This window comes from Cydia fagiglandana, chromosome 15 (assembly GCF_963556715.1).
Source record: "Cydia fagiglandana chromosome 15, ilCydFagi1.1, whole genome shotgun sequence".
NCBI lineage: Eukaryota > Metazoa > Arthropoda > Insecta > Lepidoptera > Tortricidae > Cydia > Cydia fagiglandana.
In genome coordinates, this window is record NC_085946.1 from 16778210 (window position 1) to 16843195 (window position 64986).

Below are 64986 nucleotides of genomic sequence, written 5' to 3' on the forward strand. Positions count from 1 at the left end.
GTAGAATAAAATACTCTAACAAAAAAGTGGTTTAGGTTAGGTTTGAACTGCGGCCCCCGCAGGACCAAAACGTGAAAAAATTGGTTAGGATAGGTTAGAACTGTGACCTCCCTAGAATAAAATAGCTAGCAAAAGCAGTAGGCCTGCGTACTAGTTATAAAAATTATGTAAAACCTTACGTTATTAGTAAATGTGATATGACACAAAATGTTATACAATATATGTATTTATACTTGATAAGATTGTATGAAGTATTACGTTATACAAAAATATAATATAACAAATGTTATTATAAAACATGTCTTTATACTATTTGAAAATTATATTACATTAGGCATTATATCAATGACAGTTTAGATGAAATCACAATGTAATAAAGGAAACGTAAAATAAAAATTACATTATAACATCAAATGAATGATAGTTTTTTTATAATTATATTAAGCATTACACACCCGTTCGGGGTATAACCAAAAAAACGTAGTTTGCAAATTACGGGCATCTTTGTCACTCTAATTACGCCTTCATTGGAGTACAAGAGAAAGATCCTCGCAATTTGCAAGCGTAGCCAATGTCAAGTAAAACCGGGCAAGTGCGAGTCGGACTCGCGCACGAAGGGTTCCGTACCATAATGCAAAAAAAGGCAAAAAAAAACGGTCACCCATCCAAGTATTGACCCCGCCCGACGTTGCTTAACTTCGGTCAAAAATCACGTTTGTTGTATGGGAGCCCCACTTAAATCTTTATTTTATTCTGTTTTTAGTATTTGTTGTTATAGCGGCAACAGAAATACATCTGTGAAAATTTCAATTGGTCTATTTCAATCTATCACGGTTCGTGAGATACAGCCTGGTGACAGACGGACGGACGGACAGCAGTCTTAGTAATAGGGTCTCGTTTTACCCTTTGGGTACGGAACCCTAAAAATCGGTAAAGAGAAAAGTCGTGTAATGTATTGGGCCCTCGGAGTAATTAACAATGGAGCCGCCATTAACAGGCGTTCCCCTCTGTCGAAAATAGGCGGCCAATGGTCAACCTCATGTCAACCATATGTATGGACTGATGTTTATCTGACATGACGTACCTATACATTTGATGTGCCCCTCCCCCGCAAAAAACGGCAGACTATTTTGTACCGAAAATTTTAGACATGGCGTCTCCATTGGTTATATCCTCCAAGATTGGGCCCCATATTTGGTCGCGACTCTTTCCACTCTTTTCTTTCCGCACTTCCTCACAGACTATAAATTTTTTCGCGGAGCAAAAGCACGATCAAAACGCTATGACAATCTTATAAGTATATACAAATTACTCTATGCTTGACAGTGACAAGAAAATGATACATCAACATCCAATTTCTACAATATCTAATTTTGGGATCGGCCAAATATGACACAAATATACAAAATTATAGTAAAAAACTGAAAACGTTACCGAAATAAACATGTGAAATAAAGTAATTAAAATAATATAAGTATGTATCGGAAAAAAATATAAACTACCTTCGCAAGCGCCAAAGAATAGGTACATGTGTAAGTACCTATAGCCAGTGAAAATTTAAATTTATATTTTTAAAATGTTTTGAGGACCGCAATATAATCTTCTCGTTTACTTTACTCTTATGCCGGCTGTACACACTCGTCGAGCGACCCCGAGACAGGCCGAGAATGAGAGTGTACACACTGCTCCTTTCTCGTTTTACTCGGCGAGAGGCTCTTGACGACTGTGTACAGGGCAATTACCTACCGCGAAAACCGAAGTTCGCAAATTGCGGGCATTTGTCTCTTTCAGTCCAATTAAGACTTAATAAGGGTGACAGAGAAAGATGCCCGCAATTTGCGAACTTCGGTGTTCGCGGTAGTCCCTCAGATCTAGAAACTAGATTCCCACGATACAGGCTGAGCCTAGTGTTGGAGATCATTCGATTGCTTCTATATCTATTGTAATGTTTCTTAATTTTTTTTAATTTGATTTCTCTTTGTAATGGACGATTAAATGTTAATTAAACCCGTTTGTTTCCCAGTGTGCCTTGGCCTTCAGGATGGGAAATTTGTTTTCCGGCGGAAAATTAGGGTTTGTTTATTTAATTTAACACCTACTAGTACCTCTCGTGTTGGACTATGGTCCCTATGACGGGTACCTAATGATTCTCCGACAATTATTATAATCAGTGATCGGACAAATCATCGCAAAACTATCAAAAACCATTTATATCTCAAAATAGGACAAGATTTATTAAACTCATATTATGTACACAGTATCTTTATAAAATTTCCAGATTCCAAAAACTGCAGTTCCGAATTGTAAAAAAAATTGTAGCATGTTCCATACAATATTTATTTATAAATATATTAAAAACGGGTCACTCACGTATTTTAAGTCGAAAAACGCTCGACATGTTTCACTCCGTTTTTAATATATTTAATATGTCTGTGTCTCACAGAAGTTTTGTTATTAAAATATTTATTTTGCGATAAAATGTCCGAACTCTGATTATAATTGTTGTCTGCGAATCGATAATCTTCTAAAAAAATCTCGGAGTATTATTATTTATTACAGTTCGTTTTTTTAGCATTAGAAAGAACTTGCAAGAAGGTAAGCGATCTTGGCATGTCTTTTAATTGAAAAACGCTTTATAAAAACTAAAAACTATTACTTATGAAAGCAGAAGAATATAAATGATCGTAATAGATTCATAATTGTTACATATTTGCCGTAACTTATTTTTAAAATGTGTTTTTCAATTAAAAGACACATCAAGATTGTTTACCTTTTTTCTAATGCTAAAAAAAACGAGGTATAGGTACCCGAAGGATTAAGTAGTTCCTTCTGTGGTGATCAGAGGGCCCACTGCGAACCACGTTGGACGTGTTGCCTCCCTGTCATACTTACGTACGAATTTATAAGTGCGACAGAGAGGCAATACATCGAACGTGGTTCGCTGTAGGGTATCAGCTCTTTTGAACCCGGTTGCCGATTAGGGCGTCCGCTAGCTGGCGCGGTTGCACTAGGGCTTGCAATATCGGATGGTTTCCAATTCCGGAACTAATTTTCGATATTGATTTCCAATTCCGGAATTCCGGAACTGGTTCCGGAATTAGGGTTTATCATATTTTTATGCGATTGTTTAGGAAAAACAACATAATATGTGAAATTCTGATACTTTACGTTTATTACAGTTAGTATTGTTTCAGAGAAATTTAATTTGTAGTAGGTAGCTACGTTTTTTTCACCTCTTATTTTACCACTTTATACAATTAATGGTTAATGGTGCTGTTTAATGGTTACGTTTATTCACTTTTATGATACGGGGCATTTGGCGAAGCTATAGTTGCTAGCAAACCATTTGATGCATAATTTTATAAAATAGTTAAATATAATAGCTTCCTACTTTTCCTAACCTAGTATTCTCTCTGAATCGAATATAAAGAATCCAAATATTATTATTTAAATTCTTAAAATTCGCTTATGTAGGATTTACATTTAGACTATTCTGACTAGTAAGTAAATCGCTTTGCTTTTTTTTATGAGCCCATATTGTCCCACTGCTTTAGTAGTTCACTAAATGACTAAGAGGCACTTAATAACAACAAAAAAACACAAGTATAGTGTAGTTCCTTAACAATGTTCAATAATAAACGTATTAAAACCTAAAAAAAGTACTTAAATCCAATTCCGGAATTTTCGATATTCAGTTGTATCAATTCCGGAATTGTAATATCGGAAAATTTGTCCGAGATTCCGGAATTTCGAAATTCCGGAATTCCGGAATGCAAGCCCTAAGTTGCACGGAGCGGGTGAGCGGGTTAACGAAAAATAGTATGAGCAACGCTAACTGGGCTATAACCGCGAAAATCGAAGTTCGCAAATTGCGGGCATTTTTCACTGTCACTCGAATTACGCCTTCATTGGAGTAAAAGAAAAACATCTCCGCAATTTGCTAATTTCTGTTTTCGCGGTAGCCCCTCTGGCACGGACGCGTGGGACGTATTTTACAAGCTTTTTATTAACTTGCAATGGTATTTATGGAGGTAACTATGTACTTATGAATGTACGGGTCAAATCTTGCAAGTTAAATTTGACCCACTTCCCAACTTCCAATTAATCTGAAAATTTATGAGTGACAATGCAATATTATGGCATAGAGCTGATCTGATGATGGAGACACGAGGTGGCCATAGGGACTCTATGTTAAAACAACGCAACCTAATTGTTTTTAGAATCGTTGACTGTGGAATGAAACGCAAAAACAGAGATGAAAACTAGAATACCAAAAAAGAAATTTTTGGCAAAAACTTATTATCTACAATGGCACCTGCGTGCACTCGCGTCTAATATTGAATAATCTCTAGGAAATATACCATATTTATTGTGTTTATTACAGGCCTCCAAGGCTGGGTGTGACCCCATCTGGGCGCCCAGTGACCCCCCACCGATGTGACCTCACATCGCAAGCAGATAAACTACCAACGCCTCGGTCGTCTGCAGACAGGTTCTTTGATATATCTATACCTCTCTTCTTCTTCTTCTTACCTCTAACTAGCTCTTTGACACCCTCACACTATTCTACTATAGGTACTATACTACACTATTACACTATACTACCCCGAATACTATAGAATGCTAGTGTAAGGAGGCTATAAAAATTTTTGCTGCTGCTCGAGGCAACAAACTGCACAAAGACGTAGTACCTGTACTACACTATACTATACTATTCGGCGCGTCTAGTCAGCGCTATGGAAATAGCGTCTTTGTGCAGTTTGTTGCCTCGAGCAGCAGCAAAAATTTTTATAGCCTCCTTACACTAGCATGTTTTGAACGTCGGTGTCTAATCAGCGCTATGAAAAATGGCGTCGCTGCACAGTTGCGCCTACTTTGCGTCGAGCAGCAGTCATAGAGTTGACTAGACGAAACTTAGAAGACTATTTTGTGTACTTGATCGACTGTTTTTGCTTTCAGAAAGAAAACGAAGTGGTACGCTCTCGCAGCAGTCATAATCGGCGCTATAGCTGTGGGCGCTGTGATGTATAATAATAACTCATTACAACAACTAGACTAAATTCTAAACATCTAAAACCTATAACTAACGGGCATTACCGGACGGACTTGGTTCGGTTAGCATATTTCTTTCTCCCTCTTAATTGTAGCTGCTTCTTTAACAGACGTACGGCGGACCTTCCAATCGGTCGAACAGGCCTCGTACTGGACCAAGACGGTCTGGTACGCCCGTGTGTTACAGCTATAATCTAGCACAACTGTCTATATCGCCACAGGTGGATTCTTCTGTTTTTCACAGATAGTTGATACTATAACCCTAGCACAAAAAAGTTTTGAGTTCAAGCCTCCATGACGCTCGATTGTTCTGGTGATTTTTTGGGAAAAAACGCAAAAACAGGCCAAAAGTTAATTTAATTTTAACCTGCCTTGTGATTTAAGGGGCTAATCGAGATAAAATAATAACATATTCCTGCAGTATTTCTGGACCGTTATGACATTCTAACCTTTTAAGATTACTTTTAAGATCGAAGCAAAATAATTATTTATGAATATACATATTGTACTAAGCGAGAATCGAAAAAAAAAATCTGACTTTTTGCATTTATTTATTTGATTAAACTTTATTGCGATATTATTTGACCATTTTCTTTTTAAATGTTTATTATTTTTACTCAATCGCTAACGATGTGAATATTGCGGAAATTTTCCTAAAAGTTCTCAAAAATATCAATACGATTTCACAGAAAGCAAAAGAAACTTTAATTTTGGAAATGGAAAATTCTGATTCCTATATTTAAATATGAGAAGTATCCGAAATGTTTCATTGTTGAACTTGTAGCAATTTTTGAATTTTTGCGACGGCATAAATTTGGTACAATTAGAGAGCATTTTATTTTATAGTTTATACTTACTAATAATCACAAATGACTTAGAGTTTAAAATTACATTTAAACCTCCGTCTGCTCAGTAGAAATGTGAAGTAACTATATCGTCTGAATGTAACAATAAACAAATATCACGTGAAATTAATTGATTTTTATTTATTTAATTTCGTACCTTGGTTTACCTACAACATCCAAATGAATTCCTACAACACAGGTTGGCCCAAAAATATGTTGACAAATATTTTTTTGCATCATTTATCTAACTCACTCAAAAATTAAAACTATAGTCTGTCAAACAACTGAAAAATGCGCGAAATTCTAACTTTCAATGGAGCGATAACCCTTCGCGCCTACATTTTTTAATTTGCCGCATTTTTTCTACTGACGGAAACGGCTTGATGGACTATACAATCCATTAACTCAAACAAAACATATTTACCTTCAAAATATTCTCCTTCAGACACAAACGCAAGCGTTTATTTTTATCAACAATATATGTGTCGCTTAGCTTCAAACTCTGGTAAATCCAAATAATTTTGTGGTGTTAATTCCCAGCAAGCTGGAAATAATTTTAATACCTTCAATTTATAAATAAAATAAATTACAATTAAATACCTGTATGTATATTAAAATAAATACCATACTAATTAATCCGAGTTTGCTCTATCCCTGGAGGTGTGGATAATTTTTTTTTTTAATTTGGGAGCCTTGGGCGAATAAATTCAAAGTGGCTGCCATTCTTCCAATCTTTGACTACCAATTAATATTAAGGTACCTTTCGGATCCTCAGATGTTAATTTTTATCATAATTAGAGCAATTTTTTTCCACAACTCCTGGAATGGACCAAACTGCTGGGAATTAATTCCTGGAAAAAATTGATTTGACTGGCCTATATTATGTTCTAAGACTGCTACAGAATTCGAGCAACACCGACTTTCTAAAGGCTACATAGATAACTGACCTGCATGTTTACAACGTGTCCCAAAATTCAACCGTTGCTGGCACCAGAAGATTAGATTAGAGACTACTCGAGAAAAAAAAATAAAAAATATATATCTCAATATCATTTTTGAAGACCTATCCATAGATACCCCACACGCATGGGTTTGATGAAAAAAAAATTTTGAGTTTCAGTTCTAAGTATGGGGAGCCCCCAAATTTATTGTTTTTGTTCTATTTTTGTGTGAGAATCTTAATGTGGTTCACAGAATAGGTACATCTACTTACCAAGTTTAACCAGTATGGTTCTTATAGTTTCGGAAAAAAAGTGGCTGTGACATACGGACGGACAGACAGACAGACAGACATGACGAATCTACAAGGGATCCGTTTTTTGCCATTTTGCTACAGAACCCTAAAAACGACCAAGTGCGAGTCGGACTCGCGTTTCTAGGGTTCTGTACATAAGTCCGACTCACGCTTGACTGCATATTTCTAATACATTTCCTGAGTGATTTTCTGTCATCTATAGGTAAAGAACTAATTTATGTATTTCTTTTTCAAAATTTTAGACCTAGTCGTTTCGGAGATATTGATATTTGATATTTGATATTTATTGAAATCAAATGTGCGTTCACCGTCATACAAGTTTGTTCCTAGGCCACGCCCCCTGGCAGCGAATGGGTTAATATTAGTGATTATTATATTCTTTGGTTAATATTATCAATGATTGGGCCCTATAAGGGTCACGACTTTTTTCTTTACATACAGACTCTATGCCATTTTTCTCGGAGCAAAAGCACAATCAAACCAAAGAGAAAAGAAGTAATCAAAACGCTATGACAATCTTATAAGTATATATAAGTTACTCTATGCTTGACAGTGACAAGAAAATGATATATCGATAACATCCAATTTCTACAAAAACCAACAATATCTAATTTTGGAATCGGCCAAATATGACAAAATTCAAGTAAAAAACTGAAAACTTTACCGATATAAACATGTATATAAAGTTATTAAAATAATATAAGTATGTATCGGAAATATTAAAAAGTATATCTTCGCAAGCGCCAAATGATACATTTGTAAGTAGCCAGTCAAAATTAAAAATTGAAATTTTATGATTAAAATGTTTTGAGGACCGCAATATATATATCTTCCCGTTTGCTCTACTTTTATGCCGGCTGTAAACACACGTCGAGAGATCCCGAGACAGCCCGAGAATGAGTGTACACACTGCTCCTTTCTCGTTTTACTCGTCTCGTCTCGCCGGTCTCGCCCTTCTCGGTTTTTTCTCTCGGTGCGAGGCTCTTGACGAGTGTGTACAAATCTAGATTCCCACGACACAGGCTGAGCCTAGTGTTGGTCAGAACTAAGAAGTTTAGTTCACTGAGTCTGAATTTAGAAGAACTCAGCTCGTTTTTACTAGACTCGAGTCTTAACCAACACTAGCTGAGCCTAGTATTCTCTTGTAAAGTTTCTTTAAATAAATAAAATATAATTTTTTACATACATACATACATACATATAATCACGCCTATTTCCCGGAGGGGTAGGCAGAGACCACGGATTTCCACTTGCTACGAACCTGACATACCTCTTTCGCTTCCTTCACATTCATAACATTCCTCATACACGCTCGCCGGTTTAGGGTGCTCTTGACCTGGCTTTTCTTCAGGATTTCCCCGATCTGATCAGAGAAAGTCCGCCGAGGTCTACCCCTTCCAACTCCCACTTCCACTCCTTCTTTATATTTTTTTAATTGATATATTTCTAGCGGAGGAATAAAATGTTAATTAAAACCGTTTTTTCTCAGTGTGCCTGTGCCTTGGCCCTCAGGATGGGAAATATATTTTCCGACAGAAAATCAGGGTTTGTTTATTTAATTTAATATCTACTAGTACCACTCGCATCGTATAACGTCCCTATGACAGTTACTAATCTCTCTTGGTTAGGTTATTTAGTTTACGTAAATACTTAAATACATAGAAAACGACCATGACTCAGGAAAAATATCTGTGTCATCACACAAATAAATGCCCTTACTGCGATTTGAACTCATGACCATCGGCTCCACAGGCAGCGTCACTATCCACTAGGCCAGACCGGTCGTCAAAATCATCATCAAACTAGTTTTTATGTTTCTGGCATCGTCAATCTATACGTCCAAAGTTAAAACGGCCGTTTTTTTTGAGTTCATAAGAATCATGTTTCGGCCATAACTAAAACTAAATTTCGGGCTTTAGAATTTCCGAGATGAGATAGGTAAGAAAACTTTAATGATGTTATCAGCACCAGAAATACATTAATATAATACTTATATAAACACAAAAAAAAAAATACTAATTATAAAATTGGATTATAAAAAACAAAACTGCTTAGTTATTCCACAAAATTTTTTTCGCAGAGATGCTACATGTTGCAAGACTGCCAAGGTATCCGTCCACAGTATCGGTTGCAGGTGGGTAGTACCACCTACTTTTGGTATAGGTATTTAACCTTTTGGGCGCCGAGGACCGATATAACCGCACCGCAGGTTCAACTCCAAAGACTGATTAATCGGGCACAGACCACAGAGCAACATAGACTTACGTGCATATGCATAAAGTTCAATTTCAGTTTTGACACTTCGGTGGCGTCCGCGTGACAGCTTTTGTGTTTGACACGGCGTCGAAAAGGTTAAATATATTAGGCATCTCTGAAAAGGTATCTTACTTTTTTTTTAAATGTAGGTATCTTTAATTAAAACATATGAAATAAACCATTTTTTTTTCGCAGAAGTGTTACTTGTGCCACGCAAACGGTCAGCTGTGTTGATTGCAAGTGGGTACCACCATAGAATAAATAATAGTACTAGGTACAGAAGACTCACTCTCTAACAAAACGCGTCTGTTACGATCAGCACAGATATGGCCACTATAAATAGGTGGCGACAGCGCCACGCGCGGCTTATGGCTTTCCCCAAAATTGGGGCGGAATGGATGAACTTTTAGCTACCTGTACAAAGCGACGAAATCGCGGAATAAGTCACGCCTGGTACCATTTACTTTTGTGATATTTACTCATATTAGGCATATCAATTTAAAAAAATGTACCTTTAATTAAAACATATTAAATAAAACAATTTTTTTCACAGAGATCCCAAGGAATACGACCAGTGTATTGGTTCCAGGTGGGTAGTACCACCTACTTTTAGGATATTTAATTATTTCTTATGCATCTCTGAAAAGGTATCTTATTTCACATTAAAAAAAATGTAACATAAATACAATTTTGTATATAATTATAATTTTGCATTCCGTGATACACTATTAGACAATTATAGAATTAAATAAGACAACATAAAGGGATAATGTCTGAACAAATTTATCCTCGTGCCGCCCACCATACAAAATTATAGCCAAGGAAGTTAGAATCTTATTGTATTTTCAATTAGGTCGAATTTCATTTATACGAAAAATTGTCGAGACAAATGAAATGCTACCTACTTCGTTTTTAATTAAGGTTGACATTCTATCGAAACCAAGTGTACATCCTAATGTACATTGGGCGGCACGAGGTTATACTATGGCACAACCTCTTTATCAGTAGAAAATGGCGGCAAATTTAAAAAATGTAGTCTCCCACGGGTTTTACGTTCCGTAGAAAATGAGAACTTCGCGCATTTTTCTGCTAAAAAGTTTGGTGTCATTTAGTATTAAACACATTTCACGTTTCGTACTAAATATATTGGAAACTCGGTAGAATAATACGCGATATGATACATTTAAAAAGTTTATTTCATTTCATGAAATGAATAGAAATACTTTATTTGGTGTAAAACATTAAACTTAATCTACAATATATCTTATTCTAATATATTTTAACACCAAAATAGATGCCACTCAGCATATGCCGATGACTAAGATACTTAGTCATGGCGCTTGTTTTCAAGGCGACCAGGGAAAATACAGTAAAAATAAAACAGAATAAAAAAAGCTAACATGTGGGAGAAAGTGAGTTTAAACTATTAATAGACAAAAAACAGTACCTATATAAGTAATCCGTGCTTTAAACAATTAGAGAGTAGGTGAACATTCTTGTGTGTAAACTTAAAACAATTAAATTAAATTAAACTTGATGAAATTATAATAATAACATCTGGCACCGTACGTCAGCTCATGTGTTGGAAGTTTGAAGATCAATTAAATACTTTTTAATCTTACTTTTAAAAGTTGCTGTCTAAGTTTTTTTGTATTTGCAGTATATGTTGTGACTGCAGCCCCGAGTTGTATAAAGACTCTTCGACCCTAGTACGACGTAGATGGGCGAGAAATGAGTAAGTAAAATAAACTACACAAAGTGCCTTTAGGTACTTATTTGACGACCGGTCTGGCCTAGTGGGTAGTGACCCTGGTCTGCCTATTCAATTTAATTTATTTATAAAACCGATGCCGATTTACTACTACCTATATACTTATTTAAGTACCTACATAATTAATATATACCGCTTAAGTAAGTATGTCCATTTTTAGGGTTCCGTAGCCAAATGGCAAAAAACGGAACCCTTATGGATTCGTCATGTCTGTCTGTCTGTCTGTCCGTCCGTATGTCACAGCCACTTTTCTCCGAAACTATAAGAACTATACTGTTGAGACTTGGTAAGTAGATGTATTCTGTGAACCGCATTAAGATTTTCACACAAAAATAGAAAAAAATAATTAAATGTTGGGGGTTCCCCATACTTAGAACCGAAACTCAAATTTTTTTTTTCATCAAACCCATATGTGTGGGGTATCTATAGATAGGTCTTCAAAAATGATATTGAGGTTTCTAATATCATTTTTTTCTAAACTGAATAGTTTGCGCGAAAGACACTTCCAAAGTGGTAAAATGTATGTCCGTCCCCCCCCCCCCCGCCTTGTAGCTTCTAAAATAAGAGAATGATAAAACCAAAAAAAATGTATGATGTACATTACCATGCAAACTTCCACCGAAAATTGGATTGAACGAGATCTAGTAAGTAGTTTTTTTTAAGACGCCATAAATCGTAAACCGCAATTTTATTATGTTACTTCCTGTTACGGAACCCTTCATGGGCGGGTCCGACTCGCACTTGGCCGCTTTTTTATCAAACGAGATAATAATTATATCTATGTAGTGTGTGCACTGTGCGTAAGTAGGAGGTACAGCATGAGCACCATGTATTTTGGCTCAAAGTGACATTAAAGCATTAAGTTGTCATGATCCCATGGTATATGTCAATGAAAGCCTTTCCCTAAAGTACCCTCTGTGGTGATCAGTTGGCTGTTTTGAAGCCGGTTGCCGATTAGGGCGTCCGCTAGCTGGCGCGGTTGCACGGAGCGGGTGAGCGGGTTAACGAAAAATAGTATTAGCTCAATAGTGGGACCGGATTTTTGCACTAAAAGTTTTGATAATTCTAAAGTTGAAAAAGTGATACTTATCTGATATAGGACATATTTTTAAGCATATATGCTATATATGATGAAAAGTTAGAACGAGCGTTAGATATAAATTAGGTATTTATATATTTTTAGTAATGATTTTTTAATATTGAATTAAAGTGCAATGTTTAAGTTCCATTGTTTATAATATGTATGACGCTTTATAATGTAAAAATATTAGAAATTTTTTTAACGTGCTTCTTTGTCAAACTACAATTAGCTTATTATTTTGTCGATATTGAATTAAAGTTTAATAAATCCACAACAACATATCTAAATTTATAAGTTAATAGGCAAGCTAAAAAGCTAGAAGAATAAGATATATGCTTTAGAATTAATATACGTTTTTTGTCCTATAAGATCTAATATTGAATTAGAGTCTGTAAAAATAAGTCTATTACTATAAAATAATATACGCAGCCATATTATGGAAAGTAAGAAATTTCTGTGTGTAGCTTGCATTGTAATAGTAAAATCTAGTTAAAAAGGCGCGAAATTCATACATACGCCGCGCTGGTCCGTCAGTCGCCGGCGCGGCGCTCGAAAGCCTATCATAGCCTACCTATACCTCGCCCCTCGCCCCACCTCCCGCTCAGTAACACTGTCTGTCTTTTCTTATCATTCATTTGTTTGTTTACCGTGCACATATATAAATTAGATGCGGACATTACGTGAAATTAAAATATCTTATTAAGTAAAAATACCTACAGCTGGTCAATCAGATCTTGTCAGTAGAAAGAGGCGGCAAATTTGAAAAATGTAGGTGCGAAGGGATATCGTTCCATAGAAAATTTGAATTTCGCGCCTTTTTTTAGTGACAAGATTTGCTTGACCAGCTATATTTCATTATCTTGACTAATATTGTAATAAAAATGTACAAGATATTCACAACTATTTTTTACTATACATAGTCTGTCAAAGGACTGTCTCATTTCAAACATAGACAGGGAGAATCATCATACTATCTTTGACTTACACTAGTACTAGCACCCAAAAGAAAAGGATGAATATAGTTTTTTGTTTTTATTTACTGACAAATTGGTTTGACCAACTATACCTATTTCTGGTTCCTATTGTCATGTCCTGTCCTATTCAACGTCAATATCATAATATGTATATTATAAACCAACTGATCAATATTACACGGTATACATCCTGAATATACAATAAGGTAAGTGGCCTCACTTACCTTATTGTATATTCCGTGTGGGCCGTATATGCCTATATACAGCCCACCTTAAATTAAAATGGTTTTTTTTAATAAACAGGATATGAAGTATGAAAAACTCACTCGAATAGGTTTCTCATTTATTTAAGTTTCTTCATTATACCAAAATAGTTATAAAAATATTGCGATACTCTTGGAAAATATACCTTTTATAAAAAGTCCTATTATGGGCCTTATTGAACACTACCAGTGTATTACTTAATCCCGCAAAAAATAATCATTTTGACAGTAGGTAATAACAGATTTTATTGCTTTTAACTTAAGACTTATACATATACAAATAACAATATTTGATACTTCATAACAGGAGGATTTATTTATAATAAGTGAAAATAATTATTTTGGGTCTTAATAACTAAAGATATAAAAATTGTCTAGTTTACGCGAAAATAGTAGGTAACTAAACATAAATCTTTATTAGTTACAGTAGTCTCATCTTTTAACATCTGGGGGCACGGCAGTGCCCCCGCCAAGACGAGAAAAGCGCAAGGGCACTATCTACCTTTTCTCGAAGCGCTTCGTCGTTTTTTGGAACCCTCATAACTTGGGGTTGGATTATACCAGATAAACAAAGTTCTCGGACTTATTAAGCATATCAATTGCATAGCTCTTATACTTTAGATTTTATTCATATCTAAAAACTTCGATTTCGTCACTGACTCACTCACTTGATGATCATCGATACCGGGTACTTCCTGAAGTCCTCTAAGAAGCTGAAATTTGGTATGTAAGATAGTTTTAGTACACAAACAACAAATAAATTCAAAAAAAATTTATCCCTAAGGGGATGAAGATGGGGTTTAATTTTGTATGGGAAATCAATAATCGCTGAACCGATTTAGTTGAAATTTGGTATGTAGATAGGTATTGTCATGGGGAAGGATATAGAATAGATTTCAACCTCAAAGTTTACCCTTACGGGGTGAAGGCAGATTTCAACCCCAAAGTTTACCCTTACGGGGTGAAGGGTTATATGGGGAATCAGTAAGAAGTACATTGTGTAACAGATGCCCCCAGATACTTATTTCAGGATTTTTAATAGTAAATCACCCCCAACCCTTTAAATTAGGGGATGGAAGATTGTCATAAACAACTTACAAAAAGAAGTGAAATCCCATCAAAAACATTTTGATGTACAATGTTGCCCAAACGAAACCATAAGGCTCGCACTGTCAAAAAGTTATCAGATCTCTTGCCAAGCTTCTAACTCTACAAGCCCTCTAACTTTACTAGCTCTACACCAAAAGTGTGTGGCTTGGCCGTTTCGTTTCTACAAGAACTATTGTATGTAAGTATAATACAAAAACCGCCCAAATGCGAGTCGCACTCGCGTTCCAAGGGTTCTGTACATTACACAATTTTTAACAATATATTTTTTTAAGAGAAAAGTGAGTAGTCTTTAAAAAACCCGTAGGTATCGGAAAACTAGGTACTTAAGTCCGACTCACGCTTGACTGCACATTTCTAATAGGTTTTCCTGTCATCTATAGGAAGAGAGCTAATATGTGTATTTTTTTCATAATTTTAGACCCAGTAGTTTCGGAGATAAGGGGGGAGGGGGAATGGTCATTTTTTGCGTATTTTCTTAAATAACTTCTAAACTATTTATTTTAAAATTATGAAAAAATATATCTGAGATTCTTACAATGAGCCCCTTCGTTTGATATATATATATATATATATATATATATATATATATATATATATATATATATATATATTTTTTAATTTATTGAACAATAAGCTAAATAAAGTACATAATTATTACAAGACCCATCGTGGGCAAAACCTTGAGGTTTGTATGCCGATGGGGAGTTCGAGAAAATAACATGACAATATACATATCTATCTTATACTAATTAAAATTCTAACAAAATTCTCTTATATTAATTCATATTCTAATTCTCTTATATTAATTATAACAAGATATAGTTTTTTTTCTTCTATTTATCATTCATCTCAAAAGTGACCCCTTTATTTGAATTTCTATTATTTACTTTACGTGTATGTCCTTGGGCTAGAGACTTACATGTGTATACCAAATTTCAACTTATTGGTGCAGTAGTTGCGGAGCAAATAGGCTGTGACAGACGGACAACCAGACACACGAGTGATCCTATAAGGGTTCAGTATTTTTCCTTTTGAGGTACGGAACCCTAAAAATAATGAATTTAATAAATTTTTCACCTTATGCCCATGTGGCGGTAGCGAAACAGCCAAGCCACATATTTTGACTAAGGTGTAGAGTTAGTGAAGTTAGGGCTTGTAGAGTTTGAAGCTTGGCTCGACAAGAGATCTGACAACTTTTTGACAGTGCGAGTCTTATGGTTTCGTCTTAGCAACAAAATTTACATGAAAATGTGTTTGGTGGGATATTTTTTTACAGTAAAAATATTTATTCGTAACAGTAAGTATTATCTTTTAACATAATTTTTACAGTACATCTGGTGCTACATTACGACCGGTGCTATAATAATAAGCACGTTAAAACACTCCCTTTGACCGTGTTTTAAAATTCGTCACTCGTTGCAAAATATCTATTTTTCGCAATTCTATCGTAAAAGAAAAGAAAACTAACGAAGAGGTTTTACGCATACGAGGGCCGCACTGAAAGTTTTGCGTAACTTTTAAATAAAATCATTTATAACCATAATAATACATTTATTGCTTCTCAAAATGTTTCCCTTTACATTCTATGCACATATTCACTCGCTCAGACCATTTTTGGAAGCATGAGGCCCAATCACTTGACTGCATGTTTTCGACGTGGTGATGAAACGTAGTAACTGCCTTAACCGGGGTCTTAAATGTCAAACCCCAAATTAAATCCTTAATTTTGGGAAATAGATAGAAGTCACAGGGTGCAATGTCTGGATTATAATCCGTATAAGAGACATTTTCCACGTTTTCGTAATTAAAAAATGTTTTTGCCTTTATTGCGGTATCGGTGGACGCATTATTATGACGCAGGAGGATGCGGCTTCTCGGTCGTCTCTCGCGGTCTTTTTCAATGACTGCGGGCACACAAATGGTAGTGTACTACTCAGTATTTAACGTTCTTTTATTATTTAAAAGTACGGTACAAAAAAGTCGCGTTTAAAAAAAACAGACGATCAAAATGTTTGGCAACGCTTTTGGCTTGTTGAACTTCTATGGGCCTCCTGTCACCTTCGAAAGACCCATTGACTGGACTAATGCCTTTTTTCCGGATCGTAGCAGTAAATCCAGATTTCATCTCCTCTAACGATGTTATATACAGCATTTGAACTTTCTTGCTTGTACTTACGCAGCATTTCTCGGCACCAGTCAAAAAGTACCTGTTTTTGGACTGAAGTTAATTCGTGAGGAATCCAAAGACAACAAGGCTTCTCGACTTTTAAATATTCTTGTAAAATCTTTTGTATTTGTCTCATACCTATCCCTAATTGTCCTCAAATTTCGTCATAGGTGATTCGTGGGTTTTCTTCAATGAGTCGTCTCACAGTAGCCACGTTTCCTTGAATGATCGCCGTGGACGGTCGACCTTCACGAAAATCATTATCTAGAATAATACTGTCTCTACTAAATTCACCATACCAACGCCTCACGATGCTCAGATGTGGTGCTTCAATCCCAAAAGCATCTTGAAGGCAAGCACTACACTCTTGCGGAGTAAGCGAACTTTTAAAATCATAACAAAATCATAGCTCTAAAAATATTTTCGCGTTAAAGCCACGTTCAACGCACTGACTTACTTTGACAAGCCATTAAAAACAAAAGACGATCGATTTGTCGCCAACATTTGTCACATTCCATAATCAAAAGCCTGTATTTTTTTTAAATATACAATTCATAATTTAAATGTTTACCAGTGGCCAGTAGTGCAAAACATTCAGTGTGGCCTATGTAGTAGGAGAGAGGAGGAGTTTGTTAAGAACTATAGACAATAGAAGAGGAAGGATGCTTGGGCACCTGATACGACACGACGAATTTATCAAAAATATCATAGAAGGGAAAGTTGAAGCAAACAGGAAGAGGGGAAGACCAAGGAGAGCGTACATGGATCAAATAAAGGAAAAGATCAAAGTCGTGTCGTATCGGGCTGTCAAAGAGAAGGCGGAGGACCGCCAAACATGGAATTTGCTCCACCGACAAGAGTCATACTCTTAAATATATGATGATGATCGTAAATACCTACCTATGTATTAACAAAAAAAAGTCACTTGTAATTAGTTACTGCCTTTAAAAAGTATAAGTGCCTCAATGTTATTAGACTTTTTGATTCTTTAAAACGTCTTTAGGTCAATAAAGCAAGTGAAAAATTATTAGAGTTAGACCAAGAAAAGTCTGCAGCAATTTTGACAGCCCACGCAGTGCAAGTGTTATTTATAAGTCATAATTTCATAGAAGTTTCTTCAAATCGACCTTATTACTAAGAGATTAAAAATATTGAAAATTATCTTAAAATATTTTAATCTAATATTTCATCTCAAACGTTCAATAAGGCCCGGGACTAGACCTTTTTACCTGCACTGACAGTGGGCCTTCTTAGCAACAAGTACAAATTCAGAATAATTGGGAATAATAGGGAGCAACTGCTATTTTTGAATGCTGGGCCTTGTTACCCGCCGGGCCTCATATGCCTGCACCTCATCTACCTTATTTATTTGTTTTACAAGGGGAAAAGTTGTTGATTAACCGCTCGTGCTAATATTGATACCCAAACAAGCGAAACATTTTTTTTTATTAAATAGGAGGCAAACGAGCAGACGGATCATCTGGTGGTTAGCGATTACCGCCGCCCATGGACACCCGCAACACCAGAAGGGTTGCAAGCGCGTTGCCGACCTTTAAGATGGGGGTCTTTGAAGGTTTGAAGGTCGTATCGGACAGTTCATTCCACAGTTTGGCTGTTCGAGGCATTCACAAATTCAAACATTCTAAAATTGAACCACGAGCGTAGTTAGTGGTTCGTAAAGTTGAACCTTGAGCGTAGTGAAGGTTTCAAGGGACGAAGGTTAAATCAAATTTTCACCACATCAGCTCGTAAAGGGCCTCTTGATTGTTCGTAACGGATAAGAAAAGTGGCATTTAATTTGATGCAAATTTTGAGTTGTTACCGTAGGTAAATTGGATCAGTTGGTTGGTAATATTGACTTTAAAATGATAAATATTGAATAACGTCAGTTTGAAATTGATTTTATGATAAAGTAAATATTATCGGAGATGATCGCTCTTAAAAAATATATGTCGCTAGTCATTTATAACCTAAAAGCGCCAAATTACGCAAAATTATATTGAAATGACACCTGTGTATTGAATTTGAAGAATACTTTAACAAGGGTAGTTATCTGTATGACAATGCACCTAAAATAATTTTCAAATGTATCTATTATTTCTGTACTTAACACGATAACGAATTCTACGTAAACGAAACCGCGGGCAATCCCTAGTACATATAGAAATAAATAAGGGAAGGTAAGTTTCCATTAGTGTACTGTGTAAAATAACTATTTACCATTGATAATAATTTTATAAACGCTTTGCGTATTTTTAAGGGCACCGCGCTAACCGCTAGCCCGCGACCGTCGATCGCTGCCTCCTGCCACGGCGCACAGCGCGGCGCGCGCAAACGCCGCGCGTTTGAAATGTAACTTAATATAAGCTCGGAATGCATACTTACGTATCAGTATTTAGTGTCGCCGTGATTTTATATTTCTAATCTTTTGTGTGAGAAGTAAGATCTTTATTATGACCGTGTAATATTAACTCTACAAACTTTAATTCAATATTGGCTATACTGCTTAACGAGAAATCAATATCTAGACAAGCACATTGTCTACATTTCTAACTTTTTACATGTATACTAAGTTGATAGATAATATCGTAATTTTGCAATATCAGCTACTCTAATTCTGTATTTTCATAATAATTCCTGTTTTTACGTTCACCAGAAAGCAGCTGTTCCAGATTTCTAAAAACCGAATAGTGTGAATAAATTAAAGTGTTATTGAATATGTTAAAGTTTTTTGTAACTTTAATTTTATATTTACATAGTTATTTAGCAAAAATTAAAAATTTAAATATGGCCGAACGCTCCACCTAAAATTTTCTAACTTTTTACATGAATGTTATTTAACATGCTTACAATAACATATCAAAAAAGAAAAAACTTTAATGTTATCAAAACCCATTTTTGTTCCACCGCTGGTCTATATGAGCAACGCTATAGACCGACCGCTTAAATGAATCCTCACCGAATGAGTCCCCGTGGCGGCAGGCGTACGGCGCCCGCACCTTCCCCGCCGCCCTTAGTCGTCCTACCTACCCCGTCGCCTCCTTACCGCGCAGGCGAGGAGTCATCGGTCTACTGGCGATGACGCGTGCGACGGATTTTATTCTAAAATGGCATCCGCGTGCGTGCGTCCCATTCGTGCACACGCGCCTAGTATTGAATAATCTCTAGTAAATATACCATATTTTATGTTTTTATTTATTACAGGCCTCCACGGCTGGGTGTGACCGCATCTGGGCGACCAGTGAACCACCACCATTGTGATCTCAAATCGGACGCAGATAGAATACCAAGGCCTTATCCGTCTACATCTTCATACAGGTTCTTTGATATATCTATACCTCTAACTAGCTCTTTGACACCCTCACTCAATAAATAGTCCTCACGTTGGCTCAATGCGGATTGGGACCTTTGAATTTCTTCGCAGATATATGCAGGTTTCCTCACGATGTTTTCTTCTCTGAAAATATGCAAGTGGTAAATATCAAATGATATTCCGTACCTACATAAGTTCCGAAAAACTCAGTTACGAGCCAGGATTTGAACCCGTGACCTCCGGATTGAAAGTCGGACGTCATATCCACTCGGCCACCACCGCATCACATTCCTATAATTACACCTATAATATGTCTGGTCAACTTTACTGCCCCACCTGCGCTAGAATTTTTAAAAGTAAGTTCGGCTGGACCCGTGTATGTCCTTAAACCACGTCCAAGACCACCGGTGGACGGGCAGCAGCGTCCCTCAAATCCGGTGTACTCGACTGCGATCGCCAACCCGCCTGCCAAGCGTGGCGATTATGGCATTCACCCCCCAAAAAAGGGGGAGGCCGATGTTCAGCAGTGGACGTCTTATGGCTGAGATGATGATGATTATGAAGTTCGGCTTTGCAAGCCACATTCGAGCTCACGCTCGTAACTAGCTAGGGTCGCCGTTGCCGATTACGGCATGGATAGCTATACATTGTACTGAATAGGTTTTGATATTGGTATCACAGGTTGAGAAGCGAATCTTCCATCTCCTCTGGTCCGGCCATTCCCGTCCGCATGCAAAATCCCTCGTCGCTCAGGAGAGGTCTGTCGTCCACGTCACGACATGATCATGAGTAAGTGTTCAATAGTATTACCAGAGATATATGTAACTCCGTATAATATAAATAAAGTTTAAAAGAAAAAAACGTGCCTCGGAAATCAAGTTAAAGTCATTCTCGAATAGATGGCGCCATTACCTTTGGCCTATTCTCGACTAGATGGCGTTGACAACACCGTCTGATATTTAATAATTTTAACACATACCTATTAGTGAAAGAACATGGGTCAGTATGGAACAATAAAAATTAACAATCATTTATCCGTGTACATATTTTGATTAATGTATACATTTTCAATTTTTTTTAAAGTTTTAATCGTGTGTCGATAGATGGCAGTAAATGTACCGTAGCTACAAAATTTACTATGGCAATAGCCCTCTATACTATCTATTCTCTTTGGTATTACGATACTAGACTTAAGTTTAAAAGGTACCTTATGGCGGCTGGCACTTACGTCACATAGCGCCGCAATAATATTGGAGCGGCGTTAATAATAGCGTAAGCGCCGACAGCCATAAGGTACCTTTATCCGTGGGACGTCACAATTATCCTATACAATATTATTTCTGGCAGACGTATTATTTTATATTGTTGTATATTGCAGGCCACAACCAAAGCCGTTCCCGCAGTTCAAGAGCCCCACTGTCCCGCGTACTCGGCCTGCTCCCGTAATACACAACTGCTTAAATCATTCGTTAGTCTCCCTTCGTACCTTTTATTTCACGGGCATAAGTGTATAATGGGACCAAGAAAAGCCCATAAAAACTTTCCTTTTGTAGGGTTCCGTACCCAAAGGGTAAAAACGGGGCCTATTACTAAAGGTGACAGTCCATTTCCAACGACAGCAGCACTACCATTCATTTTACTATGGAAATTGACAATAACACCGACACGTTTGTACTAGTAGTTCAGCTGCGGCCAGAAATGGAATGTTACCCTAAGACTCCGCTGTCCGTTTATCCTTCTGCCTGTCTGTCTGTCTGTCTGTCTTTCTGTTACCAGGCTGTACCTCATGAACCGTGATAGCTAGGCAGTTAAAATTTTCACAGATAATGTATTTATTTCTGTTGCCGCTATAACAACAAATGCCTATTAAAACATAATAAGTAATTATAATAAATATTTAAGTGGGACTTCCAATAATACGGAATAGTACGGACCCCTCGTTTGCGAGTCTGGATTGCACTATTATATTTAAAATTTGTCTTAACCTATATGTTTTTTTAGACACGGGGGGAAGCCCGGTGCTCCGGTTAATAGGTGAGTATTCATTTTATTATTATTAAATTAGTAGTAGTAAACTCTTTATTGTACAAAAAGACATTAAATATAACATACAATTACATTAGTAAGAAGTACAAAGGCTTTATTATTGTGTTCGATAATCATTGTTCCTATAGTCGTGTCAGCGAACGGTCTCATAGCGAAGAGTCTCGACCAACACCTAGAGAGACTCTCGCTAGGTGGTTGGATCAAGGGTCAGATGCAGAAGGCGGTAATTTTGGACACGGCGCGTATAGTACGTCGATTCCTCACTCTGCGGCCCTGACCACCGGCAGCTTGGGCCCTGCCCCGCTGCCGGCGGCACCCTAGGTTAGGTTTTTTATAATGTGTTTATAATGTTTTTTTATTTTTTTGTAAGTGTTTTTATATTTTACTTTTATATTCATATTATAATTAACCTAACTTAAGAAGAAAAATAAATAAAGAATAAAAAATCATAATTGTATTTTACATTTTACCATGTACCTAATAGACCAAACGCTTAACTCATTTAAGCGGCGAGGATTCATTTAAGCGGTCGGTCTATACTCAGAAAGGCTTTTTATGAAATCAGTGGACAATGTTACAATTTGTCCCGTGGAGTACAAAGTTGTTTTATAAAAAACATGTTAACTTACCAGCATTAATTTGGATAAGATTTGTAATTCTTACAACCTTTTAATTATTTTCAGCTAAGTATAGGTTTCTTTTCAAATCTTGCAAACTGAAATAGAGTAATTTCCAATGGAGTTGGCCGGTCGAAGCATTTACCAGATGGCGCCAGCATTGCTTGCCCTGTCCCTAGAATTGTGTCCAATTTTTGTTTTTTCTTTCTTTTAATGGAATTTTATACCCTGGATGCCAGCCCTTTAAGCCACATCTCATAGAATAAGGGGCAAGCTGTTATGGCGCCCTCTATTTAAACCTCTGACAGTTGCCAACCATGTGGTGGTATTTGGATGTACTAGAAATGTATTACATACTATTTTTTTCATTAACAGATTCTGGAAGCTTTTTATCCTCGCATTGCTTCTGATCGGTGTCGCGGGCAAAGTTTACGGCCCGGGGCTACTGCGCAAGGCCAGGAAAAACTGCGGGGAACTCCCTCCTTGTACTCCTCGCAAGAACAGGTATACATAGTTCGAACTCACTCCTTGTCGCAATAAGTTCCGGTAAAAGCTATAAACAAAAGTTTTCGTAGTTCGAACTTCGTCCTTGTCGCAATAAGTTCAGGTATAAGCACTTAAACAAAAGTTTTCATAGTTCGAATTCCCTCTTTGTCGCAATAAGTTCCGGTAAAAGCTACTCAATCAAAAGTTTTCATAGTTCTCACTCCCTCCATGTTGCAATAAGTTCCGGTAAAAGCTAGTTAAACAAAAGCTTTCATAGTTCTCACTCCCTCCATGTTGCAATAAGTTCCGGTAAAAGCTAGTTAAACAAAAGCTTTCATAGTTCAAACTCCCTCCTTGTCGCAATAAGTTTCGGTAAAAGCTAGTTAAACAAAAGCTTTCATAGTTCAAACTCCCTCCTTGTCGCAATAAGTTTCGGTAAAAGCTACTTAAACACAAGTTTTCATGACTTTCATGAGAGATGTTGTTTTGGTGAGAGGTGAGAAAAAATTGTGCTTAGTTTTAACTACCAATCACATACCGCTTAGATACACTAATAATTATGTGCTTTAAGCAAATAGTTTAGGTATATGTATAATCATGAAACGATGTATTGTCACAATAATTTTATTAAATCATTTCCGATTGTTATAAATCTTGTTTTATTTAAAATGTATTGAGTTAGGTAATAAGCATGGGCGTAAATTGAATCATGAGCTCAGTGAGTATCTCAAATTAGTGAATAGGTATAACTAAAAGACGATTATTATTAAAAAACAAAAAAATAAAACACGTTTTCATCGTTCAAACATTTATTCGAGAAAAGATAAGTTTTAACTTACATTAGGTACCTATTGTATTATAAGGTAGAGTAGGTAATAAGTAGGTACATAGGTATATAATATATACGAAATATACAAAATGGCACAGTTACAATTATTGAATCTACAAATGTTTCAAGTATTATAAATGCTTTATGTCAGCCTCAAAAACTGTAAATATATCGAAACAGTATAAATAGATTATGTATTTCATTATTATGTACTTGATTTAAAGTTATGCTATCATCATCATCATCATCATCAAGAATATCAAGAATAGAATTGACTATCCGCTCTAAAGCTATTCGTATTAACATTTTGTTGTATTTAATACATAGGTATATAATATATACTTTTAAAAAGCTGTAAATATGTATCCCATTTCAGTAATAATCCAATGCAATATTACTACAGTTTTCTAACCTTTGCAGTTTTGTAGATTAAAATAATCTATCAAATAGGTAATATTAATATATAATTTGAGTTTTGGACAGTCTGAAGTATTTAAGTTGTATTAAGCAATAACATTTAATACATTTAGGCGAATCTGACACTTACAAGCTAAATATCTACCCCAGAAGACTGTAAACATTTATAAATTTATAATAATCTTAGATCTAAACACTCGTCTAACATTACATAGTTTTGAATACAGATGTAGTGTATAATTACTTTCCACCGTATTTTCACGGAAACGTACGAACGTGTCTTGCCATTTCAGTCGGTCTTGGTACAAAAAGTGCTGAGGTTGACTGAAGTATGGAAAACAACTATGCACCATATCTGTAAATAGCGTTTATTAGTTTTATTTAATTTAAAAAGAGGACATCTTGTGTGATAAGAATATACTAGTCAGTTTCCATGTAGGTTCAAATAAATTTTCTGAAAAAAATCACAGAAAACAAGAGAAACTTTCATTTTGGAAATAAAAAATATCGATTCTCATACAACAATTTTAGAAGTTACCAAAATATTTCCATGTGGAAATTTCGCAATTTTGGAAATTTTCCGGCAGTACATCAGACCTAACAGTCGCATTTTGTCAGTCTACCTATGATCCTACCTTACTACGGCATAAAGCTTGCATACATTCGGCACCAATCGAGATCTTTCCAGGCACTTATTTACCACATTCCGTTATAATAATCATATTTCCTGGATTCCAATGTAGAGTCTAAAAAATATTGTTAATTTATTAATCTAACAACACTAACACTGCATAATATCAAGAAATGTCGTATCCATTTTTAATGAAATATGAAAATACAAATATTTCATAAAAGCACATGTCGAAATAGCACAATTTTACATTGACAAGCATATATTTTTAATCAATTTTGAGATACAAATAAAAAAAGAAAAGCTTATCATTAAAAATGCAAAAACCATGAACTCGAAACGAATTCTGTAAAAAATAGAAAAATAAAAGTACTTAATCCTTAATCTACCTTAATTATATGGGCATAAGCAACATTTATTTTGCCGCGTGGGATAAACACCAGGGGCCTTAGACTCCAATCGTTAGTCGACAATCGCCAGTCAAAAAAATAAATGCATTACAGGCAGACATACGTGAATAAGTAAGCGAAGGTCTCCTTTACTGCTTTGGCAAAAATGCTTTCATATGTCCGTATTCTCCTCTACAGATCGTAATTCTCAACTTCTCGTGAAATTTTGACTATTTTGAGGGCAACTTCGGTGGTTAGATGTTTTCAAAATCGCGGAGCCATACATTTATTCAGTTTTCAGTTCCGCACACGAGGTCTACAGCTCACGGAACAGCTAGTTTTAGAACGGTTTTTGTTGCTCTATAGGGAGCGTACCCGTTGGAGGGTCTGCCATCTTGTGGCCTGAATCGGAAACATATATGCACATGTACAAGTGCCACATACCGTTTTCGTCGGTACGCATGTCGGTTCTTTGTGCACAGTAGGTTCTGCCATCTTATGGGCTACATCGGAAGCATAAACGACACATTTAACCTTTTCGCCGCCACGTCAATGAAATAATAAAGTGCCATCAACGCCATGTCAAAAATTGCATGTAAACAACCCGTATAACATATCAAGTAGTAGCGTGTGGGGCACGAAATGTAGTGACTTTATATCAAGTCATTGGCGGCGAAAAGGTTAAGCCTTGCAAAAATCTGACGGCTCCTATGCTGCCCCCTATAATTCATGCACGGCAAAAAAAGAAAGATTTTTTACCAAGAATGGTTAAGTTTCGACTGGCGTGTCTACGACTGAAGCTAGGCCCCTAAACATGAAACATCATTGAGGTACTTTGGGCTTAGGCGGTGTTGTAGATGGCGCCCTTGCTGGCGTCGTCCATCTTGTGGTACTGGCTCCTGATTACCATGAGGAAGTACAGATGGATCACTGTAAAGAGGAAACGGTCATGTTAAACAAATTCAATTCAAATACAAAATATATTAGAGGTAATCCAAGAAATACAGAAATTTCAATAAAAACAGTAGGTAGTTGTGCGGTGTAGGCATTCACGCAAACATCGAAAGTGTCGGTCCACTGTTACTTTTTACACTGTGATATAAAATAAGTAACTTGCTTATGTAAAGCATTAAATACCACAATACCAGTTCAATTTAATGTGATTCAGAACCAGAATTCTTTAGTTTAGTCTTTTACAAGACTTTAGTGCCCTTGAGACTGTTTTGGTTCACGCCAATCCTTTTTAGCGTCTGCAATTAATCATATTCTGGACAAAAAATATGCCGACTTTGAGCAGTCTGCAAAAAATAGGCTTTTGTTTGATTTTATATAGACCACCTACGTTTTTAACATCTACAGATTCTAAAGATTGTATAAAGTAGCTACTTACAATGTCAATAACTATTTTGAGATTGGTGTACACAATTCTGGGGTGCCTTAGGACAACAACAATATACATACTACATAATACTACGAAAACACCCGACTTGAAGATCTTGACGCCTAACGCCAGCTCCGAAAAACTCGGCCCAAGCCCTCCCCTACAATTACACATACAACGCGTCTGGGCAGCTTTACTGTGTTTTGTGTTGCCGCACTTTCAAGACCAAATTTGGATTTGCGAGCCACGCTCGCGCCCATGCACGTAATAGTTAAGACCCCTTTTTAATTTGTTAGGATGTCGCCGTCGACGGATACGTCTGGGAGGACATCATCATCATCATCATCATCATCACTACATAATGTCGATAGGTATCTCATTAAATGATAGTTTACGATTTCTGAGTCCAGATACCACTCTAGACTCTTTATTACTGGTTTCGTTGTTGTTTACTTAATTGACTTAATCATCTTTATTCTGACCGAACGGAGGTATACAAATGAAGGTCAACAGCAGTTGTATACATTCGATAAACTTTAACGTTAAACAATATATATTTTTACATTTAACATTTTTACATTTAACAAAATAAGATTCGGTATTTAAATGAAAGTAAGCAAACAATTTGTACATTTTCGGGTAGTTATAACAATTACAAACAGACGAATCACCTGTCAGGTAAGCGATTACCGCCGCCCATGGACACCTGCAACACTACACTACTGCTGTGTGTCTGTCTAATCTGTCTGTTACCTCTTCATACTTAAACCGCTGAACCGATTAAGAATTTGGTCAGGATATAGCTTGAAGCGCGGAGCAGGACATAGGACAGTTTTTATTACTAATCATCATCAAAACAAACTCCAGGTCTTATTTTTAAGCTGTATTTTTGTAAATTACTGTTTGTTTCTTACGGTCAAGATAAAAAAATTCACGATTCACGATTCGAAAATTCATACCTCCTTAAAGTTCTGAAAATTCTGCATATAGTGTGATTTTTGTGACATTAATATCTAAGTATGCCTGATAAAGAGCTTTTTTATTAGCCTATAAAAATCTCAGCAGTGGGCAAAGGCTCACCTCTTTCCCGCCATTTGGTTCTATGCAATGTACACTCCACTCTTTACTAAATGTGTCAAGGTCTAAATAGCTAAATAAAAACAACACACACAAACGAAGTCGCGGGCAGAGGCTATCTATGAATCGATACACAACATAAATAAACATTGGACGTTATACAGTGTGGAAAGATAAGTCGGGCCCTGGAGGGAAACTACCTTAAATCCTTAAGCTGGCTCATTTTACTTAAAGAAGACATTCCTTTATTTTTAAAAAGAAACAAAACTGCATTTATAGATTTTTCTTATTTTCTTCATTTTGGCTTGTCTAAATAAATCTTGAGTATTAAATATTAGATTTTATGGATATTATACACGACAGACGAGTGTAAGACCTAATGTTTCTTGGAGAAATGTTATCATTAACATTAACTGTATGGATTAGTAGAACAAAATTGAGTGTTTATTTTTTGGAATTTTTAGTCGGTTCGAATCGCGGGGCGAGGCAAGCGAGTTTTAGAAAATCTTTGAATGCAGTTTTGTTTCTTTTTAAAAATAAAGGAATGTCTACTTAAAGTAAAATGAGCCAGCTTAAGGATTTAAGGTAGTTTCCCTGCAGGGCCCGTCTTATCTTACCACACTGTATATTTTGTAGCATGGGGAGTGTGCGTCATCACATTGCATATCGGCACATCTCCGCGTAGATAAAGGATCGTCCTTGTCGAAGGAATGGGTGTACAGTTGTAGTGCATAATTATTTTCCATCGTATTTTCACGGAAACGTACGAACGTGTCTTGCTATTTCAGTCAGTCTCGGTACAAAAAGTACTGAGATTGACTGAAGTAGCATGACAAATTTTAACACGAATGTTTCTAAGAAAATATCATAGAAAACAATAATGCATTCCGGGCCCTGGCTGAGATAAATAATGAAAGATTTACGCAAAACAATCGTGTGGGATACAATGTTGAAGACGATAGGGCCCTGGCTGAGATAAATAATGAAATACTTACGCAAACCAATGACATTAGAGATGATGTTGGGGACGGGCTGGCTGAGGCAGGAGAGCATGATTACGGCGATGATGATGATGGAGTAGATAATGAAATACTCACACAAGCCAATGATGTTGGAGATGGGAGGGCCCTGGCTGAGGCCGGAAAATACGGTCACGGCGATGATAAAGATGGGGGGGTAGATAATGAAATACTCACACAAGCCAATGATGTTAGAGATGATGTTGGAGATGGGCGGGCCCTGGCTGAGGCCGGAGAAGAACATGACCACGGCAATGACGAAGAAGATAGCCGAGTAGATTAGGTACGCCTTCACGTGGCCACGCTTGTTCTGAAAACAAAAAAAAAAGATTTTTTTAGATAAGATTTTAATTTGTTTTACGTTGTCACGCTAAAGTAGGTAATTAGGTAAATAAAGGAACTGAAATAAATGTCATGTAGGTACTACAGAAAAACTGATCAAGCTCTCTAGCCGAGGCCGGATTCGAACCGATGTTTTCAGCTTTCGTGGCTCAGCCATTGGAAAGCTTGGCGACTGTTTCTTAACTATGTGACATCTATTTTAGTTTAAATATGTACTTTAATGACCAACCTAAATAAAAAATCTCAAATTTTAACTTGCTTGTTAAAAAATAATGCGAGAATTCTGGCTAATACATAAATGCAATCAATGCAATTCAAATATTTAATGAAACCATTGTTTTAATACTTATATGGACAGGTATATAAAGAAATTAATTCAATTCAAATTACAATATGCTATTATCGGAAAACAAAGACGTTTGACCTTGACTAGACGAACTGGTTAGGTTAGGACTCTCAATGTTATGCCTTCTCCTTAGTGCATGTCATACTCATACAATATTTGTTAAAATTTAAACTTTTAACAGATATCAATAGATGACAGATGACATCGTACAGTTACGCTCCGTGATTGTTATGTCGGCGGCCGATCGTAAGATCAGGCAGATCGTAATGTTCCTGCGCAATGTTTTGACGATAGTCACATTAAACCAATATATAGGTAGGATAGGTTCGTTAGGTTGCTTCAGATGCCCGAAGGGCAAACTGCCCAGAAATAGGAGCCCGTCGACTCAGGGAACGAGTCAAAATTTTCACGTTTCACGATATGCCTTAGGAATTTCACGATATGCCTGATCTTACGATCGGCCGCCGACAGTTACACTATTTAGGGTTCTAGCTAAATTGGACATCTCATAGCGTAAGTATGGGTCAACCAATGTAGCTAGGACTCTAAATGGCGTAACAAACGCGGATCGGGATATTCGGGATAGTACATCGACAAACGCCAAGCGAAAATAAATAATTTAAGTATTCGTATGACAGATGCTATGAAAATTTTACTCATGTGACTAATTTACATTATTTAACACATTGGGTGCCGGGAACTCGTCCAGCGGGTTCTCTGTTTGTAGTCGCTTTCCTCTACAAAGGTGGAAAACGCTGAGATTGGCTACGGGCGAACCGCTACGATAAAAATGTGTTGTTTGCAGGGCTAGATGGAGATATCGAGAACTAACACGTGTTTGAGATTGCAAGACCCATGGCGATTACAATTGTTACAATGGTTACATATGAGATATTTTCCGATATAATTTTGAACATAAATCTGATGTGATTGTGGTTTAATAAAGTAGCCATGGAACGCTTTCGCAAGCCAACTGAACAAACAATTGATAATAAAGTCAACAGCGTAAAGCACCGAGACGTTTCGTTTGCGTTACACGTTTATGTTATCATTAAGAGAGGGAAGAATAGATTTTCGATCCTAATAGGTACTTTTTAGGCTTCCGAACCCGAAGGGTTAAAAACGGGACCCTATGGTCCACCCATAGGGCGGAATCACATCTATCAGGAATTCAGGATGTATGAAGATGCGTACCGTAAAACGGGGTGAGTAGGTTTCACGGGGAGAGTTGGGTTATGATTGGGGAAGAAGGTTTGAGAGGTTGTGAAGGGATTTTAAGGCTACAGCTACAAAAATAATGTATTCCAATTTAAAATGGGGCTATAGTAATACGCATAATAAAAACAAAAACGATCCAACAATCTTCCAAAATCACCTTTGTATGAAAAACCCTCTCACCCCAAATACGAGGCACTACGGGGTGAGGTGGGTTTTCCTCTTTATCGTCAAAGTTATGAAATGGAACTACCCAAAATAAAATACAAACGTCCGAACCACTACACCATTCAGTTTTCACATATAAAAATAAAATTTTATCGAGGTTTGAAAGTCAAATTTCACCCAACTCACCCCATTTTACGGTACGCGACGGAAAGCTGAAATCATGCGTACGCATCTTCATACTAACGAGCAATTTCTCATATATATAAAAGGCGGCTCGATGTTGATAGATGTGATTTCACCCTATTACTAAGACTCCGTTGTCCGTCTGTCTGTCTGTCACCAGGCTGTATCACATGAACCGTGAGGGTTAGACAGTAAGTAAGTAAGTAAATACACTTTATTGCACCACAAAGAAAATACAATAACAGATTTACAGTGTAAATAATGGTAGCAACAGGCGGTCTTTCACTTCCAGACAACCTTGAACAGACAGTTGAAATTTTCACAGATTATGTACATATTTCTGTTGCCGCTATTATAATTTCTCTTTTTGTATGGACGAGTACGTAGTATTCTTACCCCTTAACAGTTAAGAATTTCTAAAAAAGTTGGTACAAAATGTGTTATAAATATGTATGTTATATGTAGGTATGTATTAACATCTGCATTATACGCCACCGCGCATAACAAAACCTTGACATTGGGAAACCAGTTATGTACAAAACGGAGTTATATTTAGTTACCTATATTACTATTCTGTTTTATATTGATTTATTTGAAACCAGTTATATCTTGAATGTTTCTATACCTAATACAGGTAAACAATTGAATGCTTTTTCAAATGTTACTTTTAGTGTACTAAAAGCGTAGTGGGGTAGTAAATGGGCCAACGCCGGCCTCTCCAAGGGACGCATTTATGCGTTAAAAGGAACAAGTGATATTGCTATCTCATTCTACCGCATGGCTGTGTCCCTTGGAGTGGCCGACGCTGGCCCATCGTGTAGAGGAGCCATAACAAACCCACTTTTTCAGTAGAACAAGACGCGAAATGCAAGTTTGCTATGGGAGGACAATGTTTTCGAGCCTGCATTTTTTTAAATTGTTACCTTATTCTACTGACGGAAATGGCTTGCCAAACTATAATTTATAAAATATTTTTTAACGTCCTATTCTCTTTTGGAGGTACCATGCCTACGTAGCTGAAGATACCTCTCTCTCTTTAGCCTTTCTCTACCCTTCGGGTGTAGGCCTCCTTCATTTTACGCCATTCGTCACGGTCCTGTGCAACCTGGAGCCACTTCTTCCCCGCAGTCCTTTTGATGTCGTCGTCCCAACGCATCTTGGTCTACTTTGAGTACGCTCTTCCCCCCATGGTCGCCACTCGAGTAGTCGTTTACTCCCCGAATCGGTCTTTCGTGCTATATGACCAGCCCATTCCCACTTCAAATTTGCTACGCGTTTTATAACATCCGTGACCTTGCTCTGCGGTCTCAGCCACTCATTCGTTTTACGGTCTCTCAATGTGACCCCCACCAGTTTTGTGAAGTGAAGATACCTACTAAGTGATGATACCCACTAGTGAAGATACCGACTGGGTTCGAAATATGTATAGTACCTACCCACAATACAATCCTTATTAAGATTACTGTACTAAGAAGTAGATTATTTTAAGTAGGTTGATAAATAACTTATTTTTTTACTAGTATCACGTATTTTGCTACAGTGTTTGCAATGCTCGGATATCAACCACGTGGGACACGAAAAATGGTTGTTGACACGTGTATTAGTTATTTAAATTTTTAGTTGACAAAGCATATTATAGTGTAAGTGAATTTTTGTTAGATGATTTTGATAATTAATTGTAACTGTGCACAGTATGTAGTCACAGTCCATGAATGAAAATTGTACGCCTTATGGTGCAATGATGATGTATATGGGACCTGTACTTATGTATACAGGGTGTATGGTACATCGTTTGCCAAATAGAAACGGCAGATAGGTTGGCACGAGAAGATAGCAAATGACTCAAGCTTTCTGCCGTTTTAAGTTGGCAAACCAAGTACCAAACACCCTGTACATACTATCGGGCTGTCCATAAATTACGTCATCGATTTTTGTCGATTTTTGACCCCCCCCCCCTATAATCATCCAAAAATCATGCTTCAAATGACCCCATTTCCTCCTACTTCATGCTACCGTCATCCGACGTCCAGACCCCCTCCCCTAATTTGAAATGACGTAATTTATGAATAGCCCCTATGTTGGACAAATAAATGAATGAATGAATGAATGAATGAATGAAATCTTTATTTCAGGCAACTAGTGGCCCATACATAAATACCTTAAAACTAGCATACATATTATAAAAATATATTTTAAAACTAAATATATTTTAAATGCTTTTGACTTTTGTGTCTTTATAACCTTTAAAGTATGTTTATTGAGTTGCAGTCTTTGACATACTATCTGACAAAGTGTAAATAGCAGACATAACAGTCTAGTTATTTTAAGATACGAGTAATTATGTTACGTAATGTAATGTTTGACCGAAGTATTAGCTGTTGTTTTTATAAATGTCGCTTTGGTACTAAAACTGATGTGTGGAGTGTATTTGCAATGTATTTTTTTCTCTATGGTTATATTGAGAATTAACAACATTTTTTTAATATTATGTAAATATGTAAGTATGTAAATGTTTTACGTATTAGTATACGTCAGTGGAAAAAATAATATGGAAATTTCTTTAAGAACTGTTGGTACGTTTTCTCAATAGGGATTTACCAAAGGTAAGGGGCAGCATCAATGAAAAACCAGTTCTAAGTTTAGTATTTCATAATTTAAAAAAAAAAAAAATAATGGTTATGAAACTTATAAATGTTATGTTTTATTTAAAACTAGTTTTGCCTGCGATTTCATTGCGTGGGTTGATGATGATGATCGATTTAAACTACTCTCTTTGCTTCCCCGTTCTGCATACCAAATTTTATCTAAATCAGTTCATAATTTCAGCGTAAAAAGGCAACAGAAAAATAGACGGACATACAAATAGAGTTACTATCACATTTATAATATGTAGCGATTACAACTTACAACTTCCAATATTATGTGAACGTGAAGTAAACATCAGTAGGAAATAAGTCGCTTAAAGCAAACCTTCCTATACAAAACTGGTTCGGTACTGTGCGTTTTATCAGCGGGGGAATTACCAACAGCAGTTATGCGGGTAATGGCTCCTCTACACGACGGGCTAACGCCGGCCACTCCAAGGGACGCATTTATGCGTTAGAGGGAGCAAGTGATATTGCTATCTCATTGTACCGCATGGCTGCGTCCCTTAGAGTGGCCGGCGTTGGCCCATCGTGTAGAGGATAATGCGGGCGGCATCAATGAATAATAATTTCACATTTACAATGTTACTATGTGTCACTATAAACGTAAGCTCCTGATGACACTCTTTGGTTGTCAACAAAAAATGTCGAGCGTTTTTCAAATAAATAAATAAAAAAATAAAATAAATATTTATGATTTTATCAGACATTGTCATTTGTCAATATTACGAACATATACAAAATAGCTGCTATAAGCTATAAGTTGTAGGTGTTGCTAATGTGAGTTATTTAGATTACCAATAAACATATTACAATTTATCATGATTTTCCAAAAAAATAATTTTACTAATATACTGTAACCTTATGCCCTTGATAGAGATAGGACATCATGTGTGACGTCATTATGAACACAATACGTCGCGGCTCACCGCCGCAGATATAATCGAGTCTACGACAATTAAGATAATTGTGTGGTCACATATAAACGTGTGTTGTATGTTTATGGTTTCAATCCACAAACACACAACTAAATTTAGTGCCACTTGCACCATCCTAGTTTAGTTTATGGCTCCTCTACACGATGGGCCAACGCCGGCCACTCCAAGGGACGCAGCCATGCGGTAAAATGAGATAGCAATATCAATTGCTCCCTTTAACGCATAAATGCGTCCCTTGTAGTGGCCGGCGTTGGCCCATCGTGTAGAGGAGCCATAAGTGGCGCTTAGGGCCATTTGCACCATCCAGCACGTTTTAGCACGCGTATTATGGATGATTTTATACACAATAGATGACACGCTCACTATTGGGCACCTCTCACCTCTATAATGACTTAAGTTTGGAGGTGACTTACTTGTAGGTGACTTACAAGGAAGGGTACCCAACTGTCCGACTCCGATTTGATTTATTTTGATATATGTTATAGGTTATAGAGTAGTCTAAAATAACGGACACGTATTTTTTTTAGCTGCCCAAACTCAACCTGTTAGGAGAAAATGGCCTTCAAAGTACTGAAAATTGACCAAACCTAATTTCTGAGAAGAACTTTTTTCAAAAAAATTGATAATTAATTACTGCATGGTTTCGTTATATGTTGGAGAACATGAATAAAGAATGGGGACGTGTTTTGTCATTTCACCACAAACTCATTTTTTTATATAAAAAAATATATATATAATAAATAAATATATTATTTGGGCATTGGGCAGCTAAAAAAAATACGTGTCCGTTATTTTAGACTACTCTATAACATATATCAAAATAAATCAAATCGGAGTCGGACAGTTGGGTACCCTTCCTTGTTAAGTACTGGGCCAGTGACGACTGACGAGCACTCGGACGCGGGACGTCTACTTTATATAGTTTATATGACTTCAATACTTTAGTTCAGATTCTTTATTTTTTACCTTTATTTGTGTGCAAAAATTTATGAAGACCTTGGACATTTGGTGATTTCAGTATTCATGTCTCGTGAACAGTGGCGTTTTGGAATAATACTATGTATTTGTAAGCCGGTCACGGTTGGATTTTTGCATAATTAACTTTTGCGTCGAGGTACATACTCGTACTTTATACACTTTGTATGATCTTGTAGTATTTTTTACTAGCCTAATTTTGTGCCCTACTGCTGGGAAAAGGCCTCCCCTCGTTTCTTCCAGTCGACCCTTTCGTTGGTATTTTCGCACATTCCGGGTAAAATGCATCCCTGTCATCTCCTTTTCGGTCTGCCTGCATCCCGACTTGCACCATCGAATCTATGGTGTTCCGGGGGTATACACTAACATGACAGATCGTTTGGACGATAAAGTCGTAGAACTATAATTTTAGTAGGGCATGTATAAAAACAAGGATTATTCGTCTGAATTTCGCGCGTTTCGCGAATAGTTCGCGAATGGCGCATTTGAACACAACAGGCGTAACCTTATGCACAATACAGGTTTTTAACTGTTCGCGCGAATTTCGCGCGTTTCGCGAATAGTTCGCGAATGGCGCATTTAAACGCAACAAGCCTTACCTTGTGTAGACCGACGAGCAGCGTGATGGTGAAGGCGAGCAGCAGCGCCAGAGCCAGCAGCAGGATGACCGATATCACGATGAGCCCCACTCCCACTTCTTTGACGTCCTCCTTGTCGGAGCTGATGGCCACGCCCCCGGCCAGTAGGGATACCAGGATTAGGAGACTGAGGATTATCTCGCCCACCTGGAACAAGCGAACATTCCATATTTAGTACACTTATATATTATATCTTCATAGAGAGCTTTAGGTATAGGGCTGATTTACACGATGCGAGTACTCGCATGCGAGTTTTATTACATTGCGGGTCTTGGTCGGTCGGATGAATTGGACGTAACCAACAGTCCGCAATGTAATTAAAATCGCCTGTGAGTTCGCGCGCCGTCTAATGGCTCCTCTACACGATGGCCCAGCGCCGGCCACTCCAATGGACGCAACCATGCGGTAGAATGAGATAGCAATATCACTTGCTCCCTCTAACGCATAAATGCGTCCCTTGGAGTGGTCGGCGCTGGGCCATCGTGTAGAGGAGCCATAAATCAGCCCTACGCGCTCAAATGTGTAGATGTACAGATGTAGTGCATAATGGTTTGCCATCGTATTTTCTCGGAAACGTTTGTATTTGTCATGCTACTTCAGTCAACCTCAGTACTTATTGTACTGAAATAGACAAGTGAAAAAATACGATGGCAACCAATTATGCACTACAACTGTACTGTCATCATCGGTATAATTTCTATGAAAACATGACTTTCTGTGGCACTTTGCTTTGCCGAAGTCGGTGCAGAGTTAGCTTACGTGGAGTCTAAAGATCAAAATTTATATAAATAATATTACAGCCGGTCATTATTAGATTTGCGATTACTCTGGTTACGAAGAATAGTCTGAATTCAATCGCGAAGATCGGTAACCCAGCATCGATTCGAAATTTGGACGAACGCCAGCCTTCTAATGGAGGGCGATGACAGAAAAGGTGACTGTGTAGCCAGACGCCGTCGGGCGCGGCTTAAGGGCCTGTGCACACCGGCTGCGTGTGCGTGACGTGCGCGTGCGGCGTTGTAGTAAACAGATCCTCGTGAGAGACGGCACACCGCTTGCGTGACGTGTGTGCGGCTTCACCCGCACGTGTACGTCACGCACACGCAAGTCGGTGTGCACAGGCCTTAAGAGCGGGTATTACACTGATGTGAGCGAGACAGCACTACGCAAGCATATAGCGATGTCCCGCTCGCACACCGGAGCAACGTGCGCAGTGTGAATACCGTCTAATGGTTGCTTATGTGTAAAATTCGTATACGCTCGGTGTGTTTTGATAGTACAGTTTGTTTATTTACCTTTCAGGCGCCATTGAAGCATATGCCCTCTTTGCTATGTACATTCGCCATCAGATATACCGGAGCGGCCAAGATGGTCACAAATATCTGAACACGCCTCTATTGTCATGGTGCTAGAGTACCTACTTGTACAGATATTTTTGAACAGTGAATAGAATCAGGCGTTACTTTGCGGAAATCCATATTAATTAAAACCGAAATATTACTTTGCTATTCCGCGTAATAGCGCTAATAGTGCGCGTAACAGTGTTTTACGCGGAATAGCAAAGTAATATTTTGGTTTTAATTTATTTTTGATCACCTCGGCCGCTCCGATAAAATACATATCTCGACTGCACCGGCCAATCATTTATATTTTTAGAAATTTTACCGTTGTATTTCTCTCTTGGCCGGAAATATCTTTGAATTCAGATATTCTCATGTTTTAAATCGACTTCGAGGTTCCTAAGGATAAATCTGTGGCGGTCGGCGCTTACGTCACGTAACATCTCACTAGTATTAGGCAGTTTAGTATTTTTTAGTAACAATAAGTTTATTTAAACTGTAACAAGAGAAAAAAACATATATTATGAAGAGAGATGGTTGGTAGTAGTATGTTAGGGTAAGGGCTGCAGTAGGGCTGCCCCGTTATTTGTACTGGTATTATATTTCTCTCATTAGTATTGGTCCGTCGTTAATAACAGCGTAAACACTGACCGCCATACGGTACCTTTTCTGTTAGAAAGCCACATTTAGCTTGGTACTATTGCTGCTATGAAGTTCTAGTAATTTAGGCAGTGACCTAAAAAAACTAGAATAGTCATTCAATTAAGAGTCATTTGCTAAAGTCGTATGTATCAAGCGAAAATTACGTAATCTAGGCAATTGAGATAGTTTGGACGCTTCGCATTTTGCTCAACGACGTAATCTCAAGGTCACCAAAACCAAATAACGTGCCATCTGCTCATATTCCACTTATTATTAGACTTTGGGGATCATTAGACCAAAGTATGACCATGACCACTATACATGATGAAAAAAAACCGGGCAAGTGCGAGTCGGACTCGCGCACGAAGGGTTCCGTACCATAATGAAAAAAAAAAACGGAAAAAAATGCAAAAAAAACGGTCACCCATCCAAGTACTGACCACGCCCGACGTTGCTTAACTTTGGTCAAAAATCACGTTTGCTGTATGGGAGCCCCATTTAAATCTTTATTTTATTCTGTTTTTAGTATTTGTTGTTATAGCGGCAACAGAAATACATCATCTGTGAAAATTTCAACTGTCTAGCTATCACGGTTCGTGAGATACAGCCTGGTGACAGACAGACAGACGGACGGACGGACGGACGGACGGACAGCGAAGTTTTAGTAATAGGGTCCCGTTTTACCCTTTGGGTACGGAACCCTAAAAATGGGCTACCTACTTTATAATCCAGTTACTTAGTCGAATATTGTAATGTGGCTCTTTTGCATCAAATCCGGTAGTTCTGATTTTTTGCAGACTTATTTATGATGTTGGCCCAATTAATAATGGCTCTCTACACGATGCGCCAACGTCGGCCAATCCAAGGGACGCAGCTATGCGGTAGAATGAGATAGCAATATCACTTGCTCCCTCTAACGCATAAATGCGTCCCTTGGCCGACGTTGGCCCATCGTGTAGAGGAGCCATAAAAGAAAATGGAAACTTTTGTGTTTTTTTTATTATTGACAAGTTTGCGTTCGGTGCTCGAGGTCTCAAACTTAGATTATTCATTGGCCCAACATCATGAACAAGTCTGCAAAAAATCAGAACTACCGGATTTGACGCAAACGCAAAATGTATAACATTACTGTATTTAATAGTTAAGTAAATATTGACGTGTAATGTGGCTAACGTCATTTAATGGCTCCTCTACACGATGGGCCAACGCCCGCCACTCCAAGGGACACAGCCATGCGGTAGAATGAGATAGCAATATCACTTGCTCCCTCTAACGCATAAATGCGTCCCTTGGAGTGGCCGGCGCTGGCCCATCGTGTAAAGGAGCCATTAGGGAAAATAAAGATCTTTTATTAACCTACTTCAATTTGAAGTTTTTTATACTAGGTTACGTCGGTCGCAAACAAGCATAGCAAGCTGATTGTAAGTGTAACGTAGACATTTTCTTGGATTTTTAATTAATATTTTTGGGTTGAATTCTTTTTCTTCTTTCAACGTTTTTAACAATATCCCAAACTAACTCGATTGATTGCACTTCTTTGCATAATCTGTTGCATTCAGATGCACCGTTTGATGCTTATCTGTTGTCGGGGTTGTCATATGAGTAAAAATAATTAAAACTTGAGATATTTATGTTGTCACTCCAGGAAAACTTTGTATGGTTTAGGTATGACTTTTTTAGATAAAAAATAATATTGATGTAAAACAAAACATAGAAATTACAGACTGACAAAGAGACTCTGGAATGAAACATTATTAGATTTAATGATAAAATATATTTTTTAGGCTCAAGAAAGAGTTCCTTGATAAATCAGTTCAGAATTTTCGAAGGATTTGTGTCTTCAGGGATTGGCACCCTACTTTTGTTTTTTGCCTTTTGTTCTCAACATATGAGGAGATCATTCTGAGGTGACATGCACTTTTGATGTGTGGACCCCTCCGGGGACGCACGCTCGCATGAGCCCTATTTTGTGATAAGACCACACATTCCACATGGTGGTCAAAATGGTGGAAGCAGTTCGAGTCCTTCGGTGTGTTCCACTGAGTAAGTATAAATGGAATTTAGTTGTGATCAATTCCAAAATGGCGCGAAACATTGTGGGTTTGTTCTTAACCAAGTTTTGGTTCTTTACAGAGTTGACTCCTGCTCGAGGGAAGGGAGCGCTCCGCCAGAAGTCCTAACAGCTTCCAGTGCGGTGAGCTAAATTTCCAATTGTTTCATTTTTTCTCTAGCGGCCATAAAGGGCATCGGCTAATATATCCTTTTCTCGCTTTGCAGGAGCCGGGATGTTTCTAGATGTTTCTAGAAGCTTTTGATGTTTATAGAAGTTTCAAGATGTTTCGAATTTGAAGTTTTAAAATGATGCTGTGGGATCTGTCCCACGTCATCTGCACTGGCCGGCTCCAACCAGGTTAGCAGTCAGCTTCCCGGGGATAGGCGAGGTCACTCCCCGCCGCTCCAGGTCCGGTAGCAGTTTTTGAGGTCGGTCCGATGCATCTTTAATTTTTAAATTGCGTCTGCGCTCGGCTACAAATTTAAAATGTGATTTAGAGCAATAGTTATTTTAATTTAAAGTTTTGAAAGTTCTGGTGCATAAAACTTAGGTATTTCGAAATTTAGTCTTTAGTAATTAATTAATTGGTGTAAACCTTATGACATGAACCTGTGAAGCGACCCAGCTATACCACTGAGCTTTTACACTATAACTTTAGGTTAATAAAGTTTGTTAGATTTAAATTTGTTTAATTGTTTCTCCTCCTAGCTTTCCTGCAGCAAGGTTTCCATTTAGTTTATTTTATTTAATTTTATTTTGTTAACATGGCTGTTTTTATTTTTGACAAGCCGGAGCTTTCCATTCATTTATTTTACCCCCTTTCAAAACACCCGTGTTACAATGGCGCCCAAGAATTTTTCAGGTTTCTAAATAATTACTTGCTGCAGGAAAAGTCTAGACTTATTTTTATGCACCAGAAAATAATTTTGTTTCACTCACCTTTTGTAGAGTATTTTGTTACATTTCAAAGATTTTTTGGGTATTGCATACCATAATTTGGGCATTTGCTCACATTTATGATGTTTTCTGCACATTTGCATGGAATTTTTTTTTGAAAATCATAGAATTTTGTATGATACATTTAGAGGTTATGAAATTTTGCTGACTTGACAGATGTCAATAACACGTGTTGCATTTTTAGTAAATTTGGATACTATTTTGAAGTTTTGACACTAGTTTTCATTTGCTTTCACATTTAATATTTAATTTAAATAAAAAAATAAGAATTTTGTATTTTGTAACGTAAGAGTACACAATTTTGCCACTTGGGATCACTTGTAGAACTTATATTTAGTCCGAAATTTCATATTCTAGGAAAAAAATGTGTGAATTTTAGTAGAATGTCGTTTTGTGATTTTTATAGATTTGATGGAACTGCACTTTCATGAATATTTTATAGTGAGTTTTGTAATTTGTTTTTATGTTTAACAGTTAAGTCTGAAGGCATAGTAATTTAACCACATACCAAGTATTGTTAAGGAAAACAATAGTTATATTAACATAATTTAATTTCATTTTCTTACACAGCACAGTTTTTGTAAACATGAAGCACCAGAAATTTCAATGCAGTAGCATATTTAGTTTAATAAAGTTGAAACGCAACACTCAATTTCACAGCTCATTGATAAATGAATTTATTTAGGAAGGTCAAAGCAAATAAGGAGCTCTTCCTAGGTCCAAGGAGCTGTGGAAGCAGTGTCGGCATTTTATTTTTCAGAACTCTCCGCATAGCCGCAGGTTAAACAGTTTAGTATGGAAGTCTGGTCTGGCAGTAGTGTCCGGCGAGATGCTTGTGGTGTTTCATGATCATTTAACTTCTTAAAGGAAGATATTCTTCTTCGGCGTGTTAGCGCTTATAGTTCCAGAACAATAGACATGATTTCATTTTCAAAATTAGAAATTCCTGTGATCCGGCTGTCCAGTTGTAGAAATCACTGGATGCTTTTCGTTTTTGTAGTGGTAATATCCAAATTCAGCACGGTTTTGATGTAATCTGTAACAAGTTCACTTCAATTTTGGGTTTGAAATACAAATTTTTGGTTAGTTTATTTCATTTGACTTTGAAATGAAATTTAGCGTTTAATTTGAAATGAGAGGGATAATCGTATGAAAAAGATGATTCCTGATCTCATGATTTAATGTTTTACCTGTATTTTTGGTAGTTTTCGGTTAACTCTGTGTAGTTTTGAATCGCTGATTTAGCGTATTTAATATTTACCGTAATTCGAGTTTTTAACGGTACTTCACACAACGTAAGAATTGTGTTTCATATTAGATGGTAATTTTCCAAATTAAAATGGTATTTGCAACCAAAGTTTTGTTCTTTGTAGTTTAAAGTGCAAAGTAAGGTTAAGTCATGAAATTGTTTTTTTTTTGACACAGAGTAAGGGTGCGTTCGGAAACGCGTAAACTTTAGTAGTGTTTTCTTTAATTCGTAAAGAGTTCAGCGTTTATAAAAACGCTCGTTTTTGGAAATACATTTTGTAATTTGTTTAAATATTGATATTTATTTAGTTAAATACAATATAGTTTTATGGTTTAGAATGTTACGAAATTTGGATTTAACACTCAAATTTAATGAGATAAATTGTTTGGAAGTAGTTTTTTTTATTTAGACCTTATATCGCCAAGAATACAATTTGTAATCTCGGTTTGAGAATTGGCGGAAATTTCGAATAAGGCTGGCATGTTTAGGATTTTGACACAAGTTTTGGTAGGTTTTCAAGAAGGTGGTATTTTCCAAGGCCTCGCCTACACAAGAACGTTTTGTTTCACAGTTGTCTCGTACTTATGGAGTGTTGGGTATTAAGGTAAAATATCCAATCACGACTTTATGCACGGTACGTGGTGAACAGCACTGACTGTATTCACTACTAATTTTGTTGCGGAGATGGAAGAACAGGATTTGTAATGCGTGAAGTATGGTAGGGGCGAAAGATGAGATATGAACGGTATGGTGAAGTGCGTGATGTATAGATGGGGCGAAACAACTTGCTCACTTTTTAAGGTCAGAGCGAATCCTTAACATAGCCAAGGGTTTGTATTTCGGTAGTAGGTTTCGAGTGCTTACCACACTCGAGCACGGTTTTGTGCAATTTTGCGTATTTGTGGCTACGCATTTGGTCGGTATGGGGTTCATACCCAGCAGTTACCATTTTTGAGGGGCTGTTTTAAATTGGGTTCTTGCTTTTTTGGACATATCGACCGCGGTACCCCTTTTGGTTTGGTACCTTTTGTTTATCGTGTTGACGATCCAATGAGCCATTTTTGAAGGCATTGGAACGGCACTCGGTGTCTCCGCCACCTTTTTCATGCCTGCTACCGCAATGCAACTCAGTCAAATGGTTGTAGTTTTTTCAGTTTAGTATGGTTTTAGAGTTTAGGGGAGTTATCCTTGGACGCACGACCCCTCGTCTTGTACCAGTCGTCGTGCCGCCAAGGACGACAAACCACTCACCTGCTATGTTATATAGGTACCTCGTTTTGTTTAGGTATATATTTTTGTTTAGTTTGGTTTTGATTCCGGAGAGTTGGGGGACAGGTGTACCTCATCAACTCAAAGGGCCGTTTTGGATTTTTTAGGTTTGATTTGATGATTGTTGTCTACCTGAAGGGTTGGGACAGGCCTTAGTGTCCTCAACCGGTAGGGTTACAACAAAGGTTTTCGTTGAAGGCTTATAGTTGGTGGACTATAGGTCTAATTTTCGCCCGGTCTAGCTGAGTTTTTTTTAGGTATGCTGAACATCGGTCCTGGCGGTTGGTTTTTGGCTTTCCCAGCACAACAAGCTTTTATCGCGTTGTACTGAGAAGGCCAACGGTTTGTTTACGGGTTGGAAGGATAGACTGAGGTTTTTTTTCTATGTGCAGCGCAGTTGGCCGCATAGTTTTTTTTCACCTTCCGTGGTACTGACGTGGGTTCGAGATTATTATTTAGATTTTTTTTGTTCGGTCAGTACAGCAGTTTTTTTAAATTGTTTAACGTTAGTATGATTTCACTTTTAGATTTTTTGGGGGTTAGTTAGAGCATTTTTGGTATGTTTTGAATCTCGAAGTTGCGTCAGACTTTTTGTTTAGATTCTAGGTTTTCTAGATCAGTTTGAATAGGTTAGTTTTCTTGCCTTCACTTTGTTTTAAATTTTGTTTTAGGATGAAAGTCGCTGAGGACAGCGAGCGGTTCACCTACGTTGAACCTTAAAATCGGGGAGGGGGGTATTGTAACGTAGACATTTTCTTGGATTTTTAATTAATATTTTTGGGTTGAATTCTTTTTCTTCTTTCAACGTTTTTAACAATATCCCAAACTAACTCGATTGATTGCACTTCTTTGCATAATCTGTTGCATTCAGATGCACCGTTTGATGCTTATCTGTTGTCGGGGTTGTCATATGAGTAAAAATAATTAAAACTTGAGATATTTATGTTGTCACTCCAGGAAAACTTTGTATGGTTTAGGTATGACTTTTTTAGATAAAAAATAATATTGATGTAAAACAAAACATAGAAATTACAGACTGACAAAGAGACTCTGGAATGAAACATTATTAGATTTAATGATAAAATATATTTTTTAGGCTCAAGAAAGAGTTCCTTGATAAATCAGTTCAGAATTTTCGAAGGATTTGTGTCTTCAGGGATTGGCACCCTACTTTTGTTTTTTGCCTTTTGTTCTCAACATATGAGGAGATCATTCTGAGGTGACATGCACTTTTGATGTGTGGACCCCTCCGGGGACGCACGCTCGCATGAGCCCTATTTTGTGATAAGACCACACATTCCACATGGTGGTCAAAATGGTGGAAGCAGTTCGAGTCCTTCGGTGTGTTCCACTGAGTAAGTATAAATGGAATTTAGTTGTGATCAATTCCAAAATGGCGCGAAACATTGTGGGTTTGTTCTTAACCAAGTTTTGGTTCTTTACAGAGTTGACTCCTGCTCGAGGGAAGGGAGCGCTCCGCCAGAAGTCCTAACAGCTTCCAGTGCGGTGAGCTAAATTTCCAATTGTTTCATTTTTTCTCTAGCGGCCATAAAGGGCATCGGCTAATATATCCTTTTCTCGCTTTGCAGGAGCCGGGATGTTTCTAGATGTTTCTAGAAGCTTTTGATGTTTATAGAAGTTTCAAGATGTTTCGAATTTGAAGTTTTAAAATGATGCTGTGGGATCTGTCCCACGTCATCTGCACTGGCCGGCTCCAACCAGGTTAGCAGTCAGCTTCCCGGGGATAGGCGAGGTCACTCCCCGCCGCTCCAGGTCCGGTAGCAGTTTTTGAGGTCGGTCCGATGCATCTTTAATTTTTAAATTGCGTCTGCGCTCGGCTACAAATTTAAAATGTGATTTAGAGCAATAGTTATTTTAATTTAAAGTTTTGAAAGTTCTGGTGCATAAAACTTAGGTATTTCGAAATTTAGTCTTTAGTAATTAATTAATTGGTGTAAACCTTATGACATGAACCTGTGAAGCGACCCAGCTATACCACTGAGCTTTTACACTATAACTTTAGGTTAATAAAGTTTGTTAGATTTAAATTTGTTTAATTGTTTCTCCTCCTAGCTTTCCTGCAGCAAGGTTTCCATTTAGTTTATTTTATTTAATTTTATTTTGTTAACATGGCTGTTTTTATTTTTGACAAGCCGGAGCTTTCCATTCATTTATTTTACCCCCTTTCAAAACACCCGTGTTACATAAGCAATCTCCGTAGCCTATGGACGCTTGCAACTCCAGAGGTGTTACATGCGCGTTGCTGCATAAATCGGCAGTCCGCCCTGCCCTAATTTATGGTGCCGAATCCTGGCCCATAATAATATACGTTCCTATAGTTCGTTTTTTTAGCATTAGACAAAAGGTAAACAATCGTGACGTGTCTATTTATTGAAAAACACTTTTGAAAAATAAGTCACGGCAAATATACAATTATGAATCACATGCTATTATTCACATTCTTTTGCTTTCATAAGCAATAATTACTGATTTTTAAAGATCGCGTACCTAGCCTTTTTCTAATGCTAAAATAAAAACGAACTATCGGCAGGCGTGGCTCACTCCGCGATTTCGTCGCTTTGCTACAGGTAGCTAAAAGTACATCCGTTCGACCCCAATTTTGGGGTTTGCCATAAGCCGCGCGTGGCACTGTCGCCACCTAGCGGCCATATCTGTGCTGATCGTAACAGACGCGTTTTGTTAGAGAGTGAGTCTTCTGTACCTAGTACCTACTATTATTTAGGCTGTCTATACATACAAATCTGAAAATCATTATCATTTAGTTATTTACCTACATTTAGCCGTGAACTTTGAAGCCAACACTGATAAGGTTAATTACGTAGGTCAGTAAACCAAAATAAAGAAAACGATAAGACTGTGTCTAGAAGCATAAAGGATGACCCACGTTAGACCGGGCCGTGTCCGGGCCGGAGCTTCCGGCGCATCGTTTTCCATGAAAAGCATCACGTGATCACCTGTCATGTCATAGAAAAGTAAGCACCGGAAGCCCCGGCCCGGACACGGGCCGGTCTAACGTGAATCATCCTTTAAAGGCGAGACGCCATTTGTGAACTTTTGGGTGGGGCGGTCACGCAACGCTCGGTTTATTGTCTCCAAAATAGCTTTAGGGTTCTAAGAATAAAGTGGCTTTAACTACCAAACTATGGTAGGGTGGCCACAAAAGCTTGCCTAGGGGACGAAATAATGTAGTTTTAGGTTGGTTTTACGGCTCCTTTACATGATGGGCCAACGCCGGCCACTCCAAGGGACGCATTTATGCGTTAGAGGGAGCAAGTGATATTGCTGTCTCATTCTACCGCATGGCTGCGTATTTTAAGTAAGTACCAATTTATTGCAGATTAAAAACTAATACTTTACAATATCATTAAAACTAACTATAAATTAAAGATTTAAAAACTAAACTAAAATTAAAATATAACTACTTAAAAATTAAACGAATACTTATAATATTATATAAAAACTAAAATATACTAATAAAATATATGAAAATAAAAAGAAGTTATAAAGAGAATACATCTTCTAAATTCTCTCTAAAGTACCTAAGTATTATTAATATTTTATCTAAATATTTTTGACGATATAAATATTAGTAATTTTATAACCCAAAACCCAAAACTGCTTATTAGGAAAGAAAATTAAACGAATAAAAAGGATTATCGTTTTAAAAACTTGTTATTTAAATGTACAGCGAATAAAATAAATTAAATAAATTTTCGGTTACTGATGAAGTTAAAGTGACGTCACAAAGTTTGTGTCTCCCCCCTCCCCCATGTCACAATATGTCACATTTTGCTTGACCCCCTCCCTCCCCCTAAGCGTGTGATGTAATTAATGGATGACCCCTAGTAGGTAATAACCAAGGTATAAAGGACAAAACTAGTTATGTGTACAATGTAGGTACATAATTAAAATTATGTAAGTAAATGTCAAACATAACATAAGTAAAATAATCACTATATTGAGCTCCTAAATCTTGTTTTTCTAGTATTATCCTTGTTTGAATTCAGTTTTAGTGTTAATTTCCGCCAACACAAGTACATATTACGATATTGATTTAGCATATAGCCACAGAATAAATAATAGTACTTTGTACAGAAGACTCACTCTCTAACAAAACGCGTCTGTCACGATCAGCACAGATATGGCCGCTAGGTGGCGACAGCGCCACGCGCGGCTTATGGCAAACCCCAAAATTGGGGTCGAACGGATGTAGTTTTAGCTACCTGTAGCAAAGCGACGAAATCGCGGAGTGAGCCACGCCAGTACGGTTACCATCAGTTTGTCACTGACATAAACGCCGTCGAAAACGTAATTTACTTTCTATACATCTCGCTCGCACTCGCATATTAGTGCAAACAGGATGTATAGAAAGTAAATTACGTTCTCGACGGCGTTTATGTCAGTGACAAACTGATGGTAACCGTACTGATATAGCATCTGTTTTGGTTAGCACTTTAGGTAAGTACATCAAATTATAACATATTTTAAATTCAAATCTAGTCGGAGTATGAATGACGAGTCGCGGTCACCACAATGATATTGTAGCTATATATAGATTATACGAGCTCCAAAGTTGACTTGTGACGATTGTACAGATAATGCTAGTCTCGTCTCACTACCAGTGGTGTAGCTAGGGGGGGCGGCGGGGGCGGTCCGCCCCGGGTGTCACCCATCTAGGGGTGACACCCGACCGTGAGCATCAGTAGTGCCACCTATAAAAATTACTAAAATCATGTAAAATGAAAGTGGTGGAGTAAATCCTGAGCTATTTAACATAAATTACAATTACTCTTATTAAATATATTTTACAATTTTGATTGAATTTTGGGCTGACACCCAATTTCCGCACCGGGTGCCACCCATGCTGGCTACGCCACTACGAGTCTCACTTGATTACAATATTATGAATTGGACTTTAACCACCTTTAACTATGACGCGCAAGTAGGGTTGCCAGATCGAAAGGCGCTATTATCGGGAAACAATATCAATTTTTCGGGATTTTAGGACTTAAGTCGGGAAAATCGGACCGCATGCGGCCCGCGAACCTCTCACTTGCGGCCCGCGAGCCTCCCTGGCTATTTTGTATGTAATATTGACAAATGACAATGTCTGATAAAGTCATAAATATTAACAAAGTGCGGCCCCCGGTCCACTTCGTTAACTGCTATGTGGCCCTTGGTTGCTAAAAGGTTGCCGACCGCTGTGTTAGGGTATGCCATATCTATAGAATAGATACAATATTATTGGGTCACCTTGCATCGGCGCTCCTATTCCCATTCCCATACTAATTTAAGAGTAGTATTGTAGTAGATTGCCTAGCCCACCATTCCATTGCGTAATATGGGCATTAATACTAATTATTCGTAATGAAGTATAAATGTGTCTGGGACTAATCAGAAGGTCCCACCTTATCGCTTCTAGTTTCCGAGTTACGGGCAGATTAATAGTAAAAAAAAACCGGCCAAGTGCGAGTCGGACTCTGGCTGATATAATGATAAGACGGCCCTGGGCCTACGTCCAGCAGTGGACGGCCTCTGGCTGATATAATGATGAATAATTTTATTAACTCACCAGCTCCAGGTAGCCGATGATGAGGCACCCTGTCTTCAGCTCGATGCAGCCGCAGCACTTGTCGAAGATCAGGCTAGGCATGATTCTGCAACGGAAAAGGGTCCGTTAATATTAAAAAAAGTCGAAGAAAAAACACACGAGGCATCTTTTTTAGGCAAACTTTTCTGTTTTTAATGTTAATGTCAAGTTGACGATCTTTTAGTCAAAGCCTTTGTTTCATGCTTTTGTGTAAAATACTGCCTCTTTTTCTTTAAGAAATAAATATGTGACGTCCCACGGGTAAAGGTACCTTATGGCGGTTGGCGCTTACGCTATTATTAACGCCGCTGCAATATTATTGCGGTGCTATGCGACGTAAGCGCCAGCCGCCATAAGGTACCTTTTGCCGTGGAACGTCACATACATATATCTATTTTGCCGTGGAACGTCACATATATCTAATCAAATCTACTATGTAAGTCATACTCAGTACTGTCTTTACCATATAAGGGCACACAAGGCAAGGCACGGGGCCCAGAGCCTCCATCGTTCGGGGGCCCCGAAGGACATACAGTAACAATATATTTGATAGCCATAATAAATAGAAGGTCACAGTAGATAAATGTTAGTTTAATTCGCTTTCTTTACTTTCCAAAAGGGCCCCAAATTGTTATGTTCCCAGGGGCCCAGCACAGAGCAACTTTTTGTACGTATGAAACAAATGGCGAAATTGCGAAGAGTTTTGGCCCTCCAAAATGTACCTATGAAACAGCCAATGTTTTTTGCGGATTCGGTTTTGGTGCCTGTACCTTTTCCTTTTTCAGTTGCTTTCCTGTACGGATATAAATAAATAATAAATAAGTTCATTTATTCGCGACCAACTTGGATCAATAGTGCGATATGATGGTCGTTCTTATCTACGTCACAGCGTGATAAAACGGTGTCCGTCACTTTCTATCCCACGGGGTTAAAAAGTGACAGTTATGTTATCACGTGGATAAAGATGGATATAGCGATCCATAATACACCGGCTGATTCCCCATCTGTCACTCACACGCTCCGTATACAAATACATAAACGAATTTTCGCCCTCTTTCTTTATAATGATATGACATGATATCAACCTAAGACACCTAAGTCAAAGTCATTTATGGGTGCAGGTCACCCGGATAAATGCGTCACTTAAGGTAAATGCGTCTTCTAAAGGTTTTTTCTTAACGAAAAATTTTAGAACTATGTTGTGAACTTGTTTTAATTTAACTGGTTTTGTAACTATGATGACGTGAATAAATGTATTTTCTTTCTTTCTTTCTTTCTTTCTTTCTTTCTTTCTTTCTTTCTTTCTTTCTTTCTTTCTTTCTTTCTTTCTTTCTTTCTTTCTTTCTATTACAACCCTGTTCGAAGTATTGTCACAGAACTTTGAATACAGATGGCTATGATTAGTTATGATAATTATGTTGCGTTTCAAAAATATCCTCAATATACGCATTTACCACAAGAGACGCATTTAAATATCCCGATTGACTTGTAAGTTGTAACTATCTGGCTTGACATGACTTTTACATATAGTGAAAGCAGTTATTTATGCATAGCTCCCACACATAACCCAAACAATTTTTATTAAGCTATGTGCTTCATCACATATGTGTAATACCTAATTCCAAACATTTCTAGTCCGGGAGGCAATAAGCAATGTGCGTCTACATCATAGTCGTGGAGGGCGGGTATAAAGATGGCCGCCACCCGTCATCTTAAAAAAAACTATTATCGTCGGTGGCAAGTTTGGAATAATTTTCGTATAAACCGGTTAATAGGTTAATATCATGTCATATCATTATTAAGAGACAGGGCGAAAATTCGTTTATATTGAGCGAATTGTGACAGTTGAGGAATCAGAAAAACAACTAAAAAGGGGAAAAGGTATAGCAGCACTGTAGCAGGCACCAAACGAATCCTCGAAAAAAATTGGCTACATATTTAATTAGGTACACAAACAGGTCTACCGCGATATAATTTAATTGTTTTTACCTTAAATCCCTACGGTAGACCCGTTTGTGTAATTAAATAAGTAGGTATGTGTACAAAACGTGAGAGTTTAAAGCCGACATTGGCTGTTTCATAGGTAAGTATATTTTGGGGTGTTCTGCCTTTTCGCAGAACTATCTTTGGCGGAATTTCATTTGCCAACCAACGTTTCGCCGACGTTTCACTTTGACAACTAACGATTAGCAAATTTTTGTATGACAACGTTTCAATTGGTAGAATTATTGTATAGCAGATTATTATAACGCCTCTAAACTTTTGGGAGACTTATCATTTGTCAAATCTTTCACTTGGTCGAACAACTCTTGGACGAATAACGTTTCGTTTAGGCTACAGTTCGCTTTTCATACATTAGACAAGTTACAAATAAGAAAAAGATACATACCAAAAAATCAAAAATTAATTTTTAAAATGTATATTTTAATATTTGAAGCCAGTGGCAGCGAGCGAGCGAAGCGAGCGAGCAAGACCTTCCTGGGCAGAGCCGACTTGGACATGGTTAGGTTAGAAGACTAAGGCGGGAGCTTGCTCCCGCCTTAGTCTTCGAGGTTATTTTTTTTTCAACAACCTAAAAAACGTAATTACACAGCATCTTCCGGGTCAAATATCCCAACTTTCGTGTCAAATATCTCGGCCATTTTTGATTTTAGAGAAAAGTTATTCCTACAAAACGGCCCCCCTTTGGCACAGTCTGACCAAATGAAACAATTGGCAGACAATAAACAACTAAGTGTATATTATGCCAACTAAAACATTCTACGACATGAAAGTTGGCATTTTGAAAATAGGCATTATAAAACACAGACCAAACGTTTAGTTGGGAACTGTGCGGTTGGCAAATAAAAAAAAACCATTTGATAATTTGGGAAATGAAAATTCGGCGAAATAAAATTCCGCCAAACGTGAGTTGGGAAGTGATAATCGGCCATACCATTTTCGGCGATAAATAAGAGAACCATATTTTGGAGAGCCAAAACTCTTTGCGATTTCGTGGTTCGTCTCATACTAAAAGTTGCTCAGTTTGACCTACTCGTATATTTAACTAGACAAATTCGGCTAAGGGCTTAAAAACTAAAAAGACACCTCGTAGAGTAGGTACCTACCTACATATTCTTGCTAATACCTAGCTAAAAAGTTAGTAGATGAACGAATGAGTATATAATGCCTTTCAAAACGTGAAGAAAAAACTTGTTTGCAAATCTAGCTTCTCGATAGCAGCTGGTACGAAAAAAATAAAAACATTGTTTCTGAGAGACGATAAAGGGTTAATGTCAAGGTAAACAAAGTCACGAACAACCTGGGATCATCCATTAATTACGTCACACGAATTTCTAGGTTTTTTGACCCCTCCCCCCCTCCGTGACAAGGAGGAGGGGGAGGGGTCTTGGTTACATTTTGCAAATCCCTCCCCACCACCAGGTGTGACGTGACATTTTAGGCAATTTTGTTTTCAACGAAATCGGCAATACTAACTCGGCATTATTTTTTAATAAAAAAATATTTTTGGTAAAAGAAATAATTAGTAGTTTTATAACACAAAACCAATTAGGAACGAAAATTACCTACTTTCAAAACCTCATTATTTAAATGTACAGCGAATAAAAAAATATATATTAATTTTCGTTTACTGATGAATAGTGATGAAGTTAAAATGACGTCACGATATTTGTGACTCTCTCCTCCATGTCACAACATGTCACATTTTCTTAACCCCCTCCCACCCCCTAAACGTGTGACGTAATTAATGGATGACCCCCCTAGCCTAATTTAACCATAGCCTATATATTATGTTAGTAAACATAAACACTGCTAGCGACTAAAGAATCCGTATGAAACAAATGAAAAAAAAAATCGATTACGTCTTGTCGAAAAAACAAACCGGTCTGGCGTCTCGGAGCACTGGAAGGTGCCCTTGAATAACCCACGCGGTACTAACCTGATCATACTTGAGCCTTATCTCTTGGTAATAAGATTCAAATAAAGTCAGTCAACAGTGTACACGATGGTACAAATCGATGATTGTTTGAAACGAAGCTTTATTGTGATGTGGTAAGAGTTATTTTTGAATGGTGGTGTGGAATGAGGGATGAGTATGAAGCTCAGATCAGACAGTAATCAGTGAAAATATTATACATATACAGATAGTCTATAGTAGCCGCAATACCCAACTGGCGACTGAAGTCATAATGCCATCTCTTTCACTCTTGATTGGTCTTAATAAAGGTAAAGGAGATAGGATTATGATATCATTCGCTAATTGGTATTGCGGTGAGTAAGTCCCACAGTAAGCTCACTGAAGGCTTATGTTGTGGGTATATGCTCAGACAACAATATATGTAATGGCTCCTCTACACGATGGCCCAGCGCCGGCCACTCCAAGGGACGCATTTATGCGTTAGAGGGAGCAAGTGATATTGCTATCTCATTCTACCGCATGGCTGCGTTCCTTGTAGTGGCCGGCGCTGGGCCATCGTGTAGAGGAGCCATAATAAATACTTAAATACATGAAAACACTCATGACTCAGGAACAAATATTTGTGCTCATCTATATCTACAGGGTGGAAAGATAAGTCGGGTCCTGGAAGGAAACTACCTTAAATCCTTAAGCTGGCTCATTTTACTTAAATGAGACATTCCTTTATTTTTAAAAAGAAACAAAGTTGCCTTCACAGATTTTTCCTTTTTTCTTCAATTTTGCTTGTCTAAATAAATCTTGAGTACTTAGATTTTATGGATGTTTTGTACGACAGACGAGTGTAAGTCCTTATGTTTCTTGGAGAAATGTTATCATTAACATTAACTGTATCGACTAGTGTAATAAAATTGCGAGTGTTTATTTTTTGGAATTTTTAGTCGGTGCGAGTCCCGGGCGAGGCAAGCGAGTTTTAGAAAATCTTTGAATGCAGTTTTGTTTCTTTTTAAAAATAAAGGAATGTCTCCTTTAAGTAAAATGAGCCAGCTTAAGGATTTAAGGTAGTTTCCCTCCAGGGCCCGATTATCTTTCCACACTGTATATACGTATGTTCACAAAGCTAAAATTCAAACAATATATGTACTAAAATCATGATGGTTGTCAGTCTTATAGTAATATCTTGTCTCTGGTAGGATCCGAATATAGGCCAAGCGAATTTAAGCCCGTTGCGCCAACGTGTTGTTGAGTTGAAATTCAATGTTTGGCATTAATTTAAAGTTTATCGCACGGACGCACGGGGTTACGGCTCGGCCGCGACATTGAGCGACTTCCGGCGGCGGCAGCGATAACCCTATGGTTATGAAAATTTTATATTATAGGAAAAAATGGAAAAATTACGCTTCCGGCAGGACTTGAACCCGCAACCTCCGCTCCTATTATGGTTATGGTTAGGTGTTGGAGCGATGCACAGCGATCGGACATTTCGTTCCCACCTATGGTTGTCGCTGCCCCCGTCGCAAGTCACGTAATATCGTGGCCTAGCCTTTAGGGCTCATTAAGACGGTGTGAGAACTCTCATGCGAGTTTAATTACATTGCCACAGAATAATTAATAGTACTAGGTACAGACGATCTTGACGATCTTGTTAAGGTCGCCGGAAGACGCTGGATGCGGGTCGCTTCCAACCGGCACGTATGGAGGTCCAAGGGGGAGGCCTATGTTCAGCAGTGGACGTCTTATGGCTGAGATGATGATGATGATGACTAGGTACAGAAGACTCACTCCCTAACAAAACGCGTCTGTTACGATCAGCACAGATATGGCCGCTAGGTGGCGACAGCGCCACGCGCAGCTTATGGCAAACCCCAAAATTGGGGCAGAACGGATGTACTTTTAGCTACCTGTAGCAAAGCGACGAAATCGCGGAGTGAGCCACGCCTGACATTGCGTTATTTGATCGGGCGCCGAGTTAATGTAACCTCAAGGGTCCACATTGTACCTAACTAATATTAACGCATGCGAGTTCTCGCGCCGTCTACGGCTCAGCCACGACATTGCGCGACTTGCGACGGCGGCAGCGACCACCATAGGTTATTGATGCCGCCTTCGCAAGTAGCGCAATGTCGTGGCCGAGCCGTAAATGAGGCTGAGCCCTTAGTTCCTGATTCCCCGGATTTATTTTAGTACGCCACAATCCGAACATAGGTACCTAACCGGAATCCGAGGAAACAAGAATACAAACGTAGACCTCATATTCCTCTCTGGATATTAACATTACAGAAAAGTTTTATAACACAATTCGTTGTTATTTGTGACGTTCCACGGAAAAGGTACCTTAAGGCGGTCGGCGCTTACGTCACGTAACATCGCATTAGTATTGGTGCGTCGTTAATAAAAGCGTAAGCGCCGACCGCCATAACGTACCTCTTCTCGTGGAACGCCACATTTAACAATAGCTAATTAGGTACCTTTTTTCGATTTTTCTACTCGAATTCTGACAATAAAGTCCTAACATTGACTCTTTTTTTGCACGACACCAAGTATCCCAGGCCCAGGTAGCAAAACAAATAAAGGCGAGGGGTCGTAAGTATCAAAATGTATATTTTTGGCCGTTATTCAAACCCACGATGCTGTGTTGACTATGGCCATACGCCAGGGACCAGTCCACTCCTTCCCAGAAACAAGCATTTAAATGACTTAAGGCCACTTGCACCATCCCACTGATCCCACTAACCCGGGGTTAACCGTTTAAACCACGTGTTACCATGGTTTACAGTACAATTTGACACTGGGTTAACAGTTTAACTGCTTAACCCTGGGTTAGTGGAATGGTGCAAGTCAGCCTTAATGGTTTATCGAATAGTCCCAACGATTGGCTTTCCCTTAGAACTGCTAACCCGTTCATTTGACTTAGCTCTTAAGAAGAGGTTTTCGTTTCAGAGATACGGCTAGAATGAAAGGGCCTTCCTAATTCAAAAAAATATGACAGCTAGCACAGCTAGATGCCCAGTCCTTTACTTTAAACATGATCGAGAAATATTCGATTCTATTTTTACAAAAAGAAAGTTTAAAATAGCATAAGGTTAGCGCTTAGGAACGGGTATCCAGTTTACTCGTATGAAGCGCTTAAAAAGCAAAATGAAAGGATTTTAGTTAGCAACGGCTTTGGTAAGAAAAGCCTTACGAAATATCACGCCCAAAACTAATAGAGATGCACCGGATATCCGGCCATTATTTTACTATCCGGCCGGATACCGGATAGGGACAAGTGAATAAATCATTCATTCAATCATTCATTCAGGGACCTACTATCCGGCCGGATACCGGATAGTAACATTGCTTGATTTCGGAGCAAAACCAATTGGATTTAAGAAACAGACACGGTCATAATCGTGTACATGTATATTATTTTAAAACAATTTAATCATTCCACTGACTTGCACGCGCACTAATTTTGTACCTAGAAATGAGTCTGCGAACGTTTACTAGGAAACAGGTAAAACATGCAGAATGCGCATCTGAAAAACCTAAATGTAGGTATAGTTCCGCTGGCCGAATATTCGGTGGCCGGATACCGGATATCCGGCCGATGTTTAGGCCGAATATCCGGTATCCGGCCAAACAACTATCCGTTGCATCTCGCCGGTCCCTGCTTGCCACCGTCCAAATGCACTTTGCACGAAGAAACCTTGTGACCAAACAATGCATTCCTGCATTCATTCCCCATCTGGCCATTAAAGTTATTTAAAGCAAGGCACCCTTTTGTTTTGTAGCTATCTTTGGCGATGATGTAATGACGCCTTGAGAGAAGTAAAGTAAAGCTTCCTGGCTCGCAGGCGCCGGCAGATAACGAAACTATAAAATAAAACCGGCCAGGAGCATGCTCAGAAAGCCTCTGTCGCACTTGTAAATCGTACGTAAGTGTGACAGGAAGGCAGAACGTCGAACGTGGTTCGCGGTATGCCCTCAGAGTAGGGTTCTGTAGTTGGGAAATCCATCGTGGCTATTCGTAAAGTCCAGTACGGTTACCACCAGTTTTAACATTGACAGATACGCTCGCGCGGCTCGCGTCTACGTAAATTACTTTCTATGCATCTCGCTTGCACTAATACGAGAGTACATAGCGAGCGAGATGCATAGACAGTAACGCTACGTCTTACGTAGGCGAACAACGCGCGAACGCGGCGCGGCGCGGCGCGGCGAAAGCGGCCGCCGCCGCGCCGCGCCGCGCCGCGCCGCCTGACATTCGCGTGCAAATCGCGCCGCACCGCGTTCGCAACGAGATCGCTTACGTAGGACACTTCTATGGGCATCAAAGGATTGATTTCGCCGCGCCGCGCCGCGCCGCGTTCGTGCGTTGTTCGCCTACGTAAGACGTAGCGTTAGTTACAAGACGCGACCGTATCTGTCAATGTCAAAACTGGTGGTAGTGGTTCAGCTATCATTTTAATAAAAGCACCTGCCAAACAACCCCGCCTCGTATTCTAAGAGGACACTTTTTACACTGGCGAAATCATCAAAGGTCACCTATATCATCTGAGCGTTCCTAAAACGTTCGCTGGCAAATTATCCCGCTGGACATATGCCAAAAATTTGCACAAATCCACAGAATACCTAAGTAATAGTAATACTGTACAGAAAAACTTATAAAAAACAGAAGTTTGACAGCGATTCATGGACGAATCATCATATCCCTTTCTAATGTATCGCACTATCCCTTTCGGCTATTTAGGGTCGTTAAAATACAAGTCATTATCTTATCTGTGGTTGGGCACTCAAAGGGACGTCAAGTTGTACCTAATAATTGCTCTTAGCTATGCTAAGCCGAACGGAGCCGAGAATTCCCGAAAGGAGTGTCGCCCGAATGCACATTTTTCCCGTGCGTTGTCATCCCTTGTAGGTACCTATCAGCCGTATTCGAACAATGAGATACGTCAAATACTTAAGGTTTACTCGCGTAATTCCGAATGTCGAAAACTGTCGGATAATTCCGAAAAGAGACTTTTATTATGATGAATTTAGGGTGATTTTCATGTGAATTTCGGAATTATCCGACATTCGGTATTACCCGAATACACCCTACTAGATATTGAAACGATATGGATTAGATATGTCAGTGTCAAAATTGACATTTCTTCAAACAAAAGCGTCATTTTTGACACTTGTTTGACATTGACATATCTATTCCATATCGTTTCAATATCTAGTATTTGACGTATCTCATTGTTCGAATACGGCTGTATTACCCTAACCACACATTTCGCATAGTCAATACATAATATAAACATAACTACAAACATTGTTTAGGTACCTATATGACGCTTTATTTACTAGTCATTTGGGTACACCCGTGACGTCATAAACAAACGAGGGGAGCGACGAAGGCTCCAAACAGACGCCACGCCTTTTTACGTCCATTTGCTATAATATCCAAAATTTTACAGTGTAACTAGGTATGTAGGTAGACAATAATTTCAAAAGTCAAAAACGTATTGTATGCAACAGTTACAAAACAGGGAATCTAAGGAAAACAAAACAACGCGTAGGCGGGGGTTAAGATCGTATCGTAGCATTAAGTACTACCTGCCTCGTGTTTTTGACTGACTTGATTCAAATCTTAAGTTAACATATTAACGCCGATGTACCGGAGTTCTAATTTAGAATTTTAGCGACAGAAATTGTCAGTTATCCAAAAAAACCTGACTAAAACAAGTGACAAATAAATCGTTACAGCTTGAAACGTAATTTAGAGACAATAATCCAATCCACAAAAAACTGTAAAATTTGAAATTTCTGTCAAACAGAAAAGTCATTCATTGGATGACATATTTTTGAGGATGGATCCTTTTCGCCAAACCACGTACAAATATGTAGGTATGTGTACGGCTTAGTATTAGCAGAGCTTAAAAGCTATAACATTATGTATATAATGTATGTAAAAACGAAAGTTAAAAATTACGCACTAAAATAAGATGGCGGAGACCTGTGGGTGCGGTTATGGCGGTAGAAAAAAAAAGTCGCTCCATAGGGAAGCGTCCATGGAACCGAGGCGACGCCCGTTCTATGCACTTTGTTCTGATAATTCTCAAGTTAAAACACCACGAGTTAGAAATATATTTAAACTGTTTAATTTTAACATTTTCATGGTGCGCATTTAGACGATTTTTTTTTAATTTTATTGAATAGCTTTATTTCATACATATTATCCATGTCTTTGGTTAGTAACAAAATAAACAAAACATAAAGAGAATGTTGGTATTACTAGGCTAAGATATAAACTACTAGGCTCAGACAAAAACTAAAAATAATGTAGGTATTACCTTGAATCCTAACTACGCAGTCTAGATTGTGTGTCAATATTTTTCTTTACTTATGTGCATGACAACAATGTATGGAAATAGTTTAAGATTTTAATTTATTTTAATTCTGTTTATACGTACCTAGGTAGGTATTAGATAATGTACTGGTATTAAGGTATGGGGTAGTTGGTGAAAAGACGCACCTATTTTTGCAGGAGCGTTACCTCTGAAATTTATCAAATCTCTAACAAAGAAATTTGATATTGAAGAGTATAAAATTTTAAAATACAAATACCTATGTTTAAATATATTGTCAAAAATAATGAAGGGCAATTTGTGTCAAATATAAATTTCTCAAAACCGGTATCATCGAAAATTATAAACATTTATAAAAGCTATGTTCAAACGACGCGCTAAATTGCATTTTAATTTTATCTGCAATTAAAATCAACGGGCGATGTTACCAATGAGAGTGTAAAAATAAAATTAACTTACATTTTTTTTCTTTACCAACACACAAACACGTAAGAACCGACACTGATAGCGGCCGCGATCGAACTGATACTAAATTGATCAACACGGTGCGTCGTTGTTGATCAACTGAACGAGATGAGTGAATGAACTGGTTTTGGAATCGTTCGTTCTTTTTTGCAAGGACGCAGGGGACGCAGCGGACCTACCCGCGAACCACGTTCGACGTGTTGCCTCTCTGTCGCACTTGTAAATTCGTACGTAAGTGTGACAGGGAGGCAACACGTGGAACGTGGTTCGCGGTAGGCCCCCAGGTATGCATCAGCGCGCGCAGCGATGTGAAGTTAGTTGCAAAACGGGTACGGGCTCTCTTGGACTCAGGTCTGAAGTTAGCAATATGCGTTAGGGTGGTATTCCACCTCTCCAATTTCTTTGTCCAATGTGTAGGTATTTTGTCTCACATTTTGCTTAATGAGAGATTGAGACGCAATGACATTTGATCAACATATTGGACAGATCGGATACCACCCCTCTAATAATAATAATAATAAGAATAAGTTGTGCGAGGTAGCCGCCAGCTCTTCGGTCACCAGTTACGTCAACCAGACGCTTCGCGATTTCTGGGAACAACTTGTGCGCACTGGGACCCCATGTACCTACTTAATCTAATCTTTGTGGAATTATTCAAGGACAGATATATTTTATGAGCTTTATTTCACTCGCTGTATTTAATTCTGACGTACCTATGGACAGTATACAATGCATGCAGATAAGAGAACTGAAACAAATGTTTCTGTTAAAACATCTGGCGAAATAAAAATGATATCATCGCATCGGGCAGACTGATATCGAGGAAGTAGGGCACCATGCTGGTTTCATAAGGGCACAGAATAAATAATAGTACTAGGTACAGAAGACTCACTCTCTAACAAAACGCGTCTGTCACGATCAGCACAGATATGGCCGCTAGGTGGCGACAGCGCCACGCACGGCTTATGAAAACCCCAAAATTGGGGTCGAACGGATGTAGTTTTCGCTACCTGTAGCAAAGCTACAAATTCGCGGAGTGAGCTACGCCTAATAAGGGTCAAAAAATGTGACGTTCCACGAAAAAAGGTACCTTATGGCGGCTGGAGTCATATTTTGTTCGCACCAATCAGTTTGAGCGCTCACGAACAAGATCATTGTTTGACAAATATTTTCAGTTTCCAAAACGTCCCGCTTGGTGCGCTGGTCAAAACCCATATAAAATGAGACTTAACGCAAATTTACATTTAATTTACTAAAGTGTCATTCTATAGAACTTGCTAACTATGTAAACAAACCGTCATATTGAAACTGTCACTGAATGATGATTTCAGTACTGTGGTTTGTTTACATAGTTAGCATGTTCCATAGAATGTAACTTTTACTAAAGCCTGACCAGTAATATATGATAATTGTCAAGAGTATTATTCTCATGTTTACGCTGGTACGGCCATGTCATGAGAAGATCAGATGATCACATGACAAAAAGTGCGTTAAGCCTCATATCGGGACCATATCCTCGTGGCAGTGGCAGACCCCTTACTACATGGATGTCAGTTATTAAAAAGGATCTCTCCAGTAACAATTTAGATCCAGCGACGACCCAGAAACGATATCTCTGGAGAAGGAGGATTAGGAGAGCCGACCCCAATTAGAAATGGGACAAGGCCGGAAGAAGAAGAAGAAGAAGAAGAAGTATTATTCTCATGTTTAGGGTGACAGTTATATAGTGTGAAGAAATTAGTTTTTTTAAGTGATAGTCAGCAAACGAGCAGACGAGCCGCCTCATGGGAAGCGGTCATCGTGCATCGTCGCTCAATGAACATAAGCTACGTCAAAGGAGCCACTTAAGCGTTGCCGACCCTTAAAAACCCTAAATACCTACCCGCTCCTTGAAGAATCCCATATCGTAGTGCAAAGGAAATACCTACAGAAGGCTACTCATTCCACATTGTGCACGTTCTGGGTTCAGTTCCAGTGAAATTCCGCAACATGGCGCGTGGCATGATCATATACCGGATGTGGCCTGTAACATGAGCAAAAAATTAAACTGTAACTATGCTGCACTCATGAGGAGTTTGAACTGACCAACATTTGTTCAGCGACTTTTAAAAATGACTTGTGGTTTGATTTTTAATACACTTTAAAGTTTATTCTGAGACGCAATGTATTGCGAATTGTGTTATGTTTAAGGCGTGACAAGCAACGTCAATCACAATGATATGGCGTGGCGATGGCGTTCATTGAAGATAATATTTATTTTGTATCAAAAATAGAGAGTCTAAATACTTCATAATTTTTAAAAGTTGTTGAACAAAAGTGACACCGTTTGAGAAGTACAATCTATGTTTTAATTATTTGCTCGTGTTACAGGCCACACCCGGTATATTCCTGGTCAGGCTTTAATTCATAATAACATTAATAACAAATCAATCAATTCTATGAGTAAATATTTTAACTTTAAACATTGATAACTAACTATTATATATTAGTCATAATTATTAGATAATATTGTATTCCCTTATCGTTATCATTAGAAGAACTAGTCACAATTCAAAAAAACACTTATGTTTTTCTTATCTGTAACAGCGCAGTCAAACGTGTGCATTTCGATTGCATTACTGCATTATGAATGTGAAACATTTATCTTGTGTCGTCCTGTGCGAAAAGGGACCATAGGATGCGCGTAGGCACAATGCGACAATGAATAGTAGAAAATAATTGATAGGGTAGTACCATAGCGGCTACCGCGAAAACCGAAATTCGCAAATTGCGGGGATCTTTCTCTTTTACTCCAATGAAGGCGTAATTAGACTGACAGAGAAAATTCCCCGCAATTTGCGGACTTCGATTTTCGCGGTAGCCCCTCTGTTTGCCCCTCTGTCATTCTGCCAGGGCTCATCGGAGCCTGGGGTCCGCTTGGCAATTTTTTAGATACATATTTGGCAAAAACATTGTTTTACTAGGTATGAAATCCAACTTATTTAATTCAGATTTATCAGATATTACTTTTCCTAAGGTATCATCTAATTGCCGGCCCTAAACACTATAAGAAATATTAAAATACGGAACCCGAAAAAGACAAAATTATTTCTATATTTTTATTTCATTGAATAAATTTTTTAATAAAAATAAATAAAAAATGTATTAAATACTTACCTGTTATTCGTCCATCCATAATGTTGAATATAAATTAAATGAGTAAAATCAATAATGCCAACACCTAAGGGAAAACCGATTAATGTAATACCTATCTCATGTAGCAATATTAAATATATTTTTAATACAGTTGCTCAAAAAGTGCTACTTTACGTAGCTGTTTAGCGTGCGGAAAGTTGGTTATCTCGAACTAGTGCTTTTTACTTTTCCAATTTTTTTAAATTTATACTTGTTCCAATTCACGACTACTTATTGATGAGTGTTAATATTAGTTTCCTTTAAACGTCGTAATCAGCATAAAAACCTACCGTTAATGTAAGAATACGAAAAATATTACATATTTCATATTTAATTACTTACCTCTTCATCATTATAACACGTTTATTTTTTAATATTCAATATTGAAAATTCCGTTCTTAATAAGTTGACTGAATGGAACGGAATAGCTGTCAAACGCCCATAGATATAATATACTTAAAGACGACGTCTAACCGAGCTGTCACTGTTACCACTTTTGTTTAGTGTACGATTAACAATGTTTTTCTTATTTTTTCGCAACTGTATTAAAAAACGTCGTTCGATACACGTGCGGAAATGCCATTCTTCACTCGTCCCGAGTCTTGCCACTCGCCTGCGGCTCGTGGCAAGATATCTCGGTACTCGTGAAGTAATGACATACCTTCCGCACTAGCATCGAAATGTACTATTTTTTTTCCGTAATTCAAAGAGACAGAGCATCACCGCATTCGTAAAAAAATGCCCGTTGGCTGTCCAGTGTCCACTACTCTTAAAAATGATGCCCAATTAATTCTCTAATACATACATACAGTTAGTCATACTTACAAACTAAACACACACAAGTTACTAACTAAACATTGCTGCCGCTCCTAGACGCTTCCGGTGCAAAAGTGCCCATAATACTCACGGCATTGCCGCGCTGGATGGCTATGGATAGCCTTTGCACCAGAAACGACTCGGAGCGGGGGCCTCCCCCTTCTGCCTAAGTCGACGGCCTAATATGTCGCGCACCATGTTTTTCGCGTCCATGTTATTCTCTAATTGTCCGTAAGGTACCTTTTGCTGCGGAGCGCCACACACTTAAGGGATGAGTAATATTTCCACGTAATGTATTGTACCTATTGTTATACTGGTTACAGAAATCCCTTCAATGGAGATAGGAATTATGTACTTTAAGGGGAAGAACCTGGTGGCCTACTAACAAGATAATGACCACCACACACAACAGCCGTAAAGGTGGCCACTGACGAACCTTCCAACAGTCCAAATAGCGTGGCTACATTCCAAAATCGGTCCGTGAATACCAAAAACGTACAATGTTTAGTATTAGGATGCCGTCCATTTGGATGAATCCATTGTAACGGCATCCATTTGGAAGGCTCGTCAGTGGCCTGCTTAAGAGCCATTCCAATTTCAAATTTGTTGTCTCCTCTCATCTACTCAAAGGTTAACTGGAAGAGATCCCTCAAAGGGATAAGTTTGCCTTTGTACTTCTTACCAATTGTTGTTATTTTTAATATGTCTTTTTGTACAATAAAGAGTTTAG

The 64986-nt window shown here is 38.0% G+C and overlaps 1 protein-coding gene and 2 long non-coding RNA genes across 3 annotated transcripts; 1 reads left to right on the plus strand and 2 right to left on the minus strand.

The window, feature by feature from the left end:
- Positions 1–4383: 4383 nt before the first annotated feature.
- On the plus strand, positions 4384–6023 carry LOC134671523 (uncharacterized). The gene is made up of 2 exons (XR_010099231.1): positions 4384–4492; positions 4960–6023. It is a non-coding gene; the product is annotated as an uncharacterized LOC134671523 (long non-coding RNA).
- An 18004-nt stretch (positions 6024–24027) lies between these two features.
- Positions 24028–60350, minus strand: LOC134671501 (uncharacterized). The gene is made up of 5 exons (XM_063529367.1): positions 60261–60350; positions 49533–49617; positions 36391–36576; positions 29157–29289; positions 24028–26432 (listed from the first exon to the last, which is right to left on the minus strand). The coding sequence occupies exons 2-5, from the start codon at positions 49611–49613 to the stop codon at positions 26344–26346; spliced, it is 489 nt and encodes a 162-aa protein (XP_063385437.1). The 5' UTR covers positions 49614–49617; positions 60261–60350; the 3' UTR covers positions 24028–26343.
- Positions 41955–42644, minus strand: LOC134671524 (uncharacterized). Its single transcript, XR_010099232.1, has 2 exons — positions 42612–42644; positions 41955–42457 (listed from the first exon to the last, which is right to left on the minus strand). It is a non-coding gene; the product is annotated as an uncharacterized LOC134671524 (long non-coding RNA).
- Positions 60351–64986: the final 4636 nt, after the last annotated feature.

Bases quoted from the DNA above. Each gene is read 5' to 3' on its own strand.
- LOC134671501 (XM_063529367.1), bottom strand. From the start codon at position 49,613: ATGCCTAGCCTGATCTTCGACAAGTGCTGCGGCTGCATCGAGCTGAAG. The intron at 29,290-36,390 runs GTAAGGCTTGTT...TTTTGTTTTCAG, and splicing joins TGCTCGTCGGTCTACACAAG to AACAAGCGTGGCCACGTGAA. The intron at 26,433-29,156 runs GTGAGTATTTCA...TCCTCTTTACAG, and splicing joins CTCTAACATCATTGGCTTGT to TGATCCATCTGTACTTCCTC.